This window comes from Callospermophilus lateralis, unplaced genomic scaffold (assembly GCF_048772815.1).
Source record: "Callospermophilus lateralis isolate mCalLat2 unplaced genomic scaffold, mCalLat2.hap1 Scaffold_83, whole genome shotgun sequence".
NCBI classification, from domain to species: Eukaryota; Metazoa; Chordata; class Mammalia; order Rodentia; family Sciuridae; genus Callospermophilus; species Callospermophilus lateralis.
Window position 1 is genome coordinate 6,662,896 of NW_027516368.1, and position 72,089 is coordinate 6,734,984.

Consider the following 72,089-nt stretch of genomic DNA (forward strand, 5'->3'; position numbering starts at 1 on the left):
CTCTAACCTGCCAATCATTCCAGCAAATGATCTTCACAGTCACTCCCAAGGCAGGAATGGAAGGGGGAAAAAAAAGGAAAAGCCAGTGAGAGAATGAGGGAGTCGGCAAAGCGGCTGCCTCTACAGCTACCTAATGAGAATACTTTAAGTCTCTGAGGCAGCTGAAACACTGAAAAACTGGTGGAAAAATTAGGACACAACTGAATTCCTGGCTCTGTAATTACTGATTTCTTTCCATCCTGAGATCATTTTGAGAGCAACACTTCTGAGATGTGCCAGTTTCTAAAGAACACAAGAATACCCTACCTTACGCAGAGAAAATAGATTTATTTCTCCTGCCACTATCAATATGCAATTCTCATAATCCCACTCTGTCAAACAGTATCCTTTGCAGAATTAATTATGTGCTATAAGCTCATTAAGTGTGCATTTGTAAACTAGGGATGATTATAAGGTTTGTCACTGTGAAGCAAAGCTCTTTTTTTTCCCCTAGGCATATTTTGAATGTTGCAACTAGTTAAGGGTGTTGACTTTTACACATTCATATAAAAGTAAACAGGTACAGTAGAGGTTAGTACTAGGCTCAGGGAGGATTAAATTCTTGACATCAACAATATAGGATAATCTGGGCATTCTGAATTAATGGAGGTAAAAAATAATTTTTTTCCTTCTAGTTTTATTCTGCCTATACAGAATCAGTTTACTTAATTGCATTTAAACATAGTGGGTCACCAGATAACAGAATAACTCAATTATTTTAGGAAGAAAGACCCAGTAGGCAGTTTATTTCGCAATGGGTCTCGACTCTAGATATCTTTATATGGAGTAGATTTGTTGACCAAAAGATGATACAACATAATTATGTGTTACCATTACACCATTGTATGTAACAATGTAAAATAAATACTGTACATGATTTAATTGCACATGATAATCACAGATCTTTCCCCATTTACAGTAATTAGGCCAATAGCCCCACTTACAGCAATTATTTCATGTAATTGAGGGCATTTTACTAATTACATTGAAAATGATAATCCAGAGCAATTAAGAATTCAAGGGCACTATACATGATGCAAAGTATATTAAAAGAATGGTAATATTTAACAGGGAGAAAATTCAACCATGTATGGAAGCAAACAGTACAGTATTTAATCCCATGTTCAGCATACATGGTGACACTCATTATAACAGGAATTTCTGACAATTTCTCCAACTTTTGTTTTATTATTTTTCTAGACCTTGTATATTATTTCCTTAGCTGGAAAAGCAATTCTTTGATTAATCTATGATGTTATCTTAACAACTCTAGCACTGTTGGGAAATTACTCCTTTGACTATATAGCATATTGAGAGGGGCAAGGGAGAGAAAGAGAGGAGAGAGAGAGAGAGAAGAAGAAGCAGCTATCCCAAATTCCAAAAGAGACTGAGTAAATTATTCATTTGCACAACTAATTTGATGTTCTTAAAAGCTTTATTCATAGAAGCATCTCAGAGCATTGTAGATATTTTGTTAATCACACTTGTAATAACTTAACTAAAACGTTAACTTTTTATTGAAATACATTCTGTTGTAGCATTATGTTTGCTCTCTGTCTAGAATTATAATATGTCTAAGGACCTGAAACTCTGTATTTTTGTTTCTAGGGCTCTAATGTCTGGCCTTCCCTGATTCTCCTCCCCATTTCTACCCAAAGCTTCCATTTGAAGAATATCTTGGGAGTGATGAGCATCTGTGGGACAATGGGAATAGTTTCTAGCTTCTTTTTTGCCTTCCCGTCTCAACATTGTCATTTAGACATTGTCCTCTGTGCATTCAAATGTCATCCCAGACCATCAGCCCACTTCAACTCAAACAGCCTCCCTTTATGCTCAGACACTTCTTAGAGTACCAGCAGACCACCAAGACTGTCTACTGGGACTCAGCTGCTGTCCTGGTATTAATAATACAATATAGTGCACTTAGGACATAGATGATTCCCTCTGTATCCCAAATTCATAAGAATCACCATTAAATGAAAAGGAAAAATAGAACACCTGAGCTAATTATAGCCATGTATTATAGGTAAATGCTAACTCTAATAGTTTAGCCAGGCACTGTAGTGGATACCTTGGTTATGGGCCACACCACATCCTGTGGCCACTAGTTATAAGAATCCTTCATTCATATTATGTTGTAGTCTAAATAGTCCCTAAAAAAATCAATCTGTGTTTTAAAAAACCAGAAGATGAAAGCCACAGTGCTATTTTCCCTGCCCCCCTCCCAATTGAAAACTCATCTAATCTGGAAATGCTGAATCACAAAAATATAGTCACTTTTTGAGGATGCATGGGCTGATGAACCACTTTGTGGAGCATGAAACCAGATTCATTTCTTTTAGCCATTTTGCCTCTTAGAACCCTCAATCAGAGGATGGAAGAGGAAAAGCAAGGCCAAAAAAAAAAATCACAATTTTTAATTTAAAAAATATCACTCTGAATTCCTTGTTTTTAAGAAAAACACAATGAAATAGTTCAAGTCAACATAGCTTCGTCTGAATAACATACAGGGATTAGCAAAACTATGTGTGTTCACATTTGTGTGTGCAGAGGTAGGGGAGAAAACAGGGAGAGAATGACTACGGGGAAGCAGACAGCAGACACGGGGAAATGTGAACATTTGGGGAAAGCAAGAAAAGGACTTCAGAAATTTTTTTATTTATTCTTGCAACTCTTCTGTAGACCTGAGGTCGTGTTGATGTAAAAAATTTTGTAGTTTATAAATACACTCCGAGTGAAAATAAAATAACTTTATTTTTATTCTTCTTTGTAACAAGACTAGTCCATCATTAAGCAGATTAGGTAATCAAGGCCTGAGAGTTCCTTTCTGACCCATTCAGGGTTGGGGAGATGTAGAGTACAGGTCAGAGGTGGCCCAAAGAGAGGGAGGGATGTAGAGGCAGAGAAGGGAGAAGACTATAGAAGAGACAAACTTCTATAGTCTACTCTTTTGCATTGGAGTTTAAAAGACAGAATACTATTAGGCTATCTCCTAAGATAGAGGAGAAGCTAAGGTCAAGGGGTGGAAGTAGACAGGAAACTGAACAATATTCTGGCCTCTTCTTGATCTTGTGTTCATAATATACACTATGCATTTGTCAATTTCTCAAGGAAGATGTATTTTTTAATCTGCGATAATGTGGGAGTAATGACATCAACCAGGGATCCTTTCAGATATCACCTGAGAGGAACATCAGGGTTTGTTTCCCCCTCTGCCAACTATTTTTGCAACTTTTGTCAACTATATGAAGCAACAAAGATAATAGAAGTGTTGTTATTTGATAGGAAAAAAAAATCTGTTGGGTCATGAAGAAAATACCAGTTCTTTCAGGGAAAAATGAAACAAACAACAAGAACAACAGCAACAAACAAAAAAAAAAAAAAAAAAAAAAAAACAAACACCAAACCCCAAAACTAGAAAGAAACCCAGATTTAACATCTGAATTTTTTATATGGTGATAAGTTCTATTGGGTGGTATCTGCTTTCGTGTCTATGGTTGAGAAAACACATGACTTAAAAATCTTTAGTCAATAGCCCAAAATATGACACAGTGAAGATCTTAAATGTCATGCAATGAAGATATTATCACTCTGTTAAAAATGGGGTTTCCCTCTATACTTGTTGATTTTTACCTCACAGTACACAGGCCAGGCAAGGTGCTTTTCAGCTTCATAAAAGCTTCCAGGATGGCTAAGAACAAAGCCCTTTTCTGAGGAGTCCTTAAAGACAGTTTGTCCACCCCATTCACTGTTCAGCTGATGGCCCTAGTGCTCCGAGACTGACCTACAACAGCCCATGGTCGGCCAGCAGCTCATATGGGGGTGACTGACATGGCAGCCTTGCTCTCTGCATGCTCATGATGATGGCTACGGCAATCAGAGCTGCTCTCTAGGACGGTTTCAATCTGAGGCAAAAAGAACTCAGTGGCAGACTGTCCCAGAGGCAGAGGGACAAAGAGAAATGACAATGAGCAGGATCCATGAATAAGCAGAAACAAGTCAGCTGAAGCCACAAAGTGAAGGGAAGATGAAAGCAATGTGAGTTGATGTAGGGACTGAAAAAGTGAGCCACCACAATGTCACAGCACGGAGGAGAGCAATAGGTGGCTCTTTCTCCAGGAACAGTTTCCAGAGTTGAGATGGCAGATAAACTTAAAGCTACTGTTGGGTTCTGAGTGACATGCCAGGCGACTTAGACTATCAACCGATCCTTCTTTTCACAGACCACTGCTAACTGAGGAAGCCTGACTTGGTCACCTTCTCCTGAATGATTTTGACACCAGCTCTGTCTCAGTCTCTCCTGTCCCCACCCTTGGGCACTAGGCTTGGTGTCTCTTCACAGCGCTCTGACACTCTCAGCTGTGCACTCTATCCCTCTCACTTTGGCTCTTGTCTCTTTGCTCATCTTTCTCCTCCTCACACACAATGGGACTTAATCTGGAAATGAAACACATTGTTACTTAATTCAGTTTTCTCTTCCTGATTCCTCTTTAGAAAACATGGATGGGAGAAATGCTTTTCACCAACATTGTCCAGTAGAACATTCTGTGATCCTGGAAATGTTGTGTACCGCCCTAAAAATGGTGACTTGTATGCAGCTTCGAGCACTTGAATTGTGGTACTGCTACTGCGGAAAGAATATTTTAAGTTAACTGAAATCAATTACAATTTAAATAGGCACATATTCCTAGTGGTTACTATGTTGGACAACACAACTCCATTTTTTAAGAAGTGAAAGGAGAAAGGAGAGATGGAAAGAGAGGGAGAGAGGAAGGAAGGAAAGAAGGAGGGGGAAAGAAGAAGGAGAAAGAATGGAGGGAAAGAGGGTGGTAAGAGAAAAGAAAAAAGGAAGAACGGGCAGGAGAAAAGGAAGTAACAAGGAACTGCTTAATTTTATGTGATGAAGCACTGATTATTTTCCTAGTTTGTCTTTATCCTGACCCAAAATGGTTGATTATTTTATTGCATAAATATATAATTCCTGCATTATCTGCTGGAGAATTCATTGTCTAATGCCACCTGCATCAACATTCCTTCGAGTTCCTAGAATGAAGATTCATGGGCACCAGGAACTGGATTTGAAAGACTCCTCAGGGGTCTGGTGCTCCAAGCTCTGTCTAGAATCTGGTTCCTAAAAAAAACTTTACCTTATTTAATTAAATTTTCTTGAGCAATCAATGCATTCTATTTTCTTTATTTGACATACTACTTTTAAGAAATCATTGCTTAATGAGTGAGTCAAGCAGTGATTGTCTATAGCCATTTTTCCATCATTCTGCAATTCTTAAACAATTTTGGACTAGCGAGGAAAACATGCTAAAAGGAGGGGAGAGGGTCATCAAGGTATGTACACAGTGAACCTCTTGCACTTAAATCAAATTCTTTAACACAGTAGACAGATATTCATAGATTTACCATGAATTTAATGGGGGTTAAAGATCAATTGCTTGATTGAAAAGAGTACCTACTGTTTCAGGAAAATTATAAAACATATATCTAAAGAGAAGTGCCATTCTTATTCCTTGAATTCAGTAAAAGAAGAAGGAGACAGTGACCAAGCACTTCCTATGTCAATTCAGAATGACTGGAAAATTAAGCTCAAGAGAGGGGTGTGTCTGATATCACTATGTTCAAATACAAGTGATACTGATGGATGTGACATTCAACATAGCTTCTGGCCTGTCCTTCTGGAAATTTTATTCATGTTTAAGGCTTTCTCAGACTTTAGAAGGGTCTTATTTTCAATGGTGGTGAGTGGGATCAAGCTGTCTTTAGAGGATAACAAAATGCAGCACAGTATTTTGATCAACAGTGGCACTTATCCCATTTTTAACTTAGGAGCTTGTGGTTTTCTTTTTATTTAATTTCTCTATAAGTTTTAAAAGGAATTGCTGAAAAGCAAAATGCATTTCATTAGCTTTTCTACTAAGGCCAGTTTATGTAAACCCAGTATTATTAAATAAATAATTGAAGTGGACTCAGTTTGCAAGGAAAAAAAACAATGTGACACTAAGGTATGGGAGAAAATTTAGGACTTGAAACATTCCTTCCTACTTAACCCTCCATTATTGGGAAGACAGAGGGACGCAATGCCTGCCACATGTACCTCCCTATAAATTCCCTGAGAGGAACCGTTAGAATGCTAGTCTGCATTAAGCCCCTTTGAGCCCCCAATATCTTTCCCCCTCCTTTTTCTCAATCTCTCTGGGCTTTACAAAGAACTGGGACATTCAAGGGAAATTTAAGATGCCACAGTCTGCTCTAAACAGCAAATGAATTCAACAACAATAAAGAAATCAAAGCCGAGGGAATCACACATTTTTTCCTCTAAGGATGCCTTATTTGGGTAGACATTTTGCTCTATAATGTCTATAACTTAATAATTAGTTGCTGGTCAGACTGAGGCCATTCCATATGCTGTATGAGGCCAATAAACTAGCTATCTTATTTGATCTCTAAGACAGCCCTATTTGATTAAAATTTAAAAACCCACAAAGATGAGAAATTAAAATGATTTCTTTTTCTGTTGACTGACAGAAAACTGTTAGAATCCAGCTTTCCCACATCTTTTCTGAGAGGAGAAAAGTTGAGATGTTTCCTCCACATTGTTGACTCAAGCTGAGGTATTTGGTTAGAACAAAAATAATATCCAAGCTTTAAAAGTTGGTGTGAAAAGACAAAACTTGTGGAGAAAAAAATTAGCATTGCTGTCAAGTAATTGTAGAGAAAAAGCTTCCACTGTGCAGATATAACCTTAGATCTAGTTTAAAAATCATATTGCCATGAAAATGCATATTTGTAAAGACTTTCAAATACTGAGGACTGAAGTTATTCAGCACCTTTTAAAAATCTCCTTTCAAACATTAGCAATTTTTAAGAATGTCTGGGCAATGTTCTATCCAGTTTGCTTGATTTGATTTTTACAAGGATGAGGTGACCTGAAACATATCCTAGAAGCTTTGACAGCCAGGCTAAGGTCAGGAAATCTCAAAAGAGTCAAGAAAGGACATGGCACTGTGACTGGAATTCAGGGTTGCTTGTGTGCATGTGGGAGGCAGAGCACAAATAATGTCCACTTTTTGTTTTGTTCCACCAAATTAGCTAAGGGATTTATAAAGCCAAGGGTACTCAATATGATAATGCAGGTTAAATACTTTTAAAAAGCATATACCACAACCCTCGTGAATCAAAACATTCTTAGAATGAGGACGTAACTGCTCAAAAACAGCCTGATTCTTGGGTCAATCAAAATTCAAAGTAAGAGCACAAATTCTATCTAGTTACTTGTTCTTCTAGACAACTTTATATCCAATGAGGAGAAATAGCCTGAAGAAAGAGAAGTCTTACTCAAGTTTAACAGTAACATCTTTTGACTGTCATTTACCATATTTTATCTAGGAATCTCTATCCTCTGAATCATTCATACACCACCAACACAGCCCTAAGAGACCTACCATTGGCCCCCATGTTGAGGACACATAAAAGCAAGTCTTTAAAAAGCTCAAAATACTGGTAGATCATCCATAAGAAAAATATGCATACTTAAATTCACTTTTTTTACCTTCCTGTCAATTTAGCCTCTTATCATATTTCAAATTAAAAGAGGAAGGAACTGTATACAACTTCAATTCACTTGAACAATTATTGAACTTTGAATCAGTATAAAAAGTTTTGCCTACAAGGGCAAGTTAATTATTTATTTGTGTTAGAGTATGATATTACATTGAAAGGGAAGATACACATGTGTGTACACACACACACACAGAATTCCAAAAATAGAAACAAAGAAAACCAACCCCCTGCCCCCAAATAAAAAAAAAAAAAACAAATATAAACCCCATATATTTCCATCTGGCAATCAAGAAAAGTCTTTCCAGAAGTTGTCTCTCCTGTTTGTCACTTTATAGCACATATGATGACTGGGACAAGGTAGACTTCACCATGTTTATATTATGCTTCCTGTCTGCAAAATAGTAGAGGTCAAAAACTGAAATAGTGCAAAGGAGAAACTTCATCATGATAAAGTCTCTTCCAGGAGCCAGATAGAAATCAGAAATGGGTAAAGAGGCTCAGATGGCACTTAAGCTCAACAGGGGAGCTTACATCCCTCCGCAGGAGTCAGTCATGATTGGGTCACACACGAAATCTGGTTGGAATGGGAGTGCAGTATTGCCAGAATTGCCAATTTTTCCAGGAAAGCTAAAAATCTATTGAGTCTTTGTGTAAAATCTCCCAATTTTTAAATGTGAGCGACCAATTAAGAGTGTGTGGACCAAACAAAGCAGGTTTGTGGCTTAGATACAACTCAGAGAAACCTTTTTATGACCTCAATGAAGACTGTGTGAGCAGAGAAGATGATTTGCTCATGACTCAAACAGTTCACTTAGGACTACATAACTAAAGTGCAAGGTGAAATATAATTTTGGATATTAGACTCTAGTACATACCTGGAAATAGGGAATTTCTAATAGGTGTCTGGAAATATGGAAATTACTGAATTCACTCTGCCTCAGTAGAATATCTGATAAATGCCATAATAAACCCAAGGGACTTGTAAGATTGTTTCAGGGAAAAAAATGAGTCTGAAATATTTCATTCAAAGAATCTATTAATATCTATTAAATATTACCTTCCAAGTAAAAGTAGGTCATCTTACCTGCCCTCTTGAGAGGGCTGTGCTCATCAGTGCTTGCTGTTTGATAGACTTTTGCCATAACTATTGTTTTTCCCAAAGGCCCGTATGCTCTCTCCAGCTTCTGGTTGCAATCTCACATTTGAGACGGTAAAAATAGAAGACACTGAAGACATAATGAAAAGTTTTCATTTATATACTTATAAGTATGCTAATGATCTTTTTTTTTAAAAAAGTAGAAACTGAGATGTCATTCTTCATGTGCAGCACATAGATTGCCACAGTGTCTTATCGTTGAAATGTCAAATGGTCACAGGCACTTGTGCACACGCACACACACAGGATGGGAGAGTTTGCCTTCCCCTCAGAACCACAGCTCAGGTCTCCCACAGGTCTCGGATCTAGAACAATTAACTTGGATCTGGAAACAACATATTTTGCCCTTTCTTTATGCCATTCTTTCACTTCACTCAATGGAGAAGTATTTACTGAGTCCCACAAATCAGAATGAAAGAAAATTCTTGTTCTTACAGGTTCTGGCTGTAGGAGACAGAAAACAACCAAATAAATATGATAAATAGTGATACATGTTAGGGAGGAAAACAGAACAGGGATGAGACATTGGAAGTTTGAGGGTAGAAGGACATCAGCAAAGGCTTTCCTGATATGGGACACTTGAGCAGGGATGAAAAAGAGGAGAGAGGGCAAGACCTGGACCTTTCTCTAGAGGAAGAGAAAGTACAAACATCAAAAAGAGGAGGCCAGAAGAGAGGCAGACCAGTTAGGAGGCTACTGTGACAAAAGGTCAATAAAGGATGATGAGTGGCTTGGGACAGGGGTGAGGTGAGGACTGGTATGAACCTGGGTATATCTTGAAGGTACGACCAACAGTGTTGGTGGATGAATTGGATATAAAGTGTGAGAAAAGGTGTCAAAGAACTACTCTAAGCTGGGAGAATGGCATTGCCATTTATTCACAAGGAGTAAGTTTGGGGAGAAGATTAGGAGTTCAGTTTTTATAATACTAGTGGAGACACTGCGCAGTCACTTGGATATGCAAGTCTGGAGTCAGAGGAGGTAGAGCTAGAGATAGAACCATGTTTCTATGATGATATTTAAATCTTGAGATTGGATAAGATCATCAGGGCTCCAAGAAGTGCATGCAGATAGAAAGACATGAGGATTAAGCCTCAGGACACTGGAACAATGAGAGTTCTAGCAGAAGAGAAACCAGCAAAGGAGTATGAACAAGAGAGCTTAAGAGGCAAAAGGAAAATCATGAGAAAATCCTTCCTGGAAGGCAAGGGAGGGCAGTGCCATGAAGAGGCAGTGCCAATCATGTTAAATTCTGCTGATCAAGATGAAGGCTGGGGGGCTGGGGTTGTGGCTCAGTATTAAAGTGCCTGCCTAGCATGCATGAGGCACTGTGTCTGATGCCCAGCACCACATAAAAAAAAAACTAAATAAACAAAATAAAGTTATTGTGTTCATCTACAAATATATATAAAATGATGAAGCCTGGGAAAAGATACCAGAAACTTTGAAAAAAGAAGTTCAGGAGTTGTGGACTTAAGGGCCTGGTTGCAAAGGACTCAGGACAGAACAGAAGTTTGTCCTAGAGGATGTAGATATATTTGAAATGGGTGTGCTTTTTTTATTTTTGAAATAATGGCACAGAGTCACATAGTGGCATCTTGTTGTTTTAGGATAATATGTAAGACAATGCAGGAAAAACTACCGATGTGGAAAGGTCCATCTGTAAATGAGAAATCTGAAGTCCATGGAGTCTGAGGCACCTGTCCAAGGTTGCCCTACTAGGTAACATTGGAGCTGAAGTGAGAAGCCAGGTGGTCTGATTCCCAGCTCAGTTTTCTTTAGACTGTACCAATTTGTTGGCCTTCTTTTACTGAATTTGAGTTTTGTGAATTAGCAAATGCATGTAATAAAATCAAGGGCTCTGTGCTATGAAGTGTATTTTGTTCATTTACTTTGACAAGGGTAGTTCAGTCTCAATTATTTATGTAACTTGATAGTATACACAGGAGAATGCCCTGTGGTGTATTTGGGAAAAGTAATGAATTTCTTCTAAATCAGCCCTCCATTTATTTTCCTGCAATTAAATCTTTGTGAAGAAGTGGGGCAAGGCTGTTGGGGTTTTAGGACAGAGGGAGAATGATAGGGTGCCAGTGGAATTAGCCAGTTTGAACTGCCAGACCCCAGGTAACTATATCATTTATTCTTGTTTGATGCATTTATAATTCCACCAATACATTACTTCTAAATTTTGATGTTATGCAACTGCAATGAATGCTCAGTTTTAATGTGCTTCAGCATCCATTTTGAACATAAGCTGAATTTTCTCATACTTAAAGCAGGGTTCAGTTGCCCTGACACAATTTCCAGTTCTTACACATCCCCCACTCTAGTTCCTCAATCTGGCCCATCTAGGCACCTGCCCTATATAGCTGCTCCCTGATGACTACTTCCCTATGGGACATCCAGGCATGGCCTGCTGGACTGGCCCCATGACCCTACCACCCTGCATAGACTGTGGGGACATATGCAGTAGCCACCACCAGTCACAGTAAGACAAAAGGAATTCTTGTCTGTTTGCTTTAAATCTGCCAATTAAAACTCCCCAAGGGAAATCTGTTTGGAAGAAAACCCTGGACTACCCAAAGGAATTGACTTCAGTGTCCCTCTCCTCTTGGTGACTGTGCTCCCTGACTTCTGTACTACAGGCATGCAGTGCACCCCTCAGGAACTATAAGTACTAGAATTTGTAAACTTTCACATTGTGTTTGTATAACTGCAGCCATTTCTGAGATTTGTCTCCTGAGGGTAAAGCCTCTGTGAAATGACCCATGCAGGTGGACCTCTGTGAGTACTCTACTGCCTGGGCCTCTAAGTTGATAAAGAAACCTGAAATTTCCATTCACATCAGTAACTTGATGAGTTTTTAAGAAATAGTCAAATATCAAAGATATTACATTATTGTTTTCTTCCAAAGCAAATAAGAGTCTAGCATAAGCATAACACTTTATTTTTTTATACAATTCTATGAAACAGCTGCCGTTCCCTGTAGTACCTAGTCTACAATAACCCAGATGCTCTTCTCAAGGGTCTGACAGATCAGAGCACACCAAGAAGGCTAGGGGGTACTAATATCTTTGTTCCCAGCCTTCTTTTTAAAATTATCATGATTATTTGTTAAGGTCTGTAAACAAGTCAGATTGGCACCTGTTATTTTGCCAGAGAAATGTTAGAGCCTGTAAACAAGTCTGGATGGCGCCTGGCCAAATGCCAGAGGCAGTGGTTTGTGAAGTAACAAAAGCGAGCCATTAAGTGTGGAGATTCCTTATTGGTTGACTGCTGTATCTATTTTATGCTAATTAGATAAGCTATGTAAAATGTATAAATATCGCTCAGATCCTACAATAAACGGCTTTCATTCCTGTTGTATCAACGTACACAAGTCATTAGTCACCCCCTGGTTATTCTGCTGCAGCCGTACTTTGGCAGATGGTGGCCCCTTATGAGGAGCCCCGGGACACTCGGGGGTAAGTGACGAAAAAAGCTGCCCGTCCATAGATAGGACGGGAGCAATCTGCTCGTCCCTAGGCAGATAGGGCGAGAGGAAAAATGGCCATTTCGAGAAAATGGAGAAGATTGATGCAGTATATTTGTGTCTTGTTTTGTCTTGAAATGTTGTATTGTCTTTGTGATGAAAATATGGAAGGGGTGAGAAGTAAATTGATAAGGAAAAAAGGCACCCCAGTGGAACCAAGAATAGTTAGGGCATGTGTTGATAAAAGCCCAGAAACTCTAGTCAAAAAGAAAAAGAAAGTTCGGAAGAAAAAAAATTATCAGGAAAAATGTTGCAGCAAAAGGCTATTACTGAATACTTTTCAATACCAGAGGGTGCGTGAATCGACAAGGCGGCTGCCACCTGCCCAAGCCAATCACGGCTCAGCAAGAATTTTCCAAGCGGCAGTTGCCAGCTCTTCCTCACCCCCCTGCCTGGGGAGCGGATCGCCACTGTGAGCCCAAATCTAGACCTGACCTGGAGGCACAGTCTTGCAGGCTCTTGCTCCCTGTGCCCGGAATTAGTTTGAGTCTGGGACACTCCCCGTCTGGGGCTGCCCGAGGACACTACAGCTGGGCGGAAGACACTACTGGCGTCCCTGAAGTTTGATCATTTCCAAGGCCAGTAACTACAATGGGTCTCCCACACCTGGAGGCTAATAAGTAATGAGCACTATTAAGGCTTATTTCAAATGTAAAAAAAACTTGAAATAATGTACTAAATTGTTCAGAAGGTTGTTTTCTTAGTGAAATGCTACAGGATTTTCTTTAGCCATCCGGAGTTCCTGCCTTCGTCCAAGTGCCGGTGAAAACAAAGGTGAAAGAATTTACAGTGTTGCTGAGAACCAGAGGAAACTTCGGCTGAGAACCCGATGAGACTTCGGAGCTGTTGCTGTTTCTGCTGCTACAACTTAAGCTAGCTGCCTGCAGAACTTACCTGGACTGTGACTTACCTGGACTGTGAGTTAATCTATTGAGACACTGCTTTACCTGGACTGAGACAACAAACTGTAATCTACAACAAATTGTAACTCGGTATCTTTGCTAATGGTGTCATTGCTGGTATAATTTTTCCAAGGGCTTCTTGCATGGAGCTATGAATTGGCTTGATATTGTAACATTTTGTATCCTCCCTTTCTGTTTCTAGCAGGTTATTTATGGTGTTTCTGTAAAAAACACTATGGTCGTTATTTAAATTAAACAAAATGGGAAATGTTAAGGTCTGTAAACAAGTCAGATTGGCACCTGTTATTTTGCCAGAGAAATGTTAGAGTCTGTAAACAAGTCTGGATGGCGCCTGGCCAAATGCCAGAGGCAGTGGTTTGTGAAGTAACAAAAGCGAGCCATTAAGTGTGGAGATTCCTTATTGGTTGACTGCTGTATCTATTTTATGCTAATTAGATAAGCTATGTAAAATGTATAAATATCGCTCAGATCCTACAATAAACGGCTTCCCTTCCTGCTGTATCAACGTACACAAGTCATTTGTCACCCCCCAGTTATTTTGTTGCAACCGGCCTGCGGCAATTATTATGATTATTATATTACTATGATAGTGGGGATTAAACCCAAGGGCACTTAACCACTGAACTACATCTCTAGTCCTTCATATTTTGACACAGGGTCTCATACTCTGTTTGTTTAGAACCTTGCTAATTGACTGAGAGTGGCCTCAAACTTTGGATTGTCCTGCCCCAGCCTCCTGAGTGGCTGGGATTACAGGCATGTGTCACCATGCCTATAGTCTTTTACTTTTAACCTGGTTGTACTACCTGTTGGAATAAGTTTTTCTTTTTAGGGCTATAAGCCACCTTAGAGAATGAGAATGCTATGGACTGATTTGAGTCCCATTCCCAATCCAGGTATTGATGCCCTAAACCTCAATGTGATGTTATTTGGAGATGGAGCCTACAGAGGTGGTTAGAATTAAAGGAGGTCAGAAGGGTGGGTCACTCGTGATGGGATTAGTAGCTTTGCCAGAAGAGGAAGAGAGAAGTGTTCTATCTACTCTGTGAGGACACAGCAAGCAGGCCCTCTGCCAGACAGAAGGAGAGACCTCAGCAGGAATCATTCTGTGGGCACCTTCATCTTGAACTTCCCATCCCCAGAGCTGTGAGTAATAAGTGCCTATTGTTTAAGCCACCCTCTCTGTGGTATTTTGTCATAGCAGTCTGAGCTGATGAAGACAGCGAGGTTCATGGAATTGGTGAGTCTGAACAATGACTTGGTTGCTAAGACAATCCATTTATTGATTCTGCAACACTTCTTCCTCCCAAGTGGACCTTCTTCCAACTCCCCTTGGAAGAGAAAAACTTGAGGGCTTTCAGCTGCTGCTACTGCAGCTGCCATGGAGTCAGATGGAGAACTTTCATAAGACTACAGAAACACAAAACTTAATTTTAAAAATTTCTAAACATAGTCTGCATAATATTAACCCAGACAAGAGAGTCACCAAAACCAGTCATTTCACTTAAAGGAATAATGCTCAAAGTCTGTCTACCGGGAAATTCTTTGTTTTGTAAACATGTTTACAAGTACAGCCGCGTTGTTCTAAATGGAAATGACTGTAGTATTTAACACTGGGATTGTCCTTGCTTGCGACTGGATTTATGCTTCATAATGATTATCTTCTAGACACAGAAATAGCATTTCTGTAACTCAAAATTCTTAATGGAGGCATTTAGTAGAATCTTGCCTTAAAAATATAATGATTTTTCACCTTTATTCTTGCCCCTTCAAAAGGTTTCACTGCTCCCGATGTTTAACGTTATGCAAAGACGTGTTTCTGCCAATGAATATCGCCTTATGGTTATGCTTCTGCAAATAGCCTGCTGTGAGCTGATAAAGGGATTAATGCAGCCAAAATTCTTAATCTGTGAAATTACAAATTAAATTCTCATATTAAAAATACCACCCTGAGGTATTTTTTGTGGTTTCAATTCCCCTCTGGTGTTCTGCATACATTGTGCTTGTTAATGACGGGGACAAGGCTGTCTCCGCTGGCAGTCTGCTGTGGAGTGATAATGTGTAGGCATTTACTCTCTGATAGAAACTGGATTTAACCACTGGCTGATAAACTAAATGGCAAGTGGGTAATAAATCCATATTAGCAGAAAAGTACTACTACAGAATTCAGAATTTATAGACCATCAAAATCCTGGCTTAAACTCAATCATCAAGTCAGATGGGATTGAGATGTCACAAAGGAGGAGTGATATCAAGTTACAAGTTTCAGTAAAGAGGGAAAACAAGCCATATTCTTGAGTATGGTGAGCAGTAAATGAATGAGCCTATATACGTCTTTTTTTTCCCTCAGTATAGTAAGATGTGTCACAAAATCATTATTTTCCATAGAAATTTCATGTTTTCTTTTTTTATTTGGGGGAATAACTGTTATAATGATGGCCAGTGGGTTGATTTTTAGAAAGGAAGTAGAGCAGAATATAGAGTAAATATGCACAGGGACTATATGAAATGTTAATGAGAATTTGCTAGACACAAGGAGAGTAGTAGATTAATATATCTATAGTCACTTTCGGGTAAAAAAAATGTTGTTGGAAGTAAGTGTGGGAAAGCAAAAAGATTTAGGGTAGGAACACTCAACAGGAGTTGTTACTTGGGGTTTAGTTATAAAGTAAAGGGCTAATGTAAAGGAGAAACCAGTGCTGCAAAGAGGAGGGGAAAAAACTAAAATTTAAGAGACAAAGGAAATTAGCTTTGTGTCTACTGTAAATGTTGTATACACAAGGATTAATACACATATCACAAATATTTGTGCACAGAGGCAGTATGTTATTTTAAGGCAATCAGAAGAGTATGAGAAAAAATATAATGGGCATTTAAAAAATGCATCACCATTGAACAAAAATATTCCTACTGCAACAGTGTTCTGCATAATTTTAAAAGAATTCTGTTTCACACTTGGGAAGAAAGCTGAGATCCTCCCAGCCATAAATCCTCCCCCAAATATTTTAAATGTAATTGAAAAAGCCTGTGTAAGAAAGAATACTTTTGTAAAAACAAAACACAAACCCATCCAGGAATGTGTTTTGTTTTAGAAGATCTAGAGAAGAGCTGTCTGTACAAATAGCAAGAGCATGTGCAGTTAAAATGAAATACATGTCTTCAGTCTTTACATGTCAATTCAGTGCATTAGCCAATTGCCAACTCTGTTCCTCAGCTCACTGAGTAGCAGTCCTTTTTAAGGTTATTGTTACAACCAAGATGATTTCTGAGAATTAAACAGAAATGAATCATTTCTCCGCTGTGTACTGCAGCCAGTTAAAATAGTACTGTATGCATAAAGCACTAAATATGTAAATCATATTTTCCTTTTTCCTTTATGACTGCTCAGATCATTTTTTGGACACACACATAATCAAATACAAAGATTCACAGCTGCAGACTGCAGAGCAGAGATAGCAAAGAAGGAATCCATTTTCTTCCTGTGTCTGGTAAGCTAGATATTGAATAGCAGGATTACACTAAATATATATATACGTGTCCCCCACCCCTGCTCTTGTGCACTCATGTGCTTGTTCTCTCTCTCTCCCTCCCCCCACCTACCCACCCTCACACACAAAATGCAAACACATATTTACATGATCTTGTGTTTGTGCAAACGTAAGCAAATGAATCTCTCCTCATGTATGTTCTCTATAGATAGTAAAGTACTTTGATTGGATATGCAGATGTTTCATACTAACTATCAGTTCCCATAGCCGTGGGGGAAGGTCACTAAAATATTCATGGCTCAAGGCAGCCTGTGCTGATAGTCTGTTCTTTGGGGAACACTGTAGGAGCTTAGAGGCCAGATCTTCTGCATGATTCATATAGCTGAGCCTGAAAATACAAACCAAAAAAGAAATCAGACCAAAGAAGAAAATCTACCAAATAAGACAAAAGGATCATGTAATTTTTCTGTATTTCAAGTTATGCCTGGCCAGGAAGACAACTTAAATTACCTGCTGAATTCACACTGGTTCTCAGAGTATCTTTTACTCAAACTGACATTTACTCTAGTATCAGTGACATTAGGTATCATAGTACCAATGATTTAAAATGTTTCACTGTAAGCAAAGGGTTGCTACTTTCAGAATGAATAAAACTAATTCCAGAGAAAGAAAATTTCAGAGACAATTTACCAAATGGTTGCCAGCATTTTGTTCATAGGATCTATATACTGCATAGACATCTGGATATAGTTATAGGAAACTAATATCAAATAACTAGGAGAATTAAAATAGTACTGCTATTAAAATCTCTAGTTACTAAAAATTACCTATCCTTCAAGAGTTTATATTTTCTTGCATTGAATATAAAAGTATGGAAACAAGTGCCCCTGTCAAATACCAGCCGTCATATTACAGGTTAACAAAGGGGATATGCTGAAATGATATGGGGCAGAATCAATTCAAGATGACCTTTAAAACAACAGTAGATAGAAAATACTTGTCTCAAGATTATCAAAAAAAAAGAAAAAAAGAAAGAAAGAAAGAAAGGACAGAAGTGAAGTCTTTTATAAGCTTTCAAACCAGAGGCAGCAAAACTCAGCCCAGTCCTGCCTTGGTTTCCAGGGAGTCTCTATTTTTCTGCTGGAAGCAATCAAATACTTATGATTAAGATAATACTGATAAGAAGAGTATTCCTAATAACAGCTACTCAGGAACTTTTCTAGGCATTTTTCAGAATCTCATGTTTATTATGGTCCACAAGGTAACTGTCCCCATTTTCTAGGGGTACAAAGTAAGGAGGAGTCAGAGATGGTAATGGATTGCTCAGTTACAATCCAGCTTCTCTAAGGGCATTCAGCCAAGGACCCTGAGTTTGTGCAACACAGTGCAGTATGTGCTTTGATCCTCAGAGAGAGTTAGGAGTGGGTGAGAGAAAGTTGCTTCTGTTGAGAGGGCTTTTTTTTTTTTTGGAAAGCCTCCAAGCTATTAGCACACAATTAGTAAAGAAACATCTTTCCTCAATGACCAACACAATTCTCCTCATGCAACTCATTAGTATTGATTTGAAATTATTATGGGGGGAGGTGGTCAGGATTGAAAAAAAAAAAAAGAAGGTAATGAATATAGGTTTCAAAATGGAGAAAAGCAAAGAAAGACAGTACCTCACAGATCCAGTCTAAGAAACTGCTTTGAATCTTCATGTATAGAAGATTCAAATGGGTTCAATGGTTACTGTGATGACTGTTTATTTATTTACAAATAGATCAACAGATTGATTTATTTTATTTTTGTTTGTTTTTGTGGTCCTAGGGATTGAACCCAGAGCCTGCTGCATCCTAGGCAAGTTTTCTGTCACTAAACTAAATCTCCAGCTCCAATAGTTTTGTTTAAAATGTTTCTTCCTGGCAAAGAGAAATTTGTTTACGGGAAAAGGACATTATAAAATGACAAACTATATAAGGACATTGTAAGAACCACTTGCTAAATCCACATAAGTAGTGTGGGTTGACACTTTTGGGAATCTACATTTTATCCTAATTAGAAGTTTTATCTGAAACCCTAATTGTGGCTTATCAGATTGCTAGAATGATTACTGTTCTCAATATCCTATTGTGATGTACATTTTTTTCAATCTTTCCTTGTTAGACTATCAATTTTTGTTTTATATATTGCAAATCTGTGTAATTAAAGGCCTAACAGTTTAACAATGTTATACCTTCCTGGTAAATTAAACCTTTAATCCTTACATTGTAATTTTTTTTTTCTTTAACAAAACTGTCTAAAGTTTGGGAGTTTTGTTTGTTTGTTTGAACCCAGGGCTGGGGCATTCAAGACAAGCACTCTACCAATTGAGCTATATTCTCAGCCCAAAGTTTGGGGTTTTACTTCCTATTAATGTAATGACCTCTGCTTTCTTTTGCTTAATATTTGCCTGGCATACCTTATGTCAACTACCTACTTTTATTGTCTCATATCCTTAAATTTAAGGTGTTTCTTTTGTAAATATTGTGTGGTTGGTCTTAATTTTTATCTAATCCCTGTCTTCTTAAGAAGAAAGTTTAGTCCTTTTACATTTTGTGATTCCTGATATTTTTGGAATTACTGCTACCCACTTAATTTTGTATTATATTTTATCCTCCTTTACCTTTTTTATTTTCCCCATCTTTTTTTTTCAAATCAAGTTTTAAAATTCAATATCTTCCATCTTATGTTTTAGAAGTTTTACATTATTTTTCCATATACTTAGTAGTGATCCTTAACTCTTTTTTTTCCTATTTCATTATTTCCTGAGGAGCTTAAACTCTTGTAGTAAGTTTTTACAAGTTGGAGGACACTGAGAAATTATTTCATGCACAGGACTATAATCACAAATAAACACTTTCCAAGTAGTACATGTATACAGATGAACTGACATCGATATAAATCATCATTTTATGGGTTATACAGCAAAACACATTATTAAACATGCAGCTATTATATCACATAGCTCAACAGTATATAAAGTATTAGATATCTGCTGAATTCAACAGTAGAAATTCACGTCTATCTTTGCAAGAGATTTTGGGAAGAGAAGGAAAAAAGTTACACTTCTAACAAAAATAGTTGGCAAACAACTTTCAATAGATATGGAAAAAAATACAGGATTTAAAAAAATTTTATGATTAAGTATTATTTTTGTTACAGCCACAAATCATCTCTACTTTAAAAGAATATTTACAAAATTAAAGGGCATATGTCCTGCAGAAGGCAAACACATTTTGCTAAAAATATTTAATGGTTCAATGGTTCACTCCAACTTTTTCTTTAGTACCTGTTTCAAGTTGTGCCCAAAAGTGCAAACATTAAATTAAACTTTAAGACTTTTCTTTTGTCTGGAGACACTAAAGATATGTGCTTCTGTACAATGTGGACTTTACATGAACTTTTCAACTAGAGGTTTGTGATTTTCAAAATGGAAGTTTCATAGCAGAACAAAACAGAATTTATAGAAAGACATTAAGAAATCATCATAAGACTTGGACAAAGGCCAACAAAATCAACGGTTACACAAACCTGACATGTACTGTTTTAAATGTGGTAGATATAAACATAAAGTAGCAGGCAAACAGCCACACAGGCCTTACTAGCAACATGTGAACTGACTGAGGGGATAGACCACAGAAGGTCTAGGCTGCTGTTCATGGCTTGTGGGATTTTAATTCTCTATGTGATACTCAGTATTTTGTTACCTAGTCTCTCTGCATTTCTTACATATTGAAAAGATTTGGGTGTGGGCATAGATTTGAAGAAGACATAAATCAGGCAGGTCAGTTGATAGAAAGGGCAAGCACATTTTAAAGATTGGACAGCAAGGCATTTTCTGCTAAGTTGATCATAATTTGAAGACAGAAGTTGCAATTCTGCCAAGCTTGAGGCCTGGTATAACTGATATGCCTACGGAAGTTTCATTAGACTTATCATTCAGTAAGCCTGCATTTGGCTGATACATACCATAAACCTGGTCCTACCTTAAATTCCATCTCCAAGCTAATAGCATCACACAGTTCAGTTTATTGACTGTAACAGTTGCTTCTATGACTACTGCTGTCTATGAAGTGCAGCTGTATTTTAGGGCAATACTTCTCATAATAGAAAAGTTCTACTTCACTTTTGTCTTCTGAACTTCATATGTTGTTCCACCTTCAAATAATGCAAGGGCACCAAGCACTAGTGCTCTCCTAGGGCCTTCAGCCCAGTAACAGCAACATCACAACCAGGTTCTTCAGGAAACTTTATTTTATAAGACACTTCCAACCTTCCAGTCTGGTTGGATGGCAGCATGCCATCATCAGATGGCCATTCCAGAACCTTCCTTAATAGAAGAGCAGTGTTGGGAATTGCTTCACTTATGCTCACCACTGTGGTATTGCCATATTTCTGAAAGTTTTCTGCAACTTTATTTAAGGTCACATTGGTTGGATTACCCTGTGTGTGACTTCACAAGAGGTGGCTGATTCATTTGAGTCACACTAGTTAAAAAACACTCAGTAGGATTATTGAAAATTAGAAGAATTTGAATACAGAACACAGAACAGATGTAAAGACACTGAAGTCTGCTTTGGTACACCACATTTGGACTTCTCAGTGCTTTGAATATCGAACAGGAGCCACAAGAAGGGAGACAAACCTCCTCAGGAGCAGCAGCAATTCTTTCATCCAGTACTGAGGTGAGAGAAAGGACATTCCTCCAGGTTTACCCATGTAAATGCTTTCCTGGTTTTAATTCAACCCTGTGGTGTCCTAGTTAGCCCCTCTGTGGAGTTTCTTGGTGGGAGAGAAGAGAAAGTTCACTGACTTCACTCAAGTCATCCAGTGTGCCTCACAAGAACCCCACTGCCCTTCAGATTCTTCACAAACCCACACCAGGAACACCACAGAGTACCTGACTTATGGCTAGCAGTGGCCTCTCTTGCAGCAGGGTGACTTCATGCCTTTTTTTTAAACCATCAGGGCTATTTGAAGAACCTTCACACTTTATGCTTTTACTTCCAAGTCAATGATTCTTTAACTTTTATTTATTTATTTATTGGGTACTGGGAATTAAACCCAGAGGCTCTCTGCCACTGAGCTATATCCCCAGACCCCATTTCTTTTTTTTATTTTGAGACATGGTTTTTCTAAGTTGCTTAGGGCCTCACTAAGCTGCTGAGGCTTTTCTTGAACTTGTGATCGCCTGTCTCAGCTTCCCAACATTTAACTCTGGATATCTAACTAAAAGTTTACAGTTAAATTTTAATTTTACTCACCTGGAAAACAATTCATAAACATTACAATGCTTTAAATCTTATGAAACTTGTACCATCTCTTATTAGGGTCTAGCATTATATTTTTATTGTCTATGTTTATAAAGACACATATTAGACACTATTATTTTATTTTACTTATCTATATGTAGTAATTTATCAAATCATCTTTCTTCTCATGCTTCATCCCTTGAGTTTTGTTTGTTTCCATTTGAAATACTAACTGTATAAGTTCTTTCTAAGAGGATAATTTGTTGGTAAATTCTCCGTTTTGTTTTCATTTTGGATAATAATTTGGCGGAGTATATTATTCCATTTTTCCTTCACCTTTTGAAAATATTATCCTATAGGCTTTCTTCAGTTGTTGCTGTCTCCCTCCCCTTATGAGTTCAACCATTACAATGAAAGATGTTCTTTTTATTTAACCTGTTTTGTATTCATTATGTTTCTTGAATTTGAAGTTTTATATCCTTCATCAATTTCAGAAAAAATATCCTAGCCATTATCCTGTGAATACTTTCTTTCCCCAGTTTTCTCTTTTCTATCATTTCTTAACTCTAATGTAATGACATATCATTAAATTTCTGTTGTTACACACTCATATTGTCTGCTAGTCCCTCTGTTTTCCTGTCTGGATAGTTATTCCAGAGTCATCTTCCATTTCAATTAATTCTCTAATTGGTTGCATATAATATACTGTTTTCCCTGTTCAGGCATATTTCATGTTCAAGTTTTTAATTTGATTTTTAAATTGTTTGCATTTAGGTATAAAAACATATCTGATAATTCTCAACATCTGAAGTTCTGGGTGAAGGGAGAGTTCATTTTTATTTCTTTTGCTACTGACCATTACCCCCAGTGAGGTTTTCTAACATACTTTATAATTTTTGATTGTGAGCTCATTCTCAGTTAAGGTTGTTCTGTGGGAATCCTCAGGAACCTGGGTTGAGAATGTACTTCTCCATAGGGATTTTCTTTTGTTTCTGCCTGGAGTTCTGGGGCTCTCTAAAGACCTATGCACTCCAAGTTCTTGCTGCTGGTTTCTGAAACCCTGCCAAGTTGTGTAAATTTAAGCCAAACCTGTAGGAAGTCTCAGGGGAAACTTTTTCATCTTCATCTAGAAATAAGGCTGGCACAAACCAATTGTTCTTGCAGGCTCTCTTTGTTGGAAGTAGATTTTTTTTTCCTTTTACCCTAGCCCATTACAGAAGTTGAATTGTATTATTGAAGTGCTTCTCTGTGTGGAGAATCCCAATTCCTATGTTCTTTCTCAGGTCTAAACCTTTGTTTTTATGTTCTTATTAAAAAAAATACTCCAGGGCAACTGAAACTTTAGCACTTGCTTAACACTCTATTCTTCTTTCTTCAACCTACTGAAGAATTCACTTATTTTCTTCTTGGTTCAGCTGTGCATTTGAAAGGATGTGCTTGCTGTATTTGATCTAGTATGGCAGGTGGTTTTTAGTAGTACTGGCGATTCTTTTTCCTCTATTCGATTACATGTATGATTTCCACAATTTGATTAGTTTTTATAAACTCATCTACATTTATAAATTTTGGATCTTTCTCCCTCGAATAATCATTAAGTGTTATTTTCTTACCTCCCTCTTTAAACAAATTATAGGTCCCCTCTATTGAGCCTCAAAACTAGTCATCAGAAGTTGAGTCAGGCTACTATTTATTTGCCATACTAATTTTAGATGAATCTCAAATGTATTATCCTAAGTATAAAAACTGAATAAAATCATTCATTTATAAAACCTTTTGAAAAAGCCAAAATTATAGAAACAGAAAACTGATCAGTGGTTTCCAGAGGCTGGAGAGTATATGAGAGGAGTTACCAAAGGGTAAGCTGAAGAATCTTTTTGGATGGCTGTACATCTTAATCTAGAAGGATGGACATACGGCCATGTGAGAGGATAGGGTTGGAGTACTTTCAAGGAAATTCAGAAAAGGGAACAGTTTAGAGGAATGAAACATCACAGATATTTTGCAAGGAAACTTCAGGCATTAAGAATGGAAAGCTGTTCTCAAAGTGGCTGAAATTGGGACTTCCCGTGTCTTAGAATGATTCCCAGTGATATATCAAGGGGTATTCTGGTAAATGGGGAGATGCTGCTGTGAGTGGTGAGGCCCTCCTTTGATTTCAGTGCTCCATTCCAGCCACTGGGTGCGGGATCTGCCTCAGGCTAATGGAACTGTGTCTAGGTTGGTGAGGGTGTACTCAATAAGCCTCTATGTTCATAAAGGGTCAGAGCAATATAGCAGATATGAGGGACAAGAGACTGTTAGGTTCATTCCACATTCATTTTTTATAAAGAAAAAATATAGTTGGTTGTTTATAGAAACTTTTGGGGCAAGTCCTAAGGAATTTTAAAATTATAAATCTAGATGACAAGACATAAATAATCCTTACTGAATTCAGAGTGTGTATGGGAAGAGAATTTTATACGAAGAGCCACTTTCAAACAAATGTTTTTAGGAGAACTGAAAATAATGGTATGCTGCTATTTAAATCATGACAAATTTTACACATTTCTCTAGTTCTTACCCATGTGCATGCACGCATGCACACACACACACACACACACACACACACACACACACACACTCACATACACTTTACCTGTGTTCTATTTGAAAAGGCATTAGAGAAGATAATTAAGTAGTGGAAAAACAGTCTTGGACCATGAATATCAAACAAGATATTCTCTCTATTCTTTGCTTAAGGCACTATTTGCATCTCAGAAATGAGGAACATGAAACAAATAGACATTTTGGCTTTGTTCTAGCTTTAACATTACATGTGTCCAATCTAAGAAGAACTTGACTGTGAACTAGAGGCAAGAAGGGTTAGAACAGTTGCACTGGCCTGCCAGGGCTGACCTACAGAGTTTTTCCCCTGTTACCAATGAAAAGACGAAATGGTGCCTTTCATTTCTCTCCACTTAACCTGCAACTATCTCTGCTTCAAAAGCTCACCTAAATTTCTCAGCCTTCCTGAAGACAGACAAAGAGTAGATCCAGAGTTCTTTGTCAGACTACAGAAGACTGCCCAAGTTGAAAACAGAAGGGAGAGTGGAGGAGAAAATGATGATGAAAAAAGGAAGAGGAGGGTTACAGTGGTTCTGGCCACTTTCCGTAAGGCAGAAAGTGACAATGTGGGACACAACATTTGTTCAGGACTGATTATAACAATGTGTGTTATACCTATACAGGTTCTGTTTAACTTGAAAAGGGTATACAAACAACCATTTTTGAGTCAAAACATCTTATGTTCAAGTCCTGGGTCCTTAAAGAAACACACACACACACACACACACACACACACACACACACACACCTGGAACAATGTAATTTTCTTTGTTTTTCTGAAGAAATTGGAAGGAAACTTGTCCTTGTCTTTTTAAAGTTACCTTATAAAGCAGAAATGCATGGTTTTGTTTTTATTTACACTAAAGTTCTAAAACTGTATCTGCTAATAGAACAACTAAGGCAAGGCAAGTTACATTTCATTTCTATGGATTGATTTCTAATATATCTATAAAATTCTTCAGTTAAATTTATTAATGCCTTAGGTCATGAAAGCTGGACATAAAGAGTAGAGGTGAAATAGATTTAATTATTTATTGGAGCATTCAATGAAGATTTTGATTTCCATATAAAAGCTCAAAAGGAAATACAGAGACCAATACATTTAAAAATATTCCTCACTTGAAATTCTTCTTAAAACATTTTTTGTTTGTTTGTGTGATTTCTTCACTGCTTTTGTAGTTATTGATACAGCCAGCTCCTTGAACCCAGCTCATCTCATCAGCCTGGCCAGCTGGTGACAGCAGTGATGTGGAGGGTCTCTATGTTCATGATCTACGCACTGCACACTCTTCACAGAACAAGGCCAGAGGGCCTGGGCCCTTTCATTTGACACTGTGAATTTTGATCTGGAAAAGATACCAACATGGGCACTGGCCACTGAATTTAACACCTGATCTCTTGAAAATGATCTACCTGATCTGTGAAGCAGTTTCCCCAGAGATAAAGATCAGTGTGTCTGTTTACCTTAATGATACTGATCAGAACTGGCAGATAGATGCAACACTCTTTCTTGCTCATTTAAATGTCATTTAACTACCTTATCAAAGCTTTTGTCTTAGAAGAAATACCATGGTCATAAACCCTCTTTTTTCAAAAAGGGACTTACTTTTAGAGAATAAGCTTAAATTTATTCATTTTGCAAAGAGGGGTAAGTAATTGGTCAAGCAGAACATGACAGGATCCCTGACACTGCAGTAAACTCTTGGGGAAAATAAAGACTAATACGGGGAAAGACTTAGCCTATGTACTGAAATTTTCAACCCTGGGTAATGGCCTGTACAATGGAATAAGTGGCAGACCTCTTAGTTTCATTAACAACTAAGACAGAAAGTTAGTTGCTTAAAACTGAGATGCCATTTGTCAATGCACTGCTCGTAACAATTTTTCAAAAATTAATGAGATTCCTTCCCTCAAGGAAAACAGATAACATTTTTATATTAGTTTCCATAAATAGGCTGTGATTTTTAGTGCATAGAAAATTGCCCAATTCTCATTCATTTATTCTAGAGAAATTGTTTAATGTACAATTTTCCTGGCAGATGCTCTTCCCCATGATGGTCAGCTCACTTGATTGCCAATGCTATGTAATGATGAAGCTATTTGTAGGCAGCTCTACAGTTTATGAAATGTTTTCACATGTATTATTTTATTTGATCCAGATGATCAAAGGGTCAGACTTACAAAATGAAGAAGTATCCAGACTTCTGACTCCTAAATCAGCATCTATTACATGTTATGCCAAAGATTTACTGCTGTAATGTATATATAGCAAGCTGTACATTACTCAGTTGGTAAAGGGATTATGGGTTTATTAAGTTTTCCTTAAGGACATCTTACAGTTCTATATATTTCTCTCTCTTCCTTTACTTCTGAACTCTATTGCTAGAAAGACTACGTTCTTAACTCCTCTACTGTCCTGCATTAAATAAAGACAAAAGGGAAGGTCCAGTCTTAACATGGACCAGATGAAAAATCCCCAGAGTCAGTGGCACAGATCCACACCACTAGGTCTCTCCTGACCCTCACCAGTACACAGCCACCCTCAGTCAACTCAACCTGGTGTAGAAGTTGAGTTGCAGCCAGCAGCATCTGCAGGAATCAAGTTTTTGAAAATGTTCACGCTGATATTTTTAAGGCTATTCTAAAGTGCCCAAAAGTGGGCTAGAAAAAGGAAAATATAAAATTCTTGCTTTGAATCTCAAAGACCAGCTTTATAATATTTATCCCAAATTTCCCATTATCAATTTTATTTATTGCTATTTTCTCTGGGAAAAGAGGTGTCTTCAAATGTTTTAAGATCATTCTGAAATCAAGGGTAAACTGGCTTTCAAAAACTGGTTAATTTATGGCATAATTATACTAGTCTTTCCCATGCATTTATAGGAACTCCTTTTATATTTACATTTCATTAACCTATGCATGTAGGTGTTATTATACAGAGACAAACTGATTATAAGTAAACTTTCTGTTAAATTCTGTTCAACAAGAGCCCCTGTGTACTCAAACTTGTTTTCACTTAACTGTCACAAAAGTAGATCTTATTTTCATTCTATCTGCTTATGAGAAAAAATTGGTTAACTATTTCACTAGATCATTTTTGCAAAATATTCCAATTTAATTTCCTTTCCAATTCCCTAGTGCCTAGTGTCAGTGACTTTTCTAAGTCAAGTTTTATTTTTAATAGTTGTATAAACAGCTATAACTCATATACATATAACCTATAATTCTACATACCAAATAGTATAATTTTAAAAAATTATACTAGTATGTGTCACAGCTCACCAAACATACATTTTTATATGAGACAGTAAAAAAACCTGTCAGACAAAATATTTGTATCTGAATTATGTTTTGGAAAAGAGTCCCAGATTTAGTGGACCAGTGATTATATGATTCCATCTTTCATTATTTTACTTTAACAGTAGTTTTCAGCAGAAGAGGCACCAATAATTACTTTTCAATCCTCTGAATGAGGACATGAGAGAAAAATATGGACTATTTTATTTTGTTCAAAGAAAACAGTAATTTATATACTATAATAATCAGCCCTGTAATCAGAAGGGAAATTCTTGCAGACTACTTAAAATATAAATACAGAAGTCAATGTAGAATATTCTCAAAACCCAAAGATGTGTATTCAACAGAACTGATTTCCAACTTCCCAGCTATTCTACTTACAGTAGTGTCCATGCCCAAGCCTTGGCCCCTCATAACTTCATAAACTTATTCTGTGTGGAACTCCACTGTGACCTGAAGGACCCAGGTGACTCACAACCTTTCCACCTGCTGGAGACAGATCAGGATGGAATCAACAGCAAACTTCCACTTCACAGGACTGCTGATAGGGCTGACCTTTTCTTACCATAACTTGCTTAAATCGATTACTGACATCTTATTATTTCACCATTTTTAAAAACATTTTAAGGAAATCAAGAGTGAAGCAAAGTAAATTGTCAGCGAGTGTTAAATGCCAGCAATGTTCTTGATATTTATACTATTTAGAGAATAAAGATTATCCAATTTTCCTGAATTCAAAGTGGCTGATTAAGTCACTGTTTCATCTGAAACAGATAATTCTCATTTTTGATTGTGCAAGATTGAATCAGGGGTTCATATCCAAATCTTCATTTATGAAGAAATCAATCTGTATTAAACTTTAGAAGCAACTTCTGTTTCACACAAATCAGTACAAATACTGAGTCCCAATTACAGGGACAGTGTGAAAAAGAAAAACATTTCCACCTTAATAAAGGCCTCTGGAGAAACAGTTTAATTCACTGCTGCATCTGTATTGTGGTGAAGAGAGTTCACAGGAATGGCAGCTTTGTGGGGTTCATCCTTCTGGACCCTACAGAAGTTACAGAGCTCACTGTTGGAGGAGAGTTCTGGAAGGCCGACTTTGGCCTCACTGAGGGGAATAGTGAGTCCTTCCGCTATAAACTGTATTGGAAATAGCTCCTGAAAGGCATTGTTTTGTGTGATATTATTTCACCAAAAGAGAAGGGAAAAAAAAGTATTTTTAATCCTGAACAAAACCTCTTCAAGGTTTATGCTCTCAATAAACCTTTCACTGAGAACTGAAAATATAATTCGGTAATGCAATAAATGTCCTAACAAATATATCAGATTTTTCACTTAATGCTTTTTACAGGCTTAAACCAAATGGAGTAAAAGGAAATCACCTTTTACAGTCTGACTCCTACAGGAAGAATGCCTCGCTGTTCCGCTCTTTAAAGAAGGCATGGTGAATTTATATCAACTTTGGTGAATCTCTAGGCATGATAAAAGAAAGGAAAATAGCAGTGCAGTTAACATTCCACAGAACTCTTTCTTCACATGTTGATTTCCTGACAGACCAGACATGACCCAAGAAAATAAAAATGTAAAATGGATTTTTAAAAAATTAAGGCAAAAGATAACACAGCTTAGCACCGTATGCTATTTTTTAAAAATAATGTTTTTCTACCCTTTAAAATTTTGTTGTCTTATAAAGATATCAAAATGGTTAGAATTGGAGAAAATCACCAAAAATACTGCTCCCATTTAAATAAAACTGAAGGAAATGTCTGTGAGGTCAGAGTTTGGGGATTACTAGAGTTTAGCTCAAACAAATAAATTTATTCACTGGGGACTCAAATTTTAGCTTCTTTATCTTAAGACATTGCATCTGGAATTTGAAAATAGATGACTTCATTTTGATATGAAGAGGAACTGGGCTTATCTCTACAGAAAGAATTGGATAAAGATTGTTAAATAGTTAGTGTCCCCTACAAGGGACTGATGCATGAAAAAGAGTAATAAAAACATCCTTTTTAGTGATTATTGCTCCCACAAGGAGTCCCCGGGTGCTCTTTTCTATTATACAGTGTCTCCTTTACTGTTCCCTGAACCGACCACCTGATGAACTACCTGCTCTGGCACTGTTGTCACAGAAGATGTGACTAGTCAGGAAATGGAGCCCTTGTTCTACCCTGTGGAAGGCACACAATGGGAAGGACACTTTTAGTAAACATTTACAATATGTTAGAGATGCTTCACATATATCTCTCTTATTATTCTACACTTTCAAGCCATATGCAACCATCATGAGCACATTTTGCAGATTAGGGAGTTGAGGCTCAGGGAGAGGAGTTTGCAGCCTCTGTCACACAGTAAGTGAAAGGCAGAGTTACACATGCCCCACATGCTGGTGCTTGCTTATCTACATCATCCATCTGAAGGCTCCATTTGTATCTTACTGTTTTTCTCATTGGAAAATTGAGACATGATTACTCTATCATATTTAGAAAATCCTGAAATGCATGAAAGCAAACAAAAACATTTCATAAGTCTGTATGCCAGAGATAATGATTTTTTTTTATTAATTAGATATATTTATGTCTGTGTATAGAGGCCAGGGAAAATATATAATTTTACTTCTTTTTTTTTTGAATAACTGCATACGTTTTTTTCCTATGATAAAATTGCTTCTCATAATTTTGAATTTTAGAACTCTCTTTAAATTCCTGAAAGTTGGACTCAAGTTGATATTGAAGTTGTTTTAGCTTTTCAGTTTCTCTCTAGTGAAGAAAAAATATAATCAACCATACATTTAAGCATTCATAAATATTATATCCTATTGAAGGAATATGTTTCTCACTTTGTCACTCAATATTCTCTTAATAATGTAGCTAGTTTTATCAAATCTCCTCCATATACAAAATCATGATTAGAGGTACTTTATATTAGGCCAAGGCCTAGTAATGCCCTCAGCTTTGTGACCAATATACTGTGGGATTCCCTGATGAAAAAGATAAAATTTATCTTACTAGACAATTTGCCTTTTAATGCACACGTGTTTAAGGAGTTTGATACACCAAGAACTTCAATTAATAGGGGAGGAAATAAGATTGCAAGGGCAGGGGAAACACTTGGTATTTATTTCTTGCCCAAGAGGATAGCTATAGTGGAAGGGAGTGGAAATTTTTGTATTTTCTTTTTTATAAACAATAAATATTTATTATCTCACTAAATTTTTGAGTCAGAAATCTGGGAGTAGCCTTAACTGAGTAGTTTTGACTCAGGGTCTCTCAGGAGGCTGCAGCATGTTGATGACCTGAACTACAGTCATTTGAAGTTTGGATTTGGTGGATCTACTTCCAATGTGACTCATTTATGTGCCTCTAGAGAGGAGGCCTTGGTTCCTCACCATGTGGATCTCTTTAACAGGACTGGTCATGTGGCATGATGTTGGCTTCTCCAGAGCCAGTGATGAGAAATGAGCCAGAGCACAGGGAGATGCAATTTATATAACAACCAAGAATCTAATATGCAGTCACTTCTGCTGTATGCTATTGGTCATCAAGATCGGCCTTGGTATGCTGTGGGAGAGACTAACCAAGGGTATGAAGACCAGAAGATGGGAACATTGGTAGCCATCTTGCTGTTGACCACATTGATAATTATAGAAAATATCTGTTTTCTTGTTGTTAATGTGTGTATATCCCCTCACATGTGCACATGTGTATGAAAAATTTTTATAAATAAATAAATAAACATATATATATATATATATATATATATATATATATATATATCCCATACACATATATGTTATCACATTTGTAATATATGTATGTGTGTATGTGCTAGGTTACATAGTCTAAAATTTGCCATTTTAATCATTTTTAATATCCAATCCAGTGGAATGAATTACATTCACAATATCACACAATCATCAACCAATATTTCCAAAACTCTGTCATCACTCTAAACAGAAACTCTATACCAATTAAGCAACACATTTTTGTTATAAAATAATGACAATAAAGCTAATTTTTATAAAGTGGAAATACACCCAAAATTCTAACTACCCTAATATCTTATATGGTACATTTCAGAGTTTACAGAATTTTTTTTTTTTGGTTCTTATATTAGAATGTGTACAATTTCTTATTCTGCTGATTTTAGAAAATACCTGAAGTGTTTAATGTTTTTAGAATCTCTATAATAGTACCCTGATATTGCTGTGTAATATTCTGTTGGGTTCATGAGAATATTAAACCTATTTTCAGATCCTTAAACTTGGTTAAGTTGGTACCTAGCCTTATTATATTTTTAAATCTATAACACAGTAATGAAAATCTTTAGGTAATTAAAGATTGAGAGAAATACTGAAGACTGAAATTACTAAGTCAAAAACATAATTCCCTAGACTTGCTGGCAAAAGTAAAAATATCCCAATCCATAGCCTATAAGGCTGTTCCCTGCCTGTTCTCTGTCTCCACTCTCCTCTCCCCTAACACTCATTATACTTACTATTCATTTATCATCAAACACTTTCATTCTTCAGCTAATATTTGTTGAGTGCCTACTATGTGACAGGTTCTATTGCAGGTGCTAGAGATACAGATTATAATGTCAAATCCCAGCCTTCATACAGCTCAAAATATGCCAAGGCTCTTCCTTTTAATTACATCACTCTGTTGCTAGTCTTCACATACTTTCACTCTCTGAAATTACCTTGGTTATTCTATTATTAGCATACTATCCTCACTACTCTAGAAGGTAAGGTCAGTAACAACAGGAATCTCAACCCTGCATTATGAAGCACCCAGTATATTTGCATGATGCTAAATCAAATTTCTTGAATGTGCTGTGATATTGCTATGGCCTCTGACATGTTTCCATGTTGCTGACAAGTTCCCAGGTCCATCAGTAGTCTCCTCCATTAACTCAAGAGTACTGTTGTTTTTGAGAAGGCTGTGGATCTGGGTAATTAATGCTAACAAAGGATAGTTTGATGGAGGGCACAGAAAACACCAAATCCATTTTGATTTTTTTTAAATGGCAATAATCTGCTATGTATCTTTACCACAGATTTTTCTTTCAAAATTGCCTTAAATTCTCAACCCAAGAGAAATGCTTTATGTGTTTTACCCTAGTCTTGGCCCTGTTATGCAAAACTGGCAAATAGAAATATCTTATAGATCTGCTCTTGAGGCTGCAAAATAATTGAAGAGAGGACCATGACATTTCTAAAATGACCTTGAATGTCTCTATGAGAAAAAATACTTGAGAGCAGCTTTCAAGATTAAATGAGATAATGCAGACAAAGCATTGGGCATGTTGTGAGGCACAGCCCTGTGAACATGAACTAATGCAGCTGTCAGTATTTAATACTTCATTATTGCTATTTCTCCACTATCCTGAACATGTAAAAAATTTAACTGAACCTGCTAAATGCAGTCAGAAGAATTTTTCAGGACTAGAACATTCTTTCTTAAATCAGAGCACATCTCTGACAATCCTTTGGTGGGAGACACATCACTGGAAGACTTATAATTAATGGAAAAAAATAAAGTTAGGAGAATTGAGGTGATGAGTGAACATATACATAGAATGTCTCATAATTAAAAAAAAACATTTACTGAAAGAAAATAATGATTGAGTATCTACCGTAAAAAAAATGTTTTCAATATTGACATATTGAAATAGAAAAATTCTCTTGATATGAAGAATGTTCAGGATCTGCCTCCAAATTTCAAGATTTTTAAAATGTATTTTACAGTGTTACTTACTAAAGTATCCCTTCCACTTCCTCTTCACTCCAATTATGTCCTTTTCCAAATGTCCAGTGTCTTTCTCATATTCTAATTTTATGATTTACCCAGATTGGTTTCTATTTCCCTGGCCACTTCAGTCTTATTTGGTTTAATTTTCCCCTGGTCTAGTGGGCACTAGGATGCTGACCTCAAACTCGACCATAAGGACAATAGTGCAAAACCAAATCTTGTTTTTGACCATCCTCATTCTTCCTCTCCTCTCTCCAATTCTGTTCAAAATGTCCCCAAAGTAGAGTGGACTAATGAACATAGGAACCAGGGTCCTCAGAGTTGCAAAGAATCAAACTGACATTTTCTAAAACTTGGAGCAACTTGGATGTGTGTGTAGGGGTGAGATTACTGTGATTATTAACATGACAGGTGCTAAAGTTAGTGTGAAGAAAACTTTGTGGTGTTGGTTATGGTTTTGTGGTTTAAACCTTGGGAAAAAATTTATTCTACTCTGCTACAAATATGAGAACTCATTGGAGGAAAGATTATTAAATATTTAGAGAAAATATTTCATATATCTTCTTCAAAGGATATGTATGTGTGTGTGTGTGTGTGTGTGTGTGTGTGTGTGTGTGACTTTGTATTAGAAAATTCCCTTCTTAGCCTTGGGAGCTAAAAAGGGTGGTTTGATAATGAGCACGGAATAGGCTGAGTCTGTATTATAAAGTGAGTACAACTTTTTTTTTTGAGAGAGAGAATTTTTTAATATTTATTTTTTAGTTTTCAGCGGACACAACATCTTTGTTTGTATGTGGTGCTGAGGATTGAACCCGGGCCGCACGCATGCCAGGTGAGCGCGCTACTGCTTGAGTCACATCCCCAGCCCAGAGTCCAACTTTTGAGCTGCATTTTCCTTTATTCCTGACTTTAACTCTACATCTGGCTTGTTATATACAATAATGTATAATAGAAAAGTGTCATTCCATATTCATGGCTTAAAAAAATAAAAATAACTGTTTCTCTTTTTGAAAAAAATCTATCTTTACAACTGAAATAAAGAAAATATAAATAGAATTTAAAAACTGTACACTTATTATTATATGGGGTCCAACTAATTATAATTTCTAGGTATATACAGAAATGGCATTGTCAGGCATGTCTTTAACATGAGTCAGAAGCTGATGGAATGACACACCATTTTTAAAAAATGTGTGTCTTAAAGGCATATCTGTATAATGTAGAAAACTGAAGACATGCATTTGCATATTGTTATAGTTTAGATATCAGGTGTCTCCCAAAAGGTCATGTGTAAGACAATGCAAGAAAGTTTAGAGATGAAACGGTTTGGCTAATGAGAGCATTATCCTAATTTACTGGGTGGTAACTGTAGGTGGGTAGGGTGTGTGGCTGGAGGAGGTGGGTCATTGGGGGCATGCCTTTGGGGTACAAACTTTGTCCCTGGTGAGTGATAACTCTCTCTATTTCTATGTTGCCATGCCAAAGTGCTGCTTTTCTCCACTACACCCTTCCTGCATAATGTTCTGCTTTTTCTCAGGCCAGAGCAACGGAATTGGATGTCTATTGACTGAGACCTCTGAAACTCTGAGCCCCAAATCAACTTTTCCTCCTCTATGTTATTCTTGTCAGGGCTTTTAGTTAAAGCAGTAGAAAAGCTGACTAAAACCAGATCATGTGTGAGGATACATTAGTGTTTTAAAATGAGAAAATGTAAATCTCATTTGGTTACTTGGAAACTTGCAAGAAATTTTTCAAAAAAATATTAAAGTTACTTCAGAACAGACTGTACAAACCTAGGCTTTATTTGTAGTCCATGCAAATAGTAACTTCACACACATACACACACAACCAATTTAGGAAATGTGCTAATGTGTGTCAAGCTGCATACAAGCACATTAACACATTTCCTAAGTTTTGTTTTTATATTTAGGAAAACCAGATATAAATAGGTGATAGAGCTTAGGTTGTGAAATGCCCATAGAATCAGGGCTGCCAGAAACCACACTTTGAAACTCCATTCTGAATCCCCAAGAGAAGTATATTCAATATTCAACAAAATTGAAGAATTTGAAAATTGAAAATCTCTTAGATGTTCTGAGAGAAAGTAAATCCTGGGGTGGAGTCAGAGGATTTGATTTTAAGTCTACAGTTATATGAGAAAGAAATAAGTGAGAAAATAAAAACCTGGCAGTCGTTTCTTAGCTGATCCACCTCACAATATGTTCTAGTTAACTAATCAGAAGCCAAGTTCTATTCTGCATTGTCCAATTTGGTAGATATTAGTCATATATGACTCTTTATATTTAAATTAATGAAAACTAAATGAAATAAAAAATCAGTTCCTTGATTGCACTATCCACATTTTAACTTACTAAATAGTCACGTAGCTACCGGCTACCATATTGGAAAATAAAGGTACTGAACACTTCCATCAATCCATAAAGACCTATTGGTCAGTGCTGCTCTATATCCTTAAACAATTTAATGCAGCTTCTAGAAATTTTGTAGCTCATATACTGGAGAATTTGGCTAGTGAGATGAAGATTAGATATTGTATTAAGAAAATTAAAGAATGTGACAATAGAGAAGGGGTTGAGGTCAGGGACTCATCCCACAGATATGCTGACTGGTAAGGATAAAGTCCACAATGGATAGAAGGCATCCATTTGGAAGTGTTTTTAATTTCTTTAGGAAAAATAAGAGACACTGAAAATCTTTCAGTGGTTACAACCTAAATATAAGGAAGGTATGATAGCAGAATTCTCAGATTGGAAAGTAAAGCCTCATTGGACTACCATATAGAACTAGAAGTACAATTTAACTCAAATTCTAAATTTTAGCCAGGGTGACAGAAGATGAGAGGTAAACGGACAATATCATTTACACTCATCTTTATAAATTAAATGATGTGCTTAGTCCAGTTTGAAGGCAAATACATAGGACCTGGTATAAGCCTTAACTAAATAGCCTCCAAAGTGACTGAACCAATTCATAAACACACTCATCATCCAAACAGTTGATACCTAAGGTAACTATCAGGGACAGCTCTGGCTTCTCTACTAGAGATATTTTAATTGATTTGCTAAAGAATAAAACAGATGCAGCTATCCGTTCTTTATATTTTGTGAAGATTAGTCATTGCCATATAATCTTTTTTTTTCTCAGAACCTGCTGCTCTCTACAGGCCTCATGGATATACATGTATATAAAGATTAATAATAAAGTGTTCAGTTATATCCAAATTAATGGGATCATTAGTAAACATAATATGAAAAAGAGGAGAGAAGTTTGGTTAGATACATGTATCAGAAAGTCTTCAGGCTCCAGATGAGAAGCAATCGACATTTATAACCTATCATTTATAATACTTACTTCTTGAGCCCAGGTACACCTGAGTCTCATCATGTGTATCCTGGCGTAGTCCTATCACCTATCACACTACAGTCTTATCATGGCATTTTTCTAAAGAAATTTAAAAGTATGTTGACAGTCATTTTCTCTTTTCTTTTCACTAGGAAGGACAAGGTGTGGAAGATAGAGGAGGAAGATGGTTGATGTGGTTTGACAGCTTTTCCAGCATCTCTAAAGTATCATTATCAGGCTTGGTTTCAAATTCAATATAGTAAAACTTGGATCTAAATTGGAAACTCAAAGCCAAAGAATTTAAATAAATATGCATGATATTTTAATATATATTTTTAGTTGCAGATGGACACAATAACTTTATTTTGTTTACTTAGTTTTTTTATGTGGTGCTGGGGATTGAACCAAGTGCCCAGTGCCTTATGTATGCTAGGTAAATGCACTACCACTGAGTCACAACTTGAGCCCAGAAATATACATGATTTCATTCCTAAGAGTTTAATCCTTAAAACTATGGTTGCAATGAATTAGTTAAAAATCTGGCCTAAAAAATGAGAACTACCCTTCATCTTTACTTCAAATCGATTTTTTTTTTGCAACAGTCATTCAATAAAAAAGCACACTCTCACACACACATGCACACACACAGCTGGTATGTTTATTAGTTTAGCCACTAAAGAATTTAGCTGGACAAACATCACAAAGACGATGGCTGATTTAATTGAATTTATGATCAAATGTTTTCCATTGCAGGAAGAGTGGGAAATCACTTATGTAGAGATTTGAATAATTTAAGGGAAGTTCTCTATTTGGCATCATGTTTGTATATTAGGTCTTGAGGGATTAGGTAGAGCTGAGGACTAGCAGAGATATCACATTCAGAAACATAAAGATATGCAGTATAACAGGCACACACACACATATGTATACAAGAGTCAATTGTAAACCACCACTATGTTTTTCTTACATCTTCAAAATGTAGAAATTATGTATAAGCAGGGCATGGTGGCTCACACCTGTAATCCCAGCAGCTTGGGAGGATTAAGTTTAAAGCTAACCTTTGCGATTTAGTGAAGCCCTAAGCAACTTGGCAAGATCCTGTCTCAATACATTATTTTTTTCCAAAGGGCTGAGGATGTGGCTCAGTAGTTAAGCCCCTCAGTCAATTCCTGGTATAAAAAATAAAAAGAAAAAAGAAATTATGTATAAATATTCTTTCAGGTAAGACAAAAAAAATGATTGATTGGGGGGAGTTGCTTAGGTATGTGTTTAAGGGATTTTTATACATTTGTTTTGCTACAGAAGACAAAAAATCACTGGCATTATGGATGTATCATGAGATTTGTGCCTTAGGGTATGAACTTGTCTCAGTGTCTAAAAGAAAAATTCCAGTCACCTCTGGAATGCCTTGCCTGTTTTCCTTACTGGTGATGACACAGAGAAAGGCCAGGCTTCCAGCCTTTATTCACTGCATTCCAAGAGGGGAGTCATCTACTCTATCCATTTAAAGCTCCCAAGAGCAAGAATAATTACTTTTAGTCTCACCACTAGATCAAATGGACACCCAGGCCCTCTACACCTGGCTTAGGTTTACCCATCATTCTGTATATAGGCATTATGATGGAAAAGGCCTAGCAGACATTTGAATGTAGTTAACAGTGATTTGTCTGTGGGTTTCTTTCAACCTAATTAGGAAAACCATCTAGTAGATGTGTTTCAAGATTTAGGATAAATCACAGTCTTACATTAATTATGTACAATGCTATTTGTTAACATATCAGTCTTTGGAAGGAACTGTTGGAGGATGTAGAATCTTGTTTCTATAGAAGAAGTATTTCCAAAAAGAAAAAAAAAAGTGACCCAGAAGCTCAGCATGTGCTCCTTAGACAGGTAGATGGACATTCCAGATGTCAGGGGACACACTGCATAGGAGCAGGATCCAGGTTCAAGAACAAGTGCTTGTTTGGAACCTAAAGAAAATCTCTGAGTGTCAGGGGAGGGCAGGGAGTGCTAAAAAAACATAATAAGGGAGGTAAATAAATGTTTGTAGAACCACTGTGGTTGATAAGGTGCCCAGTAATCTATACTAATCTTTATTTAAAGATTAAACAATAGTTTATCAAGGGGTTTTAAAGATTTAAAAATAGGCTGAGAGGTTAGTGATCTTCCTGAATATTATATGGTTCAGTAGTGGATCTAGGGTTGAAACTTGGCCCTTAGGATACCAAAGATTATGCTGGTTTTGGGCATTTTCTTGCCATTTATGCCAAAAATCAGTGTATTTTGCCTTGCTTCCTCTTTTCTGTTTCTTCTTAGTTCATATTGATAATATTTGTGAGCTCTGTATTGTTAGAAGGCTAGTAGAACAGACAGAGCAGATGTTCGATGCTCATGTCAACATGAGCAGTCTAGTAACAGTATCCTCACTATGCATGAGCCCTGGTTCTAGAGACAGTCTTCCTGAGGAAAACTCCTTGTTTCATGAAATCAGACAAGATGAAGAGTAGTGTGGGTGCCAGTATATACAAAGGATGACACCGCTGTTAAATCATCTTTCTCCATTGACTTCTCCTTTGGGGACTGAACCCAGGGCCTCGTGCATGTTATCCATTGACTTCTTATGTTCATCTTTGAATTGAAAATTCACTAAACTCATAAATATTTTCTCGATCAAAAGAAAATGGTATAAATATACCTTGGGGAAAGGGATCACACATTAGGGGTCTTCTCTAAATAAAGAGAGGTTAAAACTTCTGCATTTCTGTTTATGCTTCACTTCCTAATATGTGGCCATTTTCTAAAGCTGAAGAATTAACATATGTATCCACAGGGGCCCAGTGAGGGAGACCTGGCACTTGATCTGGGAGGTTTATTTGGAAAATGGAGCCCCTTTCAATAGCCTCTCCTATGTGGTGAGCAGGAAGCTGAGCCTTGACGATATTTTCTGAGTAGAGTGAGGGAGATCAAGGGGAACGGGAACAACAGCAGAGAGGTGAGTTCTTCAGGGAGTTCAAAAAGGGTAGAGAGCTCTGTGTCTAACCCCCTAACAGTTCTCAACAGAAAAGAGAGAGAGAGAACACAAGGAGGAAAAAGGAAGAGAGGTGCTTGCAACAGGCAGTACCCCTCAGGAGGGAACAGTGTGGCTTCTGTGGGGAGGGGCAGAAGGGACTGTCTGCTGGATGTTCTTTGATATTTCCACTATTCCCCGTGTGGATTAATTACAATTTATTGAGTACTCCAGTGTTATTACCTTCTCAGAGTGTTTACAAATAAAAGCTAGGAGTGAGAAATAAAAATATAATGCAAAGTCTCTGGACACGTGAGTACAGAATTCACTGACTCATAGTTTCAAAGCATCAGCTGCCCTCTGGTAAGCACTTAGAATAATTGAATACATCACATGTGGATTTACAACGGTGCTGTCCAATATGGCAGCCACTAACAATATGTGGCTCTTTATATTTAAATTAATTAAATGTAAATAAGATTCAAAACTCAGTTCCTGAATCACACTCTCACATTTCAAACACTCGGGAGCCACAGTGGTCTTATGGCTACAACATTGGGCAATGCAGATATAGAGGAGTCAGGCCAAACTTTTAGTTACCACTAACCTTCCTGAGCATAATTTCTGTTTTCTTTGGTCTAAGGATGGAAAATGATTTTTCCCTTATACACAATTTTGAGGGTATCTATTGTGAATCAGGCAATGTGGACCTGTCAGAGTCAGAGGACTATGCCTGTCACCTGATGGGTCAGACACCAGGCAAAGTGGACTGTCTGATATGCTGCAGGTTGGGTTCTGCTCCATTGTGTAAATCTGGGCTGCAAGGGAAACCCAAGTACTTACTTGAACACAGAATGGCCCCTAAAGATGTCCAATTGCTAATCTCTGAAACCTGTGAATGCGCTACTTCCATGGCAAAATGTACCCTACAGGTGAGATTAAGGCTACACACCTTACAACAGGGAGAATAACCAGGTGGGCCCACTCTGATTACACGACCTTTAGAACTTGGTGGGAGAAATAGGGCAGGACAAGAAGTCAGAGAGATCTGAAGCTGGTTTAAGAAGGAAGCACAACATGAGGACACATACAGGAAGCCTTGAGGAGCTGGTTCATCTTCTGGTTGACAACCAGAAAGGAACTGGGGATCTCAGCTGCAAACCCACAGGAAACTAGATTCTGCCAACAACCTGAATGAGTCTGTGAGCAAATTCTCCACCAGAGCCTCCAAATCTGAGCCCAGGTCCACTGACATCTTGATTTTGACCTTCTGAGACCCAGGAAAAATAAATTAGCCGATCCTATCCAGATTTCTGCCTGATGAAAGTGTGAGATAAGATGTTTGTGGTGCTTTATGTCAATACATTTGTGGTCATTTGTTATTGCAATCACAGAATACAAATCCCCCACTTTATTCTGGGAAAAGCAGAACTTGAGTTCACCCTGGTAGAATCTGTTTTGGGGAACAGTTCAAGATAGCCTCGATCCATCCTCCTCCTCTGGGACATGAGCAGCCCACCTGTCCCTGGGAGCTCAGTGCTGCTTCATAAGTGCAGCTGGGCTCTATTCCTTAATGAGCTGGATGGCAGCGGCAGGTATTAGCTGCACAAGAAGAGCGTGCTTTTGGATGAGGAGTCCAACACATAATCTGAGAGGATGAGAAACAATGGCTGCTGCCAACTCCCAAGCCAGACACATACTGCCAATTATTGAGAGAGGAGAAGGCTATTTTCTGTTCATCAGAAGTGGAACAAAAACCTAGTGCCCAGCAGAAAACAAACTGCATGGGTCCTGCTGTTGGCCACCAAGAAGGGTTATTAATGTCAGTGAATTGTTGCTACAACACAAACAAACAAACAAACAAAGCATGGATAAGAAGTCTGGCAGTAATACAGAATGATGGTGTAGGAGAAACCTGATTGGTGGTGTGGGTGGTCAGCTTGCTGCAAGTATTTTCTTCTTAGGATAGAGGAAACTGGGTTTTCACTTTGTCCCGATTCTGCTGCCACATGAAACCTAGACTGAGAATGGCATTAGTTCCCACAAGAGATCTCTCCAAAAGTTGCAGCAAGAACAAAGTGAAATGAGATATTTATAAGCCCACGTGGATATTGCAGTTTAAAACTGATAATACTGGAGTTCTTTTTAAAGGTTCACTGTGGGGTATACATTCCAAGTTGTGATTTTCAGTTGTGATCATCATTTGTCCTTGTTGAGCATGTTTTTTATTATAAACTAAAAAATACAGATGGTAGTATGTTCCCCAATTACCTTCAAATCCTCCTATAAGATATGTGACATACATGGAAGCAAAAAAAAAAAAAAAAAGGATTTCCAAATGTTAATTAGCCATACCACTTCCACGATGACTGTGGCTCTGGGGCAATGAGTATATCCTAGCTTTTGACTAGTATGTGTCCCTTCTTTCCACATTGATGCTGTTGCTACTACTAGGGATCAGGCCCAGGTCTTTGGCAAATTTCCTAGCTAGTTCTCAGAAGGCTTCCTCTTTGTCCTCCTGGAACTGACCCCAACATGTGTTTTTAGACAGACCTTAATTCCACCTTCTTTGAATTCTCTAGGACACTCACCAAGGCCTAGAAAGCAACTCTTATTTTAGGACCTCCCCTTTTTCCTTTCAGGAATCCAATCTGCAATTTCCTTGAAGAACTACTCTCTGTTAGATGGCTAGTGGTTTAGAGGGTCTGAAGAACACATAATGCTTTCAGTAACTCAACTAATGATTCATTCTTATGAAAACATGTGTCCCTATAAATTGCCCTAAACTGCAGCTTTGAAGCAAGCAGGCGAGCCGTTGGGGCCTTAGAATAACATCAAGCATGGGTGTCTAAGGTCGGAACAAGAGACCTACTTGGATTTGACAGTTCACGTGTTGAACACTGTAGGAGAATGTGGTGAGGAGCTACTCCCTGCACAGCCTTCTACTGCAGGGCTTGACTCGCACAGAGCTGGACAGTCCATAATTGCAGCCAATTGCAGTTAAGAGGCTGAGATCCCAAAATGTCTGCTTTAGTGTCTGCTTTAGAGCTTGTCACCCCCAATGAGCCCCTCTCCCCCAAAGAATGAATAGGTGATGTACAGAATAATTCCTTTGAAAATATTATGAGACAAAGTCTCCAGGCACTAAATAAATTAAAACTGCTACTTTGAAGTAAATAGAATTATAACAAAAATAATCAACAGCGAAAAAAATGTGGAAGAGGAGAAAGATGATTTCAAGATCGAACTCAACTCAACTGCTCCTCCTAGTGTGCTAACAGTGTTTCTCACCTTCCTCACATTTCTAAACCAGCAGAGAAATTTAAAGCTCTAATTCACTTTGCAGTATATTATTTTGTTAGATATTTAGATCAATATATAACCATAGGGGAAAATGGAAAAATAGGGTCTTTCAGTTTCTTGAGAAGGCACTGACTTAAATCTTAATGGGACACATCAGATATGATGACAAGAAAAACATAAATAGGGTACCTCTAACAAACATGCAAAGTTAAAGTTAGCTTCTTCCTCTATGTGTCAGTTTATATACATTATGTTTTGTGCATATGTTACACAACCATCTAGTCATCTTTAAAATATTTTTGAGAGGTTAAACATGGTGTCAGAAAAAATACTCAAGTAAAGTTCAAGAACACAGAATTAGGAAACAGATATCTAAGTCTTCCAAATTTGGGTTTGTGACTCGGCTGGCATGTGGAAAATGTTTTCTTTTCTATTTTAGCTTTCCCAGAAAGGTGGCTTCATTACACTGTTCCTGTATATACTACACATTTAAAAATATCAACTTATGTGAGTTCTTAGGAGAAATCCAGTTGGGTTTAACTGACAAAAGAATTCTATGAACGACTAGATCATGAAGGGAAGAAGCAGGAAAGAATTGACCTGTGCCTATTAGAAGCCTGTGGGTGGGTTCTGCTTCAACAGCCACTAACTGTGTTTTCCAGATCTGTCTTCTGTCACTTAGTGGTTTATCCTTAGTTCTCATTTCAATATTTTCAAATGTCCCAAATTGTTCAGCTGTTAAAAAGTTCCAAAACAAGCAAATGTGTTCCTGGAATCCTACCCTTAACTTTGCTGGAGACTATATACTAAGGCTTCTTCCCCAGCGAAAATTATAAAAGATCTTTTAAGTGGCTAGAATTCTTGGTTGATTGCACATACATGCCAATGTCAGACAACTATAAATAGAGAGATTTGGAAGAGAAATAGGGAGAGTCTTTATAACTCCAGTGAAATATAATGGAATGTTTTGAAGGCAATCAGAAAACAGTACATATTTTTTATAAGTTTAAGATTTGTCTCTCAGCCCCAGATCCCCTTTATGCAGAAAGAGCCCACATGGATAATGCACTTCCCATATGAGAGAATAAAAGGGCTTTCTTTTCTTTATTGATGTAAATTTCTTATTCTCAATCCTATAATTAAGATTTCTTCTTTGTATTATGCTTTTCAGTTTCGATATCTATTGGATCTTTTGATATGTCCCCCTCATCACTGCTTTGTTTTCCCAGAATACTAAAAAATCTTTCAAAGGATAAAATTATGCCTATGGTTACTCATATAAATTAAGTCAGCAGGGAACTGCATAGGTGTTAGCTAGGGCAGATACAGCCCCCAAATGAACTGGGTCATGTGTGATAGCTAGGCAGAGACTGAAGGACTCATTTTAGAAATTCCTATGCTCTTAGGAGGGTTAACATCTCTACCAACTTTTTATACCTGTTCATGCATATCTCTAAAGGCATTTTACTTCATTTTGAACAGCAACTTACTTTTTTATATTAACCCAAACCATCTTATATTAACTCATCTGAATTGAATTCAATCTAGTTCACCCCATTCTGAAGCTATAACCATTGTAAAAGAAAATTTACTGATTGCTTCAGTTTACACATTTTGCTACAGATGAGCAAATTACTCATCAGTAATTAAAAAAAAAACAGCACTTGTTTAATAGTATTTTAATGCAATTCTTTCTACCCTACATCATATTCCGGAAGTGAGGGATGTTGCAATATGAACCATGGGTTCAAGGTACATCTGGAGGAAGAGTCAATAATATAATTCATTTCTGAATTCTTAGTTCTATTGAAATTTCATTAAGTTTGATTTGGCTAAAGGCCATAGTTTGGCTCCAAAGATTGAGCACTTAACACTGGCATAACAGAAAAATAATATTTTAATAATATTTTAGTGATGATTTTAATATTTAGTGTTTCTGAAATAAACCCTTAAGGCAACAAAAATAAGATTTATGGGGATTTAAAAAATAGTGTGATGCTGAACAAGTCATGTTCACAATTTAAAAATTTGTCCTCAAGCTTAACCTTTAATATTTCCCCTATTTAAAAGTGGGACTCAGTTTGTTTAATGACTTTAAATTAAGTCTAACTTTATACTTTTATAGATCTATTACCCACAATCATATGTTGCTGCTATGCATTGGGTGGTTTGTCAGAATTTCCTGTTATTCGAATACAGGGTTAGACTGCTATACTTCAACTGCTTTACCAAGAAGTATTTCATGAAATAGTTACCTGGTTGGAAAAAACTTTTTGAGCAACTATAAGGGAGGAATGCGTTTGTTTCATTGGGGTAGGAACTGTACACTCAGTATTAGCTGGTGTACTTACAGTACCTTGGCCAGGGACCAGTAAAGGGGTAGGTGAAAGGTGAGAAGCAAGCGCAGAAGGCTCCCTGCAGAGGGCCTGCTCCCAGGGGAGATCATAGGTTGAAAACTGACTCCAAATGACAAGAGCAAAGCCCTGTGTTAGGCAGAAATGATTATACCAGTGTGATTTTCTAAGTTCAGATTTTTCAAAAAATGGCTAAATCCTTCAAGCTAAACTACTGCAGTTTAATGTACCATCCATCCACTCACTGTATGCTGTTTTTTTCTGATAGCATTGATTAAAAAGCATTTTTCAAATGAAAGACATTTTTCCATAACTGATTATTCCAAAAATGAAAGATGTCCTAATAGTAAAAAGTGAGATCAAAACATTAAATTCCCCATGGACAAAATGGTATGACAAATGATAGTTTATTTAATCAAAGAAGTATCAGTTATCTGTTCTACGCTTGGAACGTAATGCCTGAGACTAAAAGGGAGCAACTCGTTTACTCTGCTTTCCAACTTCCAGGGATTTGCTAACAGGTTGGCTTGCAGCAAAGGATTCCTAAATAACTTATAAATCCCAGATCTTCATATTTTGTGATGTTTTGAAACCAATAAATAAAACGATTTCAACAAGGCCAGATGACAGAACAGAAATAAAAAAGCAGAGTAAAAATGATACATGGACTTAGCTTCCTAATATGGCTTAGGGGAAAAAACCAGGTAAATGAAAAAAACGTGAGGCATCAGTTTCATCTAGCTCAAAAGTTGTCACCAATTTTTAGATGGTTTAGATTAGAAAGTAAGTCACTATATTGTATTTTATAAACGTTGTTCTGCTGATAGTAAAATATTTCCTGGAATTTAGTTACAAGAATGAATTTTAGGATTTACATGCTGCAACTCTCTAGGAACCCAAACCCATACTGTCTGATGGCTCAGCCTGAACATGGTAGCTGGCACACAATTAGGGTTTGGTAACAGTCTAAAGGCAATATGAATGAATGGATAGAAGCATGAATGAATGAAAAAAGTGTCATGACAACTTATCAGGTGGGTTGTCAACATTAAGAGAGAGAAAGAGAAGGAGCAAAATATGTATAAAGACTTACTTATTCCATGCTTGTCTAAGGTTTTTAGAGCTGTAGAGGGTAAAGCGTTCTGAAATAAAAAAAGAAAAATGATAAACAATCTTCATCTCACATGCATATATTTAAAGTATGTTGAAGAAAACTCAGCAGTTTAAAGGCAGTGGTTGAGTGAGTCATTGGTGGACAAGCCATAGTGAAGTTGTCACCTGGAGACCAGATGGTTTTTTTTAAAAGAGTAAAACAGGAAGATTGTGATATCTTACACAAGGCTTTCTTTTGTCTAGAATAATTTACTTCATAGTCTAGTTTCTTTACTCATTATTTATTTTAGAATAAGTTTATTTGATTGAAAAAACACCCCACAAATTCCAAATCTCCAAACTCTAAAAGTTAGTTTATAGAAGAACATTGGCACACAGATCAGGTGAGATTGGCTGTTTCATCTCTGATCAAATACAACGATGTTGGATGTTCTTTCTTATGATACATGGAATTTACATATGATCAAAGCCAAAGTATTCATGTCCAATAGTGTGTATTTTCATTCATCATTGGACAATCATTATTAGATTTTTTTTAAGTGAAAAAGGAACATGTTTGTTTTACCAAGTTAAACAATAAAGTAATATGGAATAGATAATCACTAATCTCCTCCACTGCTCCAATTTTCGATCCCTGATGACACAGTGATTGTTAATGGCTTGGTATGTCTCTTTGCACATACTTGTTCATAAATACACATATGTAAAACCCATACATAAACACATATACTATTAATTTTTAAGTGGATTTTACATAATTAAACATTACTTGGAAACGTTTTTTGGCATTTAATAATCTACTTTGGCTGACCTTCAAATCTAGAAAATATATGTAATGATTGTTTTAAAACTGTATAACGAAAAAGGCCGGCCCTACAGGGAGCCTGGGCAGCGGCGCCCAGGGTCGGGATCTGGTCGGCGCCGCAGCCGGCTCTGCCCGGGAGCGAGCCTGGGCCCGGCAGCGGGGCGGGGGCGGGAGCCTGGCGGTAGCTCCAGAGCCCATGGGGGAGGAGCGGCGGCGGTAGAGCTGCTGTGGCGACTGACGCGAGGCAGTGGCAGAGGAGACCCACCCCTGTCCACATGGACAGTCGCAAGGGCCTCCGCTGATGCATTCACGGCTGGGCGGGGTGGGCGGACGGCCGTAGCGTAGCAGCGGAGGCTGCAGAAGGAGCGAGTGATCCGGAGGCGCCTGAGGGTCGCGGAGACTTAGCCGCCCTGGCGCGGCGGGTGCTGCAATTTTACGGCCTGGGACGGAGGGAGGCGTGTTTGAGTGCTCGCCTTCCTTCTCCCTTCTTGGGGGCCGTGGCTGAGCGAAGCGTCCCTGCCGGCCTGGGTGGGCTGTGGATGGGGAGTCGTGGGCCGAGAGGAACTAGGCCCGGGAAGCCCCGTCGCCGTCGTCGCCACTGACATTCCCCCGGAGGAGCCTGAGGAAAAGCCCAGGCCGCGGGCCTCGCTATCGCCCGTCAGCCTGCGGATAGGCCCGGGAGGGCTTGGCCTGCTTTTGTGTAGGCCCGTTTGGAGGTGGGAGCGCCGCCTGCCTGCCGGCTGAGCCGGAGGCCCGCAACCCTGCAGCGGCTACTCTCTTAGCGCGGCCCCTCATCCCGGCGAGCAAGTCGGCGGTGTGGGCCATGGACTAAGAAGGAGGCGGCGTGGGAGGAGGAAGATGGAGGCTGGCAAGAGCCGCGGCAGCGCTGGGGAGATTACCTTTTTGGAAGAAAGTCAAGGACTTTCCAGTAAGACCACCAGTGCCAAACTGCTGCCTGGCTGATGGACTTGAACTGAACTGACTATATGACACCACAAAAGATCTGTAGAAACTCAGTGGAATGAAGAAGTAGATGACTCAGTGAAGAGTGAATAATTGCTGAGTCCTAAGGGAAAGAACATTGTGGATTTTGTGACTTACAAAGGGTGAAGATTTGATAGATCATGAATGAAAAAGGCTCATCAGGTTGATTTTTCTGCTCGTGTAGCAATTGCAGGCATGATTTGGTGTCTTGACTGGTCTGGAGACTCCAAGATGGAATTATATGTCTAACTGGCTGGGTCCTTCCCTCTCCATGTAGTCTAAAGGCATCCTCAAGTGGGCTCTGTCTATAACAGCATGTTCACACTTGTTAAATAGTGACTCCTGGGCTCTGAGAAGCTTTGCCTTTGGGGAATCTTGACTGTTCTTGAGAAAGACTGGCTCTATATAACCCTACAGAGCCATCTAAAATTGCTTAATTGAAAGGTTTCCTGACTTTTGCATTTAATTCTTTCTTTGTAGTTTATTACTGCTTTTTTATATTTCTAAGTTGCAGAAGTTAACTTTTCTCTTAGTTGTTCTTTAAAATGTTTGTCATTTTTCATTGCTATATTTACCAGTGATAGTTTTAAACATTATTAGAAAATATTTTATTCGTGTAAAATGAAAAGGATAATATGGCATACCCTCATGTTCTACATCCTGACTTAAAGAAGAAAACATTACCACTACAGTTGATGCTGAGGTGAACTCTTTGCTTTTTGTATACTTTGGAGAGAAGTTTAATAGCTTTGGAAAACAGTAAATTTAAAAGTTCCTAAAATATATTAATTGTAAGTACAGTTAAAAAAAATACGTATACACACATACACTCACTATATATACTTACATGTACAATATGTACAATTACATATAATTCTGCATGTTTTCAAATTTATAAATCCTGTCATTCTGTATTTGTTGTTCATATTTATATTAATAAACCAGTGCTTTCATTTAAAAAAAAAACTGTATAACATTCCATAGAATAAAAGTACCATAACTTATTTGATGAACCTTTATGTAGTATTCAGTTCTTTTCCCTTACAAACAATGTTACAATAAATATCTCCAAACATGATACTCTCATTTTTTTTTTTGTTGGATAGATGCTCCCCATATAAAATTGCCTGGCAAACAACATGCATATTTTACTTTTTAATAGATGCTGAAGAACTATTTCTCATTTTCCACCAGCAATGAAAAAGAATGTCTTTTTCTGCATATGCTTCCTAGCACTAGTTGTTATCAGTGTTTTACATTTTTGCAAACTTGTACTTGATAAAGCATTCTGGGTTTTTTTTCATATGCTTTCTGGCCACTTGCATTTCCTCTTCAATTTCAAATTTCACTTTTCATGGCTGGTACTGATTTTAATATTGTGTTGTTGGTGGTCCTTTATTAGTTTACAGAAGTTTTTTGTATATAATCAAGTATACACACACATGCACACACACACACACACACACACACACACACACACGTATGTGTGGGTAGAGCAATGCACCAAATAATAGTATTTTTGCCAATGATGGAGTATATACTGGTATACAAATGGTCCCATAAGATTACAGTGGGGGGGAGCCTGGGGTTGTGGCTCAGCAATAGAGTGCTTGCTTAACACATGTGAGGCTATAGGTTTGATCCTCAGCACCACATAAAAATAGATAAAATAAAAGTATTGTGTCCAATTACAACTAAAAAATATTTAAAAAAAAAAAGATTACAGTGGAAGGGCTGGGGATATAGCCTAGTTGATAGAGTGCTTGCTTTGCATGCACAAAGCCCTGGGTTCAATCTCTAGCACCACACACACACACACACACACACACACACACACACACAAAGATTACAGTGGAGCTGAAAAACTCTTATTACCTAGAGATGTGATAGACATTGTATTACTATGTATTAGTCAAGTGTTTATGGTGATGCTGGTGTAAACACACCAAATGTGTTGCCAGTTGCATAAAAGTACAGCAAAACCAGTTTTGTAAAGCAATTATATTTGATGATAATAAATGACTGTTATTGTTAATAATAATAAGTGACTATGTTACATACTGGTAATAGTACAGATTACTATTTTGTACATTTTATTGTTTAGAGAGAACAGGCAGGAAGGTCCCTTGGAGGAATTCCAGAAGTCATCACAGGAGACGACAGCTTCATGATTGTTATAGCTCCTGAAGACCTTTCAGTGGGACAATGTTATTGATGACACTACTCTATGTAGGCCTAGGCTAACGTGTGTGTGTCTTAGTTTAAACAAAAACGTTTAAAAGGCAAAATAAAAAAAAATTTAAATAGAAGAAAGCTTAGAGTAAAAATATAAAGAAAAGATATTTCTATATAGTTGTACAAAGTATGTTGTTAGCTAAATGTTATTAGAAAAGAGTCAAAACATTTTAAAAATTTAAAAGTACATAAAATAAAAAATTTACAGCAAGCTGAAGTCTATCTCTTATTGAAGAAAATGTACTTTTAAAATAGACTTTGTGGAGCCTAAGTGTGCAGGGTTCATAAAGTCTATAGCAGAGCATAGTCTGGGCCTTCATATTCACTCACCACTCAGCCACACTCACCAGAAGCAACTGCCAGTCCTGCAAGCTCCACTCCGGTAGTGCCCTATAAAGTGTGGGTTTTTTTTTTTTTTTTGCATCTTTTCTATTGTATTTTTACTGCACTTTTATATGTTTAGATGCACAAATATTTGCAACTATGTTACAAATGCCTACAGTATTCAGTACAATTACATGCTCTACATGTTTGTAGCCTAGGTCCTATCATTAAGGTTTGTGTAAATCTACTCTATGCTGTTCATATAACAAAAAAATCACATAACCATGCATTTCTCCAAACATATCACTGTCTTTAAGCAAGGGATGACTTTGTATGTTTGTGCAGGTATAAATTTCTGGAATTAATTTTTTAATATGATGTGACACAGTGTACTCAATTTGTTTGTCCAAGGAGGACAGATAATAATGCCATGCCTATATAATAAATCAATCATTGTCAATTCAATCGTTCTTCTCCAATAATTTGAGATGACACATTCATTAAATTGTAAAACACAGCAAATCCTCCTTTCTTTTGTGCTCATCGATTCATGCTAGCATCATACTATTTTATATTATTTTAATCTCACTTTTAGTAAATTACTTTTTTTAATCAGCACTCTTTGTTATATAAAAATTATTGGGATGAGCTTTGGACATTTCTTTATTCATCAATTCCACATATAGTTATTACATACCAAACATGTGCCAGGAAATTATTATGCTGAGAATATTGGCATGAGCAAAAGATAAGAAGTTCCTTCCCTCATTAAGCTTACATTAACAGGTGAGACAGACAATCAAAACATAAACACCACTGTCACCACCATCATCACCATCAAAAACAGCAAGAAAATGACAAGCTACTTATAAAACATGTTTTAGAGTTTGAGCAAAGTAAACCATGGAGATGCAAGGCAGTGACCAGTGTAGGTCAGGTGGTGAGTGAGGACAGGCCACTTGAAAACAAAATTGTTTCCCACTGGAAATTTGGTTTGAATTCCTTTATGTGAAGATTAAGATACAAAATCTTTGCACATTAGAGTCTAGGGCATCTTTTCACTCAGGCAATGTTCATGTGCACATTCTTTGATAACATTAAGCAATTTCTTTTTCTATGTTGATCCCATTTCTTTTTAATAATTTAATACTGAATAGGCTTCATTTTGCTTAATATTGGTTGATTTTCTTTGTCACTGTCATCTGCTTTTAATCATAAGATTTTAAATGGTTTATATTGCTTTCGCTACAGTATATTTCATGTGTAAAAACACCACCGAATAAGGACAACAAAAAGAAATTTAAAAACACTTGGCTTTTTATCCCTAAACCAGAGTGTACTGAGAAGGAATGACTGGAAACACTGTTCAATGATTTGTTCATTCATTCATCTGAGCAACTGCTATGTGTCAGATGGAGTTCTGAGGATACCAGATGGAGCCAAACAATCACCTTGCTTGCAGGGAGCTGGCATTCCAGCTGTGTGTCTGTACAAGGCTGGAGCACTCTGGAGGTAAGGATCACTCAAGCAAGGAACACAGGAGAGGGGACACAAGGGTAGAGGCCTTTAAGACAGGCACTGGGTTTTTTTTTTTAGGAACCACTAGCAATTCTTCTTTTGTTTGGAGAATACACTATCAGAAGTAAGGCTGGAAATAGGGAGACCAAAAAATAACTTATTTCATCTGTCTAGAAGCAGGACCATATGACTTAGGTTATGGTAACAAAAGAGACTGCAATGAAAGGAGTTTGAAAGGAAAGCCAGTACAATTTACTGATGAATTAGATAGGGGTGCTAGGGAAAGGAAGAATGACTAGCAAAGAACTTCCTATCTGTCACTTCCAGATTTCAAAGATGTGGAATTTTATACAGAACTCAAATACACTCTGACAATAAATTAAGTCTGATAATTTAAAGATATTTAAAGTAGAGTTCACATGAAGTTTTGGAGTTATTATTCAAGCAGAGATAATTAATGAAATATTTAATAGCCTTAAGGGTTAGGCCTTGACCCATCAGAGAAGAAACTAGACACTATAACTAAAATAGTGTGCACTAGCTGAAGATCAGACCTGGTTACATTACCTATCCTCCTGAAGTTCTGGGCAAAAGTGTTCACCAACAATTCTGTCTTTACTTGTTTCAAAAGCATATATAATTTCTGAATTTATCCTCTAATAGAGCATTATAAGATGCAATATAATGCAGTTAGTGTAGAATAGAAAAATAAAGGTGTATACTAGGAGATTAAATGACAAGGGAAAGGGACAGAAATGGGAAAGTAGTTTTTTACTATTTTTTACTAAGTTTAAAAAAATCATTATCTAAAGTTGGGTATAAAAAAGCAAGAGATATTTTTTAAATTAATTACATCAAGTGTCCTTATAAAACAAATTTGATTCCCTTAGTAACTTTGTACTCCTCACAAAGCAATTTTAATAATTTGCTATGATTTCAGTATGAACAAAAATTTCATTACAGATAAAATTAATACAATCTTGCATTTACAAGTAACTTATTTTTCTTTGCAATTAATGCCTGCACATAAATATTAGTTCTAAGAATTGCCTCTATTTAGAGCTTGACAAAATATGCTAATAGAATTTCTTCCTCAGAAATACAATATGTCAATTTTAGCTATGCATAAAAAAGACAAAATTGATAGTGAAATATGCCATATAAGAGCAAAAAAAAAAAAAAGGAAGATTGAAGCCTCATTCTCAGCTTTACTGTCCATCATTATTCACAGAAAATATCAATTCTTTTAGCAAATATTGTCTGGGTACCTGCCTGTGTGCCAGTTGATGCACTGGGTAATGGGTACACAAAAAAATGAGTAAGTCCTGACTATGGTTCAGTAGCACAGAAATACAAACTGATACAGGTTGCTACATGTGAATAAAGACACAGTCCCTGGAGAGGCCAAAGCCAGAGCCACTAACTGCATCTATTTCTTTTTCATATGAAGAGAAGATACACAAGGACCTGTACACTTGTACCCAACTTCCTTTAGATGGTAACTGTAGAAACCACACAATTTCAAATGGAGCCATTTCTAACAATATCTGAATAAGTATTACATATATAACTAGATAAAAGATTATATTTTAAAAACTACTTCCACCAGAAGTAAAAGTCATGTTCCAATAGAATGAAAGCAACATAATTAGTCATTAAGGTTTGGAAAAAAAAGAGATGTTTAAGTTAGTGCTCCAAACCCATAACAAGTATATTTCATAAAATAGTCAATGGCCTGTGAATACCTTTATCAAATTATTCAAGCATTTGCATCGGAATGTTTTACACTATTCACCTTCAGTTAAGTTTACTCTTCCCACTTTAATGTCAACTTCCTCTTTCCAATTATGTTTAAACTAGAAGTTTAGAGTGTCATTATTTAAAGTGGTGGCCAACTCATAGCATAACTGAGGAGTGCAATTAATTTAAACCTGCAGGCTGATTTTCACCTTCTCCTCTTATTGCAGGGACATTGCAGAGGATGATCTCCATGCAGCAGCAGACCAGGGAGAAGAGCCTGCAGAGAAGAAATCACTTGCTATGAGACATGAGGTGGGAGGGGACAGAAGGCTGAAAAGGTTTTCCCTCAAACCCAGTGCCTATACCTTCAAATTGTAGGCATTCCAGAGAAAACAACTGGAGAACAATGCTCCTTATTGTAACGTCTCCCAACTTAAAAGAGCTGGGTCTTATACACCTTATATATGAAAACAAACTAACTTACCTGAAGATAAAACCTAAACTGGATTTTATCCATTTGTTTATGGGTATTCACTGTGTGTACTCCAGGAGATTAATTTTAAATTTTATTCTCCTCATCCTCTTTTCACTAATATTTTTGTATCTTATAAGATTCTGCTGTGTTTTTAACTCTAATAATGGGAGAACATGTGAGTAAAAAAATATTTAACCAAAAAAAAAAAACAATAAAAAAGCCTGCAGTACACACAAATGAGCTGAAAGGCTGAACCAGGATTCCTATCTAACACATTTCTTTAGTAGGAAAAGATGGCAATAGAAAGGACATCATAAAGCATTCAAGCTTTAGTATACATTTTGCAAATGTATGAGATATCATAAAATATACTAATATTGTGGAATAAGAATTTAGTTTCTAAGTCAGTATAAAAATGAATATTTCCAAAATGCCATATATAACGTTAGATGTTCTGTATAGTTCACTCCTTTAAATCACTTTATTCAACTATTAGCAATTTAAATTTAGGATTATTTTGTGTTATAATAAATACATTTACTCTAGTTGAGCTGGTAATAAAGTGTAACTACTAGCTGAGCCTAGCCATTCTAAAGGGTTCCCCTCCCCAGCCCTGCCCCTTTCATCTGGCAGAAGTGTTAAACCCATAACCCACTTGAATCAAATATATGGAAGATGATATGTCATGAGCTTTGTAAAGTTTTGAACAACCAATTAAAAAAAAAAACCCCAAGGCCTCTTTTGGGATTACTCTGGTGGAGGAAAAAGGATCCAGTCCTTTATAAGGGTGAACAATTAACACAGTCATGAATCACTTCAGTAACATTTCAAACAATCGCCCTAATTATTTGTTTATGTAACAGATAATATCCTCAAATCTTTTTGGAAGAATTTGAAGGTGCAAGTATTCATTCATTTTATCACAAATATTGATTCCATGGCTAATGCCTGCAAGGCACTGTGAATACAATACTGCAGAAAGCATGCAAGGGCATAAACAGACTACAGTAAATAATGCAACCCAATACTAACGGGCCCTCAGTGGAAGAGAATCATATTAATAAATATTCATGAAAATTTGTATGCATATTTTACTTTTTCATATTAACCAAGCTGGAAATGAATAGTTCAGCTAATAATTTGATTAATATATAAAGAGATGGATCTATAATCCCTGGAACATAAGCAAAATTCATGTAAAGCAAAAGAGAGTTTCCTTGGAACAGGGAAGGTCAGCCTTATTCCAAACTGTATCTTAACTTAAAAAGAGTACAGTGTTTGCAACAGGCATTTTAGAAGCACAAGTAACTACAATTTATCCACTTTATATGACTGTAATTCACAGCTTTAAAACAGTTGGTATCTCCAAAATATATAATGGCTGAGATTTAACACATTATTAGCAAGAAACTTTGGTGTGACACATTGATGATGAACACAACTGCACTGTCTTGTCACTGTCACCAAGTGGATAAACTTTAAAATGCTCAGCATCCATCTTCTCTCCTAAAAATGAGCGACAGCATCCTAATCTTCCTTGGCTACAGCAAATCGTCTTTCAATTCCCAGTGGTGTGCTTTATAAAATGAGTCATCTTTGAGCAACTTCTAAAAGCAAAAGTTCCACCCTCATCAAATATCTTAATGTGACAGCATACGTACAAACATGAGTTTGTAAGTACATGTTCCTGGATGAAGTGTTGCTCAACCTAAAAGTCATAGAACATTTCTTTCCATAAGACCTTTTTCTCTAGAGAATAAAGTGCAATCACCTAGGCATTTATTAACGTCTAAAATGTACTATTCACAAATAACAATGACCATACCTACTAGAAAAGAAAGTAGAAAAACATTCTCCAGAGGAGGAATGAAAGCAACTGGGAGTGGGGTGGAATCTGTGCATTCTAGAAGAGCTGTAGGAGAGGCAGGACCTGAGCAATCAAGTGGTCTAACCACATCATGGTACACTCAAGCCAAGAGGCCAGGAAGGCTGAGCTGCCTGAGGCCATGATGCAGGCTAGTGGAAGAAGTTGAACCTGCCATTACCAAAGAGTTGGGATACCCAAATCTCCCAATTTGATATTTAACAAACATTTCCTATGTCCTATGTGGTTTGCAAATATTAACTCATTTTTATACTCATAACAATGCTATGGGGTAGGAAAAACTGAGGTAGGGAGACATCGGGCAAAATTGGCTGTGTTACACAGCTCATAAGTGGCAGAGCTAGGATTTGAACTTAGGCTGACTGGATCTCTCTAGCCTGTGCTCTCAGTCAGTGTACCATGATACCTCTTTGGGTCTCAGTTGGAAGAGATTTGAAGTTTTATCCTGAAGTACACAAAGCTAGTAGCAGTGCTAATAGATTGAAGCTCCTTTAGAAGCAGTAAAAACATCTGTGCAAACTAAAGATTCTGGACATTTCCCACCCCCGATTCACCCTCATGTCTAGAACAAACCTGTCTTATGTTCATTGGAAATGTGAGACATGTGTTTTCTAAGTTCTAGTGACTATGAATATATTACAGTACCTCAGTTTGTTCAGATCACATTAGTTCCTATGGCACAGAGTTCCTGTGAATGTGCACTGAGAAAATGCACCTCAACATCTGATAACAAATGCTGAAGATCTGTCAGCCATTACTACTCTCACCATAACCATTACAAATAACAATGTGTTTGAAAAACTGGCGACCTTTATACAGTTAGGTATAGATACATCTGAGAGACAAGTGATAGATAGAAATCAATAATATTCCATGGAAGGTAAATACTTAATCTATCCCTTTTGAAGAAATTATTCTTTTTGAAGAAACAGTTAAATGAATGACAACCCCAAACATGTTGATACTCCTCTACCCTGATATGTAACTCTGTGAGTGTAATGCACTTGTAGGAAGCAAGGGTTGGCATTCTGAGACATTCTGAGAGAGTAACAGCTGTCCTTTTTCTCTCACAGTAGAGAGTATTAACTGAAGATAGAAAGTTGGTTCCAGAGGCACATGCACATGTGTCCTTTCTTAATGATATCCATTGCAAACATCAATGTCTCTAAGCTACAAAGGTGCCCTCCAACTGCACTACATCAAGGACAGGTGGTAAATGAAGAAAATTTCATCAGTTCTTACAACTACACTGGTCATTAGTAGTCAGTTTATTGGTCTGACTTGAATATTTGGGGAGTAAAATATAACTTACATCTTAAATAATGGAAACCCACTTTTTTCTTTCATCTATATATTAGCATAATAATTATTATTCCATAGTCATGAATCTATTTTGAAGGAGTCCTATAATAATAGTCTAATGGGGTTTTTAAACAATAGTAAAAAAAATGAATTTGTTTCACTTCTCTTAGCCAGAAGTAGCTGACAAGTCTAGAAATCAGAAGACCTGGTAGGAGAGATTAGAAAATTGTCATTCAGCAAATGCTGCTTTTTTTTCTGACATTTTCTAGACCTTCTGCTTGTCTCCATCAATAGACACACCCTCTAGTGAAAATGGGAAATTCTTCAAGCAGATACAGAGAAAGCAGTACAGATAGTGCCCGATTTGCAATGAAAGGGATTTCTACAATTCATATGGATGTCATCTGCCTATTGCAGAAGAACTAAATAACTTTTGCATTTTTGAGATATTTTAATAAGACTTCTGGCTGCTTTATATGTGTTTTTATTTTACATAATTGGCCACACCCATGACATTTCAATAAAATCCTTGGTCAGCCAAGGACATACGCGGAAACATCCCTGTGTCTGTGGCATTGCTGCCCACTGGTGTGACCTGTTTCCCTCTGAACCAGTATGTGCTTGTCCAGAACTTCTCAACCCAGAAACACAGTTGGAAATGACCAATCAAGAGGAGTTTGCACTTGAGATGAAACCTTTTTCCTGCTCTAAAACAGGTCTGTGACATTTTGAAGCCAGTAATATCCTTTAGGAAACATAAAACATCAATTTCCTCCGCTGCTCAAAACCCTCCAGTGATTCTTCTCACACTTGACATAAAATTCCAATTCCTCTCCTTGACTTTTCAAGGACCTGTCCCTCTAGACTGTGCCTTGCTGCTTTCACTGTGGTCACATTCTCTAGCCACACTTAGAACTTGCAATCTGTCTGTTACAGTTCCCCCTCTGGCATGTGAGCTTGGTAGGGGGCCAGTTCCCAGCTTTGTTCACGAATGTATCTTTACACCCAGCGAGTGCTTAGTAACCTGATGTAATGCATGGTCACTGCTGGTTAAACAAACTCTCAACTTCAGCATCTGCTTTCCAACTTGCAGCCCCCAGAGACCTCCCAGCATGACTGCCACCATCAGAAAGTAAAAGCAGTCTACCCTTCCTGTCAGGTTTACAGGAGTAACCGCCTCTGCTCTCTAAAGTTCATGCAGCTCACAAATTGATCAATTAACTGACTTTTCACTATGTAACTGAGTGGCATTTATCTGTGAGAGGAGGAATAGCAAAGTTGACTTAGGTGATGGCTGAGGGGCAGAGTGAGTTCTGAATGTCCTAAATCTAGTGTCAATGAGTCTCACAGATATTTGAGCAAAAAAAAAAAAAAAATCTGAGATAAGAACAAGATATCTGCGAATAATTATTAAACTAATTCCATTTTTTGCAATTATCACATAGTTATTTTCTTGTATAAGACCTAGCCCATTATCATTATAGTTGCTATTCCTAAAAAGAAAGAAGAAAAAATTTCTCAGGTAAAATGTAAAAAATCAAGTGGGGGGAAAAAAAACACCAGGCAGAGAACATATATTTTTTATTTTTATTTATTTAGAGAACCTAGGAGTGTTCTGCTACTGAGCTGCATCCCCAAGCCTTTCCACACTTTAATTTTGAGACAAGGTGTTCCTGAGTTGCCCAGGCTGTCCTTGAGGACTGAGGCTATTTGGGAAAGTTCTACCTAGACCTGAGACAGAGACGATGCCCAGCCCTACAGTGCTTGAGTGAGAACACATCCTGAGCAGCTCTTTTTTCATCTCTCTCTCTCTCTCTCTCTCTCTCTCTCTCTCTCTCTCTCTCTTAACTTTGAGATAAGGTCTTGCTAAGTTGCTGAGGGCCTCTACATTTTGGAACTGGCCTTGAATTTGTGATCCTCCTGTCTCAGCTTCCCCAGTTTCTAGGATTACAAGCATGCACCATCCATCATGCTAGGCAGGACACATATTTTTCATGATATAAACATAATTTTGTAGTTATATGCTCTTAATAGTTTAGAAACACTTTTATACCCATTATGCTAACTGGCTCAAATCTTCTTGAAAATAGTTAGAGTATAAATAAATGGCAAGTAATGAAGGAAATATGAAAATGGATTATTTTAATTAAGTTCCACAGGAGCTCAAAGGAGACTTTGAGCTGGACAGAGCCAACTCAATCCTTCTGGAGGGGAATGAAAGGTACTTCTCTGAACACTATAGGTGTCCCCTTCTCTGCAGCTGTGGTCCATACAGGGCAAAAAGGCCACATAAAGGTGCCCTCCCCTCTGGCCTTCCTACATGGAGTATCCCACCCCAACAACAATTTCTGCTGCTTCCACAGCTTTTCTGTCTCTTCTGAAAGACCCTGGAAAAGCCTACAGTGTGAATAGATGCTAAGAGTTCAAAGCTCCTAGGGTGCAGGAAGGATAAGAGTGGCATTTCCTGACATGGGTGCTGAGGCTGCATAGTGGGACTAAACTTTCTCAGAGAGCACTTTGGATTTCATAGTTTGTTGGAAGCACAGATCTAGGTCTAAATGGCTTTAGAATCATTAATTTGCCCACACTTAATTGGGGAAGGGTGGGTTAAGATATCTACATGAAGACACGGATCTTTTAGAAATGCCACAAGTAGAGATGAAAAGAGCCTAACAATTCTCTCTCATGGCTCCAGGTCTGCATGCATGAAAACTCTCTTAAAGAGAGGTGGAGCATCAGTAAGTATAGCGGCTTAGGACTGAAAGACCCAGGTTTAGGTTTTGACTCTGCTATATGCTGGAGGGGTGAAGCCTTGGGCAAGCCACACAAGCTCCCTGAGCCTAAGTCTCCCAGGTTCTTTGTTGGTAAAATGGGATGATGATCCTAGAATAATAACATTATAATAACTCAGAGATATTCTGAATGTCAAATGAGATAATATATTAAAAAGTCTTGTGAGTAATGAGATACAAAATAAAATAAAAGATGTTATCACCATGGTATTCTACTGCTGAAATAATTTACTACCTCCCTCTGGAATTAAAAGCCTGAATCTATTTGGTTTGAGGTCTTCACGTGTGAATAGGCAGAAATTAAAAAGTGTTTTAGTCAGCTTTTCCACTGTTATGACTGAAAGACCTAACAAGAACAATTAAAGGAGGAAATGTTTATTCTGGTTCTCACAGTTTCAGAGGTTTCAGTCCATAGGTGGCCAATTTCATCACTCTGGGTCCAAGGTGAGGCAGAACATCATGGAGAAAGGGTATGGAATAGAAGAGCAGCTAAGGACATGGCACCAGGAAACAGAGAGAGAGAGCTTTGCTCACCATGGAAAAAATATAAACCTCAAAGGCACACCCATCGACCTACCCACCTACAGTTCCCACCCAATTAACCCCTATTAGGGGATTAATACATACATTAGGTTACAACTCTCATAACCCAATCACTCCACCTCTAAACTTTCTTACATTGTCTTACACATGAGCTTTTGAAGGACACCAATATCTAAACCATATCAAAAAGTTTTGCACTTCATTACGAAGCCTGATTACAACTAAGTCCATATATAAATGTTGCCTTCAAGGTCACCATATGTGCAGGCTTAGTTGTGGGCATCCTGTGTTTAACAAACCGCTATTCCTTCCTCTGCCCCCAATGGTTAAGTTCTTCTGTGTGCACCTTACTTTATTCACTGTAAGACATTTAAACATCCTCTTGCACTGGATAACTAACTTTCCCTTGGAAATAATACATTCACTTTGGAAATGCCCTGTTCCCATGATTGATTTTGGAAAATTGAACTATTTCATCATAAATTCCATTATTTTTAGTTGTTTCTGGTCTGCAAGCATTTTTTCCTCTCTGAACTTTACAGTGTCTTCTTTTTTTATCTCCTGAATAATAACTTGTCATTAAATCACTGCTGAATACGTTTTATTGTTGAAAGTATTTAAAAGGTGACTAAAGTACCGTACATGGAGTCTACATGTTATGTTGATACAAAACCACCTTATTCAAGGTGTTGTTGGTGGTTCTGTGCACATATTTTACCAAACACAGAGATCAAATCCTCTCTACTTTTCTGAATTTTAAAAAACAGACCAGTTGTTAGTGGACTGTCCTTTAAAAGGTAGCCAATAAGAAATTGTAATCCACATATCAAGGAGAAAAATACTCTGAGATGTGTATGAACTGGGATGCCGGGAGACCTGGGATCTACTTCCACCTCTAACAATACTTTTAGGGGAGTTGCTTCACTTCTCTAGACCTCAGATTCCTAACTTGACAAGAGCCAAACTAGAGGGTCCCTGGGGCTTCATCCTGCTCAAACATTCTTTTTGTTTAAGTAGTCGCATCCCAAGCAAACACCACTACTCCTCGCTCAAGTAACTTGCTGACAGGGGAATTTCCCAAGCCCTCACAGAATTCTCCATCAGTCATGCTGATTCCACCAAACTGGAGAACAAGTGTGTATTTGTGTTCTGCTCTAATCTGGGGTTACGACCATTCTGAAAAGTCAAACAATCCCTCAAATATGTATGTAAGGTTTTTTTAATGTATTATAACAAAAACTGCCAAGCATCACTTGTAACTCACAAGTCATTTCACCTCTATCCATATATGTATGTGTGTATTATATATGTAATGTAAATATGTAGTAGTGCACATGTATATACATGCACACACATACATACACATATAGACATGCATATCCATAATGCAGTGTGGCTGGTGGTTGCTGAATTGCTACAGAAATAAACTAAGGTAAATGAACTTTGTGTTCAACTAAATGTAAGTAAAAAAGAGGATGAGTACAGTCTAAATATAAAGAATAAACTGTTCTTTTACTACTTTCACAGTTATTTTTCAAACAACTCTTTACTGTGTTTACCAAGAGGAGCCATGCTCACTGCTGAGCTACAGTGGGAGAGCTGGGCATGCATTCATTTCAGTCATGGTGCATTCACTTTCTCTCCTAGACTCCAGTCACAGCCTCCTGACTCTCCTGCTTCTCCATGGCCTCCAGTTCTCAGTGCGAGAGCCAGAGTAACCTCACTGCTGCTCCTTGTTCACCATCTTCCAGAGCTTTCTAACAATCAGAAGCACTCAGAAGGGCTCAGAGCAGACCCTGCTCTCTGTGGCTTCATTTGCAACTGCCTCCTTCCCACTCCAGGGCATCTGTACTTCTTGCTGTTCTCTATCTGCAAAGTCTTTTCCTTAAACATCTTCATGACTCTCTCCCTCAGGTCTTTCAGTCAAATGTCACCTTTCCAGAGAGGCCTTCCTTGATTACCTTATTTAAAATTGCAAGTCAGCCCTTCCCTGGTACTTCCCCGTATGTTTCTTGCTCTGATTTCCCATAGTACTTGCCATCACTAAATAGAGTATAAATTTCACTAACCATGTTTCTCTCCTGAAAGGGATCTTTTGTGTTTTTTTCAATGCAATATTCCCAGTACCCAAACATACAAGTGATATTCAATAAGTATTGTTGAATCAATAAAAGATTTTATGGAAATGAATCATAAAGATTAGTTTTAAAAAAATAACATTTGGAGCCCGACCCCACAGTATGTAGATCAGAGCCAACTTTTTCTTCTATCAGACGCCAAGTCTCCGATTTGATATCAAGCTCCTTGATCCATTTTGAGTTAACCTTTGTGCATAGTGAGAGAAGGGGATTCGGTTTCATTTTGTTGCATATGGATTTCCAGTTTTCCCAGCACCATTTGTTGAATATTCTATCCTTCCTCCATTGCATGCTTTTATTCCCTTTATCAAATATAAGAAAGTTGTAACTTTGTGGATAGGACACGCATAGCACAAGAGTTAATAACAAGAGTCAACAAATGGGACTTACTTAAACTAAAAAGTTTTTTGTCAGCAAGAGAAACAATAAGAGAGGTAAATAGGGAACCTACATCATGAGAACAAATTTTTACATCTCACACTTCAGATAGAGCCCTAATATCCAGAGTATACAAAGAACTCAAAAAATTAAACAATAAGATAACAAATAACCCAATCAACAAATGGGCCAAGGACCTGAACAGACACTTCTCAGAGGAGGACATATAGTCAATCAACAAGTACATGAAAAAATGCTCACCATCTCTAGCAGTCAGAGAAATGCAAATCAAAACCACCCTAAGATACCATCTAACTCCAGTAAGATTGGCAGCCATTATGAAGTCAAACAACAACAAGTGCTGGCCAGGATGTGGGGAAAAGGGTACTCTTGTACATTGCTGGTGGGACTGCAAATTGGTGTGGCCAATTTGGAAAGCAGTATGGAGATTCCTGGGAAAGCTGGGAATGGAACCACCATTTGACCCAGCTATTGCCCTTCTCGGACTATTCCCTGAAGACCTTAAAACAGTGTACTACAGGAATACTGCCACATCAATGTTCATAGCAGCACAATTCACAATAGCTAGACTGTGGAACCAACCCAGATGCCCTTCAATAGATGAATGGATAAACAAAAACGTGGCATTTATACACTATGGAGTATTATGCAGCACTAAAAAATGACAAAATCATGGCATTTGCAGGAAAATGGATGGCATTAGAGCAGATTATGCTAAGTGAAGCTATCCAATCCCTAAAAAACAAATGCCAAATGTCTTCTTTGATATAATGAGAGCAACTAAGAACAGAGCAGGGAGGAAAAGCAGGAGGAATAGATTAACATTAAACAGAGACATGAGGTGGGAGGAAAAGGGAGAGAAAAGGGAAATTGCATGGAAATGGAAGGAGACCCTCATTGTTATACAAAATTACATATAAGAGGTTGTGAGGGGAATGGGAAAAAAAAACAAGGAGAGAAATGAATGACAGTAGATGGGGTAGAGAGAGAAGATGGGAGGGCAGGGGAGGGGGATAGTAGAGGATAGGAAAGGTAGCAGAATACAACAGTCACTAATATGACATTATGTAAAAATGTGGATGTATAACCGATGTGATTCTGCAATCTGTATTTGGGGTAAAAATGGGAGTTCATAACCCACTTGAATCTAATGTATGAAATATGATATGTCAAGAGCTTTGTAATGTTTTGAAAAACCAATAAAAAATAAAAATATAAATAAATAAATAAATAACATTTGAACTCCTTTGCAAATACTATGGGCTCTTTTTCTTGAGGCAAAATTTATTTGGTTAAATAAGTTAAGGAAGATATGAGAGTGAGGATGGCAAGTTTAAAAATTAGAAAAGATCATTTTGTTTAATCTCTGAAAAGAAAAAAACTTTTCATAGATAAAGGAAAAATTTCTCTAGGAACTCCTGGAAATTGATAAGAAAATGACACAAAACTTGCAATTGTTAATCAGGCAAAAGATAAAAATAATTGCCAGGAAAGGAAATGCAAGTGATCCTCAGGCATGTGACAAGAGGCCAAGCCCATCACTACAGCTAAAATGAGGTTGAGACACTTTTGGTCATTTAATTGCATTTGACTGCACACTGTTAGAGGGCAGAGAAGATGCTGTGGAGAAGCAGCATTCCCATGTATTTTGCTGGTAACAGAGGCAAGGGGTGTTGCTACTTTGAACAATAGTTTGGCAGAAGTGTTTAATGCCTGTTGGCTTTTTAACCCTATTCCTCATAACTCACCTTCCAGATACACCTGCATACACACAATGTATATGTATATGTGAACGTCCGCAGTTTTTAACTGCATTAAAATATCTAATAGTAGAACAATGGCAGTATCCAAATGACCATAATTAAAAAACAGGTTAAATCTGCACAACAGAGAAGGAAACCACACCAACCTCCTCTATGCAGTGACATGAGAAGACCTACAAGAGGCACTAAAATGGGAAAATATGTATGTGTATGTATGTGTATATATATATATATATATATATATATATATATATATATATATAATATACATATATAGTATATGCACATACATATATAATACACATACATAATATATACATATATATTCCTAATTTCTTATATTTACATAAAGGAAATAAAAATAGGAAATGAACATTCTGGGGGCTGGAGGTGGTCTGGCAGATGGAGAGCAGATAAGGAAAAGGCTTTGCTTTATGTTCCTTTTCACATTGTTTGACTTCTCAAACTGCTTAAATTTATTATCTATTATAAAATAAAGTATGTCCTCATGGCTTGGATTTTGTATTCCTCTCAGACATTCTAAGGCTCTCTTGGGGTAGAATTAGGAGGTGGGACGGGGAGGCACAGGCAAATCTTAGCACTGATATTCTTCTTCAGAAAAGTGTATTTTCTCCCCCGGAGTATGGAGTATGTGAGATCAAGACCAGGTTTCTCCTGATGGTCTGTCTAGCGCTTCATGGAGGTCATTATAGATCTGTTGCTTTTGCCTAGTTGTAAGCTGGTTTCCACCTGACTCCTGTCAAATCAATTCAGGAAGCACTTAGCACTCTGTCAAGCTGTGCTTGGAATATGGCATGAGCTCAGCGGAACCCATGCCTTATGCCATTCAAGTGTGTGCCCTTCTGGACTGCTGCCTGGTGTGTGTTTTGTGTCTGGTGAGTGCTTACATATAACTCTAAACATGTGTATTCCAATTTATATATATTGACCAAAGGAGTCACATACATAATGTCTGTTTAAACATTCAGTATAATTCAGAGCAACAATTATTTTTTGATGCCAAATATGTACTATGAACAGTCCCTGGTCTCATGAGGTTCACAATCTGTTAGCTTAATTTACACTACATCACACAGAACTTTCCAGAATATATTTAATAAATGCTTGTGTATGCTATTGATGGAGATTAACTTCTGTTCACACCACAATAGACAAATTACTCCAGCCTTTTCATCTAGACACTTGGCAGGCCAAATGACTATCTTGTTTTTTTTTTTTTTCCTTTCTGCATTTAACTTTATTCATTTAAAATGTTATTAAATTTTATTTTTGCTGTTTTTTTTGCAGTGCTAGGAATTGCACTCAGGACTGGACAAGTGCTATAACACTGAGCTATAGTCCAGCCCCTCAAATTCTTCTATTTTATTTCCCTAGGACAAAATTTGAAATCCTAATGAGAAGCAAACATTCTCTAAGAGCCTGCAATTGGAACATTTATGAAAAGCTATGTTCTTCACTTAGAACCCACTAGGAACAAGCAGATCTGTTTGAGGATGCTTCTTGCTTGGTTACAAAAAATAAGAAATAAAAAAAATGCATATTAAATTGTTAAGTTGTTAGAGTCTTTCAGAACATAGAAGTCATTTAAGAATTTCAGAATAAGTACAAAGAGTCTTTGGGGCTGCTGAAGAAGATAAAAGAATTCTCAGTACACTGTACACTTTCAGAAGAAAAAATATTAAGAATAAAAATAGTTTCCCATCTCAGTCATTCTTTAGAATTGATAATTTATTCCTGATAGTCCCCAAAAGAGAGGAAGAGCAGAAGAATATACTTGGCTCCCCTAACAGAAATTATTCAAAACTCTTTTTTGTAATAGGATAATGGACTATTAGATCTTCCATAAAATCTCTTTCAGTAATTTTATGGTAGGTCTGCATTTCATAAACCATGTTTTGTATTTGAGAAAAGAAACAACAAGAAGAGAATCACTTTATAATAATTCATTTTATAGATTTTATTAAATTCCAAGTTCCAAATCTTTGATCCCTCAAGAATTAAGCAGACTGAGATTTTCCTGTAATTATTAAAACTGAAAGTTTCATGACTGCCACCTACTGGTGATGGAAAAAATGACAACTTATTTTTAAAGTTCTGCTCTTTCAGATTTCTAAATTTAGGGATTTACATATTTTGCATTCAAATGTACCAAATTCTATAGAGCGGGGCACCCAGAACATTTTATATATTTAAATAAAATTAATTGACCATATATTACTAGTTTTGTAAAAATAAATCAAATTGTAATGTTTCCTTTTTACAATTTAATACTTTTCCCAGCATTGTTAAAAGAAGTGAGGCAACCGAGTTGTGGAGCTCCAATTTGAATTTTGTTTTTGTAGACATGGATGCTGGTTGAATCTATAATGAAATGACCACAAGACCATGCGGTCAACCCAGAGTTCACATGGTGAAAGTCTCTCATATTTGTCCCTATTTGTACAAATACTTGTGAAATCAAAAGGAAACTTCATTAGTGCTTAAAATTCATGGAGGAAAAAGTATCCAGACATTTTAAAGGCAATACATTACTTGAGAGTGAACATTTATACATTCACCCTTTGCAATAGGAAGCATTTAGTATTTGTAATTAATGAAACATACCTGGCTTAAAATGTGATAAAGAATGGACTCCATGCCATGTGTCCTCATTTGGTGTTCCAAGAACCTAGTGGAGAGCAGGAAATTGTGAAAACAGACTTATTATTTCCAAAGCACTCAAAATTCTCAAGTGTAGAAAAACAGTACACTGCATATTAAGAAAATGGATTTTTTTTTCCATTATCATGTGCCAGGGATTTTATTTCTGTAAAAACAAATCCAGCTAAAGAGCCACCCAAGATGACTCTCTGTGTTCTGACAAATGCAGCTGAACATGACAAGACAAGTAAATATGTTATATTTTATCAACCCAAACATAATAAGTACACCAAGGAATCAAACGATAAGATGTCATCTACATGGACCTGAATAAAGTACATCTGTATCCCTCGTGATTCTTTCATGAGCTTTTTGCCTTCACTCCAGTGTCATGTCTCATCATCTATCAGTTTTGAGAACTTTGTCTCTTCCATTCATTTTTGTCTGAATATCATAACATCTCAAAGATGCAAGAGTGACAGCTTAGCGTGCTCAAATTCTCTCATTACGGTTAAAAAGTTAAACTATATGATTTAAGGTTTCCTCTTGCCAACATACTATTCTTCATACACTTTCTCCTTTTACTATTACAACTTCCACTTTCTTTCCCCATCTACATTCCTATCACCACAATGTTAGACCTGACAAAAGGAATTCAAGAGCAATTCCAGGTCACCATAACTAGGCACACTCAATCTGAATCTTCAGTGCCACTTTTCCTTGCGCTCATTCTCCATGTTCACTGTGAATCGTTGATGGAGAACAGTGAATTTTAAGGGTGAGGAGCACAGATGCTGAAGACAGACACCTTGAGTTCAAATCCTTGCTCCCCTATTGTCTAACCATGTAAACTGAGGCAAGAAAGAATTTCACTGAGCTTCAGTTTCCTCATATGCAAACTGGACAGGGGGAAGGGGGTGATAATAGCTCCCATTTCATCTGTGTGGCAAATACCATCAGGTACACAGTGGGCACTTTGTAAGTATTAGATATAATTCAAAGTATCTGTAGAAAACGGTCAGGTCAGGAAAGCAGTGGCTTTGTGGGAGAATGCAGAATGCCCACTTCCCATTTTCCCCACAGTGACTCTCCACTTAAGAGAGTCAATGCTGGATTCTGTCATTCAAGCTCTGATGGGAAAACATTGGGAAGGGCAAGAGATAAATAAAGTTGGAGAATGGCAAGAGAGGAGGAGGAAGGGGAAATATTATGGGAGGAAATGAGGTATATTCTCTTTACCTCTGAGGATTAGCGTCATTACTAGGCAATCAGCAAACTTTGGCACACACACAGTGAGCAGAAGTCAAGGGCACCTACATGTATTTATGTTCTTCACTAACACACTGAATTGCACACACGATAATACAATTCTTCTTTGAAATAAAAAATTGGTTAATTTTGTAAATACTAATTCATGCTAACATTAACAGGGAGATCTACACAAACAAAGTCTCATAATTGATGAACAGGGTGGGGAGGGGCAAGGCAGTTGGAAGGAAGAGTTTGTAAGACAGGAAAAGAGACAAAGGCACTGTCTGCCAGACATAAACAATTGTAATAAGTGTTTCTGGAAAAGACATTTTCCCTTTTTTTTCAATAACCCAACCACGCTTTCAAGAGAAGGAGACAATCAAGCTTGCAGACAGGGCTTGCAGCTTATCTGGGGGGTTTTTCTTTGTTCTCACACTGAGTATTATATAAAGGACAAAGGGATTCATCACACTAAACTTTACTAAAGGGAAGAAATTTTCAACTAAAATTGTAACTCAAATGCAGCCAATCCATCACATGAAATAGACCTTCTGAAATTTAATAAACAATGGAAAGTCCAGCCAGCACATGAATGCTGCTCTCTTGTTCCTAATGAACTATGGTTGTTACCTGGCTGGCCCTGTTTCTACAGTGCTTGTGTTAGCAAAACTATTCACTAGATGTCATCCTCATCCACATCCAGTGTTCTGTCAAAGTAGCTATCAGATAGTATGGTTTTCCATAAAAATTACCAGGAGACAGAAATACACAGACCTTTTATTTTTTTTTTCAGTTACAGATTGGGCTATTCCAGACCCAATTGCTTCTCCTGCCAATAATTCTGGAGCATTTACACAGGAAATGCAAAGTGGCAGAAGGTTGGCAAAGAAAAAGAAGAAGAATTAAAAATTAATTTTGCTTTCTGTAAAAGCCTTTTTGGAAAGGGAAGTTTGGATTAAATGAATGGTTAGCAATGATGGTTTACCAAAGCACTAGGGAAAGTGGGTATGTATTGTTGTCTCAGGTACAAGATTTTAATTTGTATTAACTGATTAATAAATCCCACTATTGAGAAGGAAAAAGAGTATTATCTAAAAGTAAAAAAATAATCTTTTGTGAATAAAACAGTAATAAAGAAAATTTCATCTGTGCCATCAATATTTAAAATGTGGCCATGACATATGTAAACAAGTGTGCTTTTGACATATGATGTCCCTGGAAGTCTTCAAAAAATTTGCTATGATGTGCTGAGAAGTCTTCTACATATCCATTCAAGCAGTTTCACCTTAAGTCTGGGCATAATGATTATGCACCTTCCTGTCCCTCACAGAAGATATGAGGATGGGACTTCGGGCCCTTTTTGAGGTGATCCTGGCCCAGTGTAGCAAATGACCAGGAGCAGTGATGTGATGAGCTGCCTCTGTTAGAACAAGAGCTCTCTTGGAGTTGTGTGACAGTGAAGCAAGAGCCCAGAGGTGCTGTGTTGTTTGAGTCTCTTTTGGAACAGGGAGAAAGTCTGTGTGGCAAAGGACAGTTTAGTAAGAGAGTGGGCATTGAGTAACCATGTACAGAAGGGGCAGCAGTGAGAGCAGATTATTCTGGTTAGAGCTGACATAATTTCAGTTCCCCCAATTATCAGGCTGTCCATGCCCCAGGCCTTTTCTCAGTGATAATTCCTCTTCCCAAATGCCCTGCCTCTGACTTGGCCAGCTTAACTCCTACTTGAGAGAACTTCTGTATTCTCTGGTCCGTGTCATGACTCACTTTTTTTGTGATCCCTGAGTGCTTTGTGCAGACTTCCATTTATAGGACCTAATCTTTGTAATTGTCAGACTACTCGTCTCTATTACCAACCTCAGGGAAGAGACCATGTTGTTCATATTTAGATACTGAGTACCCCACCATGTACCTCACTCTAGAATACACACTTAGTAAATGTTGGGTGGCTGAGTAAATGAATGAATGAATGGACTGCAGGCTGGGTTATCATTTTAGGTCAAATACTGAGCTCAAAAAGGCTGCATTTGATCTCTGTTTCAGCTTTTATCAAACAGCAAGTCATTGAAGACTGTCAATTTCATCTAGAGAGTTGTAGGAGCATCTCAAAGCAGAACCCAAGTCCCATGAGCACACAATACCTTTTAGCCAAAGAAAGAGGTAAACCAATAAAGGAATAAGGGGATACATAAGCCTTTTTCAAAAGATGAGACACAGATAAGATACCAGAGGGTGACAGATAAAATAAAGATACATATTTTTAAAACTTCTGTTCAAGTTATATCTATGTGTGTGCATGTGCAGAGTGAGTTATAGTGTAAAATATATCTAGCAATTAAAAAACAATTCTAATTCAAACAAGAAATTATTAGCTGAAATTAAGAATGCAAGAAATAGAGCAGATTTAGGGGTAGAGGCCTGTTTAATGTGAGAAATGCCTGCAGGTCTAAAGAGAGGGTGTAAAGGGCATCTGGAAATATAAATATGGACCTTAGGG